The following is a 72,089-nucleotide window of genomic DNA, read 5'->3' as shown; positions in this document are numbered from 1 at the left end:
TCTGTTACTCTTCTGTAGAATTTAAACATCTTCTTTTCATTGTCCCTCATTAAGTCTATGTCCGGTCATATCCCCACCCATGTCTGTTACTCTTCTGTAGAATTTAAACATCTTCTTTTCATTGTCCCTCATTAAGTCTATGTCCGGTCATATCCCCACCCATGTCTGTTACTCTTCAGAAAAGATTTCAACTATTACGATTTAATTGTCCAGTAATAAGCCCGCCCTCTACTTTGCATCAAAGTTTACATGTTGGGTGGCCTCTTTAGCTTACTACATTAAGACAAAATTGCAATTAATTGATGTTTACCTGTTTAACAGTTGTGCTTCATGAGGAAGACTGAATTCTTCAATGGGTTTAGATATGTTTACCACTGTGTTGTGTTCTGAGAGTACTAAATAAACATGATTAACATTATATTATTGATTTTTGGTTGTTGTCCATGCTTATTTATTATCATTATTGTTTTTTTATGTTAGCAATATATTTGTTTACAAATCAGTTTAACTTCCTGATTCGCATAATTATTGTTTTCCAATCATTGTACGGAAATCTTCCTAAGATACATGTTGTTTTTTTCTTAGTTGAAGTATTATGATAGTAAAATTTAAGGTTGTTGAACAATTACAACACAGATTTAGAAGTCTGTGGTTGTATGTTGTAATTCTTGGGGGATTTACCATAGTGCAAGTGTGACGTCATCAAAAAATCAGGTTTCAATAGTAAAAAAAGTGTGGATTTAGTCAGTCCTGGATAGAAGGAGGAAAAACTGTTAAGGATTTAACATGACTGCTGTGTTATTCAATGAATAACCCAATTGGTGAATTTGAAAATGTGTTTCTTGTTATGATGTCAGGTTTTTTTTTATTAAGGAAACGAGGTCTTACAGTTACAGGTGTCTCAACAACAATAGAAAAACAGGGTGACTAAGATGACTTACAGGAAATGGAAATTCTGTAGGATTCAATATATTGCAGTAAATATGATTTAGCATCATTTTTGTACTGTAGGTTAGCTTTATTAAACTTGTGTATTTATTCCAGATAAATATAGGCACATTGATAAACTTTTATTATACTTCACTGTAAACACTTGACATTCAAAACTATCAGTTTTGTGTATGGTTGATTGATTTCTTGTGTAAAATCATCAGTTTTGTGTATGGTTGATTGATTTCTTGTGTAAAATCATCAGTTTTGTGTATGGTTGATTGATTTCTTGTGTAAAATCATCAGTTTTGTGTATGGTTGATTGATTTCTTGTGTAAAATCATCAGTTTTGTGTATGGTTGATTGATTTCTTGTGTAAAATCATCAGTTTTGTGTAAGGTCGATTGATTTCTTGTCAATGGCTACACTCAAAACTATACAGAATATTTATATCAATAGATCAGAGAAGTGAAAATCATGATTGTGAAGCAGCTTTGAAGGTTGAACCTGATGACTTTTCCAAAGCAGTTTGAGGAAAAGGTTTTTTCTGTAGCAAATGCAGGGCTAAATCAAGGCATTGATTCTATCAATCCATTGCCTACTTCTTATTCACCAAGAAGCCATAATGGTGATTGGCCGGAGTGACTGTGTCATTAAGGAACTTGACTGTTTCCTTTCTTTGTGATGATTTTCAAATGTGAAAATTAAGTAAATTTACTGAAAATTAGAAAATTTCTCTGAAAAAGTAGTAAATTCACTGCATTTCTATAAATTCACAGAAAATTTGTGAAATTTAACCAAAAAAAGTAACATTGAAAATAATTTGTAGAAGTGTTCATTTTTCTAGACTTTTTATGTTTTATTATGTCTTGTGTGTATTAATCTTACCTCTATATACCTCTTTTGATATGAAACCAAGTATTTTTGTGATTTCTTTACTTATTTTATATAAACAATTAAATGTAAAAAAATATGGGTATCGTTGTATCCTGTAAACGCAGTATATACATATTGTACTATCTAGATTTCATTTATGCAGAAGATTATAAATCCTGTTTAAGAATAATTGTGATTCTGCTTTTTATATAACAACAGAGTATTTTCGTATGTTGCCTGATGTACCTATATGACGTCATATAACCACATAATATATGTATGTAATATTGATATGAAATATGTAACTTGTTTTTGGTGATTTTTTGTAAATTTTGTCATATTACCCTGTTTATGAAATAAGGTTCACTGGTTCATTGTTCATGTCCTTAGATTTAACATAAAAAAATACAGCAGGAGCCTAAAAAGGGATTGGTCACATTTTCTGTTTCACATCTACATGTTTAAGAACGGCGCTATCAGCCAGCCTACTTGTATGAGAAGAGAGATCTATTTATCATTGTCTCGTAGAATATCTCAGAAAATCAGAAGCAAAATATTATGAAAACACAAAAAAAAAGTTTTAATCGTTCAATTTAATTTCATTGTCTACCCTGTCAGAAACCATTTGTATACATCCTTATGGAAAAAATTACCAGTTCATGTTGGAGAATTTAGTGAACATGTAGATCAGGCAAGTTTTGTTTCTAAATAGATGAGTTCTGATATTTAGTTTTCTACAAAACTGTATATATTGTGATAAATATACACAAAGGGTAATAAGGATTGTCTCCAACTTGATTCCAAGTGTCAGATATTAGGAGGGGGAACCAGAGGTGTCTGATTGTCTCCGACTTGATTCCGAGTGACAGATATTAGGAGGGATAACCAGAGGTGTCTGATTGTCTCCGACTTGATTCCGAGTGTCAGATATTAGGAGGGATAACCAGAGGTGTCTGATTGTCTCCGACTTGATTCCGAGTGACAGATATTAGGAGGGGGAACCAGAGGTGTCTGATTGTCTCCGACTTGATTCCGAGTGACAGATATTAGGAGGGATAACCAGAGGTGTCTGATTGTCTCCGACTTGATTCCGAGTGACAGATATTAGGAGGGATAACCAGAGGTGTCTGATTGTCTCCGACTTGATTCCGAGTGTCAGATATTAGGAGGGATAACCAGAGGTGTCTGATTGTCTCCGACTTGATTCCGAGTGTCAGATATTAGGAGGGAGAACCAGAGGTGTCTGATTGTCTCCGACTTGATTCCGAGTGACAGATATTAGGAGGGATAACCAGAGGTGTCTGATTGTCTCCGACTTGATTCCGAGTGTCAGATATTAGGAGGGATAACCAGAGGTGTCTGATTGTCTCCGACTTGATTCCGAGTGTCAGATATTAGGAGGGATGACCAGAGGTGTCTGATTGTCTCCGACTTGATTCCGAGTGTCAGATATTAGGAGGGAGAACCAGAGGTGTCTGATTGTCTCCGACTTGATTCCGAGTGTCAGATATTAGGAGGGAGGACCAGAGGTGTCTGATTGTCTCCGACTTGATTCCGAGTGTCAGATATTAGGAGGGAGGACCAGAGGTGTCTGATTGTCTCCGACTTGATTCCGAGTGTCAGATATTAGGAGGGATAACCAGAGGTGTCTGATTGTCTCCGACTTGATTCCGAGTGTCAGATATTAAGAGGGAGGACCAGAGGTGTCTGATTGTCTCCGACTTGATTCCGAGTGTCAGATATTAGGAGGGAGGACCAGAGGTGTCTGATTGTCTCCGACTTGATTCCGAGTGTCAGATATTTTGTCTGATTGTCTCTGACTTGATTCCGAGTGTCAGATATTAGGAGAGGGATTCTTAGAGGTCTGATATCTGAACTGTACATTGATTCTAGCAATTTCAAGGTTTGAAAGTCAAATTTTTTAGACTTTACTTAATACTTTGAAACGTAAATAAAGTTTATCTATATGAACTTTTTTTTTAATTCTCTGTTTCTTTATACTTTGAATCATTCTCTCACTTTTAACCAAGATGGTCAGGATACAATTGTTTGGTTAGATATTAAAAAACAATGATTTCATTAGGACCTTACAGCTGCTGTGGATTTTTTCCATGTTAAGTTTCCTCTTTAAACTTGGAGTAAAAATTCTTGCAAAATTATTTTCTCTACTTTTATCAAAAACTTATAATTTTTTCCCCACAAATTTGCAGCAACAGTTCCACCAAATACAAGGTTGTGTAAAAGAAATCTTGAATTATATATCAGAAAAATCATTCTTCAAACTAGATATGTGTGATAGATAAAACAGGACAAATATTATGATTTAAAGTAACGAGAATTTATTTTGTTTTTTTTTTTATTGGGGAAAGGCAAAGCACCTTAGAGATTTGGTCCAGCCTGATACAATGTTGTTAAGTACTGAGTATGCTGACTGTCTGCAGGCAATATATGTGTATATCATTATTGTGGAGGAAGTTTTTCTGTGTTTACATGTGCTGTGTATATTAATCTTCCATTTACTAGTTATTTTTAGAAAAATAGTTCAGATTTGAGTAAATTATACTATGATTTGATATTGGACAGTCCTTCAGCATGGGTACAATGTTGTGTATTTCTGAAAAAAATTTCCTATAGAATATATTGAGGAAAGAAAGTTTCCCTATATGATTATGAACATTTTTTCATTGTTTTTAAAACTTCTGTTAGCTTACCGTTAAAAGAATCCTTTGGTTATAAGCTCAAAGTTACTTTTCTTTCATAATTATAACTTGTACATCCAGCTCTAAAACTGTCATCATAGTATGAAGTCACAAACCGGCATTGCTAAGCTCAATACTTTTGTTTTGAAATTTATTTTCTTATAATAGAAGAGAAAACGGTACATAATATTTATGTTTAGGATTACTTATTTATTTTAGTCGCTAATATTTTGTTGTGAAGTGCTATCTTTTATTTATTGCTTGTAGTTAGTAGATGCTGCCCTTTTTTGTTGTTTTTGTTTACTTAAGTTTATTTCTGTTTGTTTGACTTGTAAATATTGTAACAATTCTCTTTTAAAATCATTGATATTGAAGGAATTTGAGTCTCAGTAGGATTTTCTGAACAGTTCTTGGCCTCCACACCTAGACAATTTGCAACCATTCTTTTGTCATTTTTTCCACGTATGATAGGTTAGTTAACAAGTGAATATTTTTGTAATCACAGCTTGTGTCAAAAGGGCATTTTCTCAATAGAAGCACCTGTTAATGCTTTATGGCAATAAATCTTTTATTCAAGGTATGAAATATACCATCAGGTAATTTTCCAAAAAGGTAGGGAGGAAAAAAAACTTGGTTGGTACACTTATTACCTTATTTCCTCGCCCAAGTTTGATTAACAATGAACTCTACGCATATTTAATGAGGTTGCTGCGACCTGATTGGCTGATTTCTTTAATCACTCTATGGGAAATCCTTCTGCACATTATCTTATGAAGGAATGATAAGATTTTAAGAAAACTTGTTTTGTAGACATATTACCTTAATTTCTTGTCCAGGTTCGATTATCGGCAAATTCTATGCATATTTTATGAGACTGCTGTGACCTGATTGGTCGATATCTTTCGGCACTCTTACTGAATGCTGTCTGCACATTAACTTTTGAAGGAATAATTGAATTATTATGAGACTTGCTTGGTAGACTTGTGACTTTAACCCCTTTTTCAAGTTCGATCATCGTCAAGTTATGTGCATATTTAATAAGGCTGCTGTGACCTAATTGTCTGGTTTATTTCAACACCCTTGACGTCCAAGTGACTTTGGCTTTATAGATAGTATTTGGGTAAAAACTGTATAGGCATCACTTTACACTTTCTAATTTATCTTTAAGAAAGTTAGATTTTGGAAATATATCTGACGTTTTAACATAGAGAGTTTTGTTATCAACAATAACTTCAAAAAAGTTTGATAAACAACAATAAATAAAGACAGCCTTAGGTCATACTAATGTGAGGTTATGTCACACCTTGAAATTACTCATTTTCTAATTAACCTGATGGAAGATACAAACTGTACTGTTTATGAGGGAAGTATACATTATATTTATATGTTTACTTATAACAAGACTTCCATATTGTCATGACTACACTCTATAAGCTGTCGTTATATGTAATGCTTATATATATATATATATAAATATATACCAAGTTTATATTAACAGTGGTCATCGTTGAATAAAGAAATCAAATCCTATGGTGTTCTTTATTTTATTATTTCTCTACGCTGGTTTGTAAATTTTAAATGAAAGTTGTAATTTCAGTTTGATGTTTTTCTGAAGTTGGTGAGTTCGGGGATATATTGGTGTAGGTTATTTGACCGTTAGAACACTGAAGTCTGTAAGAACAGGTTTAATCCATCATGTTTTACACAATTTACATGTGATAACCATTGTTGGTAACCATTTCCATATAGTCATTCTGTTCCGTGCTTCCACCCATCTCTGAGTAAGCTCTCTCTGGTTTTAATGCTCTTTTCGAGGAAAACTGAAATATCAAGGACACATGACCTGAATGTGAAGGTTACTGTAATTTAACATCTAATTTGACTTGGCATTGCGATACAGTTTTACTGTACAAATAATGGTCACAATCAAAAACACATTACATGAATATAGATTGAAGTTACTGAGTTATAATCGTAAAGTTGTTCAGCTCACCTGGAATCAATCTTATAAAAACGTTAACTCTCATGGCTCCGTGGGGAGGGAGGCGGGGCGCAATACGGGAAATGGAGTTAATTCTTTAAAATCCTACTCCTCTTGTAGGAATGAATAGACATTGCTCAAATGTGGAATGAAGTATCCGTAGCTGAAGGGAAATCGGTTCTGTATAAACAGTTGATTATGGGCCCCTGGGGCAGGAGGGGAAGGACACAATTGGGGATAAGAACAAATTATTTAAAATTCTTTTGTCTGGGCCTCATTTTACCTTTAAACTAACCAAATAGCCTAGGATACTGATATTAGGTCTGTAGCATGCTTAAGGATGAAGAATGACAAAGTTTGTTTGAATGAATGATCTTTACCCACTTTCAAGTTCAGAGATGTTCAATGTTATAAAATAATTGAATGGCATCTTCTCAATGACCACAAGGCCATTGAATTGATAATAGGCTTGTATTATGGTGGGGTGAAGGAAAACAGTACCAAGTTTGTTAAAGTGAATGTCATTGACCCACTTTTCAGATCACAGCCTGAGTGAATTGTAAGACGATTGCAGTGCGTTAAACCAGCCATGGAAAGGATAGAGCGGCTACAACAATGAAGACAAACAAGCTGCGTAATATGCTTCAAAGGAGAAAAATACATTTATGTTATGAAAGAATGAATTTTATGCAGAATTAAGGTCAATATAACTGAAGTAATTTCGTAATTTGAGCTGCTGAGGAAAATACTTTAATCGACGTCTCCTTAAGCACACAGCTTAGTTATTCGGCTCCAACGTCAAAACCACTCGAAATCAAAGAACATATTCATGTTTAATTAACGTTATGTAAAAATGGAAAAGTTAAATAATTTCCTTTTGAATCATATATGTCACTCATATTAAAGAATAAACAGGAATTTGCATTTTTGAAAAAAAAATCGATATTCTAACATATTCATTAAAAAAAACACTTTCCGCGGTCTGTATATCACACCAATCAACACTTGTATTACGAGTAGCATAATAATTTCCTGAACGATCGTTTGCAAATGTCGTGATTAAAACAATAAACGTAAAAAAGTTGGAACACAAAAATCTCGAAACCTGTTTACAGCCAGTGTTTTACTATTTCTGTCATCATTATGAACGAACATTTTCAAATAAAGGAGCCTTTTCCAAAGCAGAACTGCAGTGATCAAAAAACAATACCTATACACGTTTGTTTGTTTGTTTGTTTGTTTGTTTGTTTGTTTGGCACATGGCACAGTAAAACCGGTAAACATCGACAGCCACTCTTGATTCATGTAATCAAATGAACGTTGCTTGGTTTTGATGTTGATGTTCCAATTACCAGATGTGCGCACAGATGAATTTGTGAATGTCCACAAGCTACCTGATGATCGTGACGGTGTCAATAACATCTCTCCTACAAGAACGAACGGACAAAGCTTGTATGTTGTTTTGTATAATCATGAAAATCATGAGAACGAAAACCTGTGTGTCGTTTGTACGACCATGATAACGAACGCACAAAGCTTGTGTGTCGTTTGTACGACCATGATAACGAACGCACAAAGCTTGTGTGTCGTTTGTACGACCATGATAACGAACGCACAAAGCTTGTGTGTCGTTTGTACAACCATGAGAATGAACGCACAAAACCTGTGTGTCGTTTGTACGACCATGATAACGAACGCACAAAGCTTGTGTGTCGTTTGTACGACCATGATAACGTTTGTACAACCATGAGAATGAACGCACAAAACCTGTGTGTACAACCATGAGAATGAACGCACAAAACCTATGTGTCGTTTGTACAACCATGAGAATGAACGCACAAAACCTGTGTGTCGTTGTACAACCATGAGAATGAAAGCACAAAGCTTGTGTGTCGTTGTACAACCATGAGAATGAACGCACAAAGCTTGTGTGTCGTTTGTACGACCATGATAACGAACGCACAAAGCTTGTGTGTCGTTTGTACGACCATGATAACGAACGCACAAAACCTGTGTGTCGTTGTACAATCATGAGAATGAACGCACAAAACCTATGTGTCGTTTGTACAACCATGAGAATGAACGCACAAAACCTATGTGTCGTTTGTACAACCATGAGAATGAACGCACAAAACCTGTGTGTCGTTTGTACAACCATGAGAATGAACGCACAAAACCTGTGTGTCGTTGTACAACCATGAGAATGAACGCACAAAACCTGTGTGTCGTTGTACAACCATGAGAATGAAAAACCTGTGTGACGTTGTACACAAAACTTGTGTGTCGTTTGTACAACCATGAGAATGAACGCACAAAACCTGTGTGTCGTTTGTACAACCATGAGAATGAACGCACAAAACCTGTGTGTCGTTTGTACAACCATGAGAATGAACGCACAAAACCTGTGTGTCGTTTGTACAACCATGAGAATGAACGCACAAAACCTGTGTGTCGTTTGTACAACCATGAGAATGAACGCACAAAACCTGTGTGACGTTTGTACAACCATGAGAATGAACCACAAAAACTGTGTGACGTTGTACATCCATGAGAATGAACGCACAAAACCTGTGTGTCGTTTGTACAATCATGAGAATGAACGCACAAAACCTGTGTGTCGTTGTACAACCATGAGAACGAACGCACAAAACCTGTGTGTCGTTTGTACAACCATGAGAATGAACGCACAAAACCTGTGTGTCGTTGTACAACCATGAGAATGAACGCACAAAACCTGTGTGTCGTTTGTACAATCATGAGAATGAACGCACAAAACCTGTGTGTCGTTGTACAACCATGAGAATGAACCACAAAACCTGTGTGTCGTTGTACAACCATGAGAATGAACGCACAAAACCTGTGTGTCGTTGTACAACCATGAGAATGAACGCACAAAACCTGTGTGTCGTTTGTACAATCATGAGAATGAACGCACAAAACCTGTGTGACGTTGTACAACCATGAGAATGAACGCACAAAACCTGTGTGTCGTTTGTACAACCATGAGAATGAACGCACAAAACCTGTGTGTCGTTTGTACAACCATGAGAATGAACGCACAAAACCTGTGTGTCGTTGTACAATCATGAGAACGAACGCACAAAACCTGTGTGTCGTTTGTACAACCATGAGAATGAACGCACAAAACCTGTGTGTCGTTGTACAACCATGAGAATGAACGCACAAAACCTGTGTGTCGTTTGTACAATCATGAGAATGAACGCACAAAACCTGTGTGTCGTTTGTACAATCATGGGAACGAACCACAAAACCTGTGTGTCGTTTGTACAACCATGAGAATGAACGCACAAAGATTGTGTGTCGTTTGTACAATCATGATAATGAACGCACAAAACCTGTGTGTCGTTGTACAACCATGAGAATGAACGCACAAAACCTGTGTGTCGTTTGTACAACCATGAGAATGAACGCACAAAACCTGTGTGTCGTTGTACAACCATGAGAATGAACAATGCACAAAACCTGTGTGTCGTTTGTATAACCATGAGAATGAACGCACAAAACCTGTGTGTCGTTTGTACAATCATGAGAACGCACAAAGCTTGCAGTTCCTTATACTTTTTTGTTTGTGTGAATGTGTTGTGACATCACGCCATGGATACAGTTGTACTTGAGGATGCTCCGTAGCCAACGGGGTAAATTTCGTCGATAATTTGCCGAAAGGAGGTAATTATCGATACATATAGTTTGGAAGTGATCCTGAGATTTATTGTAAATTCGTGGATACGAAAATATACGCAAAATAACAGATAAATGACTAAAGGCAAAACCGGAAGTGCAAGAAGTAGCAAGAAATCGGCTTCTCAAATGGGATCCAACTTGGAAGAGTCCTTCAACGACGCATAGATGGAGGAACAGTATAACTTCAAGATATGCTCGAAGGAAGCAAAGAAGTACATGAAGTGTGATCGATGCCAGGACCTTTTCTGCATCAGATGTCTGGATTTGATTCAAAGAAATATGACATCCTTTCAAAATCAGATACAATGTGGTTTTGTCCACCATGCAGAATGATAGTCGAAAAGAATATTCTCACGGACAGAAAAATAGAAGAGAGGTGTAGGCAAATCACGCAAGAATTTGAAGATAGAATTGCGGAACTTGAAAGGGAGGTAAAAGGGTTAATCGCTAAACTGGAAATGAACTTAAAATATGAGAATTCTGCACCAAGCAAAGACGAAATAGTTGCTGAAATTAAAGAGCGAGCAGAGAGGGAAAACAACATAATTCTATTTGGAGTTCCGGAACAGTCCCATCATGACGGAAAGAGACGTATGGAAGAAGATGCTGAAGTCCAGTGACATAACCAATAACAGCCGGCCTATTCTAGATCGTTTTGAGTCGCAACAACCAAAGAAAGGAATCTTATCAGAAATACGAATAAGAAACGACTTAACACATTGTGAAAGAGAAGCAGAGAAGGCATTATACAAGGAAGCGAATCAGAAAGAAAACAATGAAACGGATGACTATGTATACCGTGTCCGTGGACCACCTTGGAGTAGAAAAATTGTGCGCCTTCCCAGAAACGATATATAAAGAGGAAACTTAATGTCATTTCAACTTGAAAATAGTGAAATGTTTTTGCTATTTAGCATTTAATTGGCTATACATATGTAATAACTGAGAATCTCAGACTTTTTATAGGAAGCATCTCCTGATTATCAGATAATTTTAGATATGGATATAGAGGCATTTGTTTTGCCTGCGTCCATTATTTACTTATTACTTAATACATTAGCGTCATTTTTTTGTTGTTCAATAAGTAGACTATATGTACAAAATACCTATCGTGATCGGTAGGATTATAATAGACCATGCATAGTTTTCTGGAATGACAAATCAAAACCATATCGAACGAGTCCATCGTTTTAACGAAGCGAGAAACAGCTACTGATAAAGTGAAAATAAGTACTGATGCAGAGTTAGAAAGCCGCAGTTTCGCATCTAAATCGCGGGTGATTGAATAATGTCATTTGAACACATACAGAATGGAAATAACAATCAAGCGCTATTTTAGAATATAAGTTTTCACGCTGATCATCAAAAACACATTCATCAAATATATTGGTTGGTAATATTTTCGAACAAGCCGCCCGTCCGACCGGAGTTATGCCAGACCGTATGTAACGTTGTATTTTGTACTTCAGAGATCGCCGGGCAACGCTCAGGTTTCCTTTCGAAACATTCACATATTGAATATAAATGTATTTTTTTTATTTTCATTTTTTTTATTTTTTTATTACAATTTTTTGTTTCTCTGTAAAGCTAATTTTCTAGATTCAATTAGCATGTGCAGTGCAAATGCTGAAAGCGAACGGAATGTTAAAGTAATATACAGAACGGGATAGGTTATATTCCAGTCCAACCCAGTCAACTTGCTTCACTACTACAAATATACATGTCCCATGCATGGGTGGTTTGAACAAGTTCCACTGTGATAACTATATGTGAATGAATTGCGATCAAATTTAGTTGCTTGGTGTGTTTTACTATCTTTTTGATCGAATATTGACACCATTTATTGACATTTATTAATAATTAACTAAGTATTTCCACACCGATTGTCCCAGTTGATTACGATGCGATCAATCGATTTCAAGAGGATTTGGTTACCCTATGCATTGTACCATCCCACCGGATTTAAGCTGTGAAACGTAGACTTAGCCATTGAAAGCAGGGGGTATAAATTCCGCGATATTTAACGTTTGAACTTACACCGTATTCATCGCTTCAACACAATGGCTGTATAGTTTATTTGGCAGTTTTTAACAATGAATCGTGGGCAGAACTCGGAAAAAATATCATGGTTTTTTTTTTACCTACCACCCCCTCCCCCTTTTCCCTTTCCCCATAAAATATATTTTGTTCTGTAACTTTGAGCTTTTCGACAGGCGGTACAAATGTACCGCAGGGCGAAATTTGTTCTTAATACAGAAAAACTGAGCACGTGTGCCCACGTGATAAACAACCGTATATGTACTGATGTAGACATTTTGTCAGGAACAGAAACATAATTGTGATTCGAATGTAATTTGCAGATATAACTTAAACAATTACTACACTCCACACTCCGTAGTCAACAAAACACGTTTTCTGTCGTAGTCCATAAGTGTTTGTTAATTGCGGTAAGTTTACCGGTTATAAATCATGCATGGCGATTCCTGTCCTCGCGTCAAACACTTGAGTTCGATGACGATCAAGTTTGCGCGCATCCCTCAGACAGACAATCGTTGCTTGTGCTAGTCTGCTGTTGGGAGGGTGCACACTGCCATGACCGTTTCCTGCTGTTACTGATAACACTAAGTGCCATGAAAACCGCACCGTCAATGACGTGACCAATGACATCCCCTGGACACAATTTTGTAAGTGGTAACCATCAGCGATGACCTTGGGAAGCTAACAGTCAAATCGATTCATCTTATCCTTTTAAATTAAACGTTTCTTTCACAACATCAAAGAATACTACTGATTACACATTATATCTCCGTATGTACACCAATAACGATATGCCAATATGACTAACAATGATATAACAGTATTATCCATTCCGAAACTCATTTACAAGAGGTTACCTTCAAAATATTGCAATCTAAGCGTGTCTGGAGAAAACAAGCGTAGATAAAGAGTGGCTGGTTAAGGCAAGCGAACTATAGAGAGGCTGGCGAAACCAACAATCAAGTTACCGAATTAGAGAGAGGTCGGCGTCGACACGAGTAGACTGTTTCGAGTTAAAGAGAGACAAGTGAAGACAGGGGTGGCGAAGATAGGGTCCTGATATGTCAGTTTATAATGTATTTGTTAAATCAAAGTAAAATAAATTGATATGTAAAATAAATGTAGAATAAAGAAACGAAATGAGAAGAAAATGTATAAATAAACTGAAAGATAACAGGTGCGTTGTTAGAAATAAATCCACTACACGTCTTTATCATTTAAAATGACATTTCTCGATTAACCTTCGGGAGTTATACAGTAAGTTCGTACATCGAATAAAGTCCTATACTCCTGGTTATTTCATGAAATATTTACAGTTAAGTTTTGCTTTACGTCCTATTAACGGACCTTTACAAAAGTACGTTTTGATTAAATGACTTTGAGGATAACTGCGATATTTTACGGTTGACCCGCGAGGTGCGCCGCGGATGAACGATTTTGCTTGACTCACTAATTCTTGAAATTTCATATCAATACGGATAAACAGCTTCCTGTACTTGTGTGTACAGCGTCTGTAAATTGTCTGTTCCTTCACTGGGTGTCAATACACAGATCGAGGTAAGTGAACTGATAAAACATGTAATATATTGTCAATACCTTGCAGTTTTGAAGGGCGCAGAAAAATTAAAAAGAAATTGAAAATGATATGTTGTAGAATATTTTTGTAAAATGTCATCCAAAGTCGCTTCACACAATACAATATACAAATATTTACCAGTTATTTTGGTCAATATTTGCAGCTTTACAGTTATTTTATGAAATTACGTACTTTATATAAAGAATTATTTATTAAATTTCTAAATCAATGTTAAACGTTGGACGACACAACAAACCACTTGTCGTGTAGCCTCAATATAAATTATACATTTGTATTCTTTGTGATTATTCCTTCAATATACACAATATAGTTGGCAACACTGGAAATAAAAATGAATTTCCATGAAAAGGTCATTATTATTTACAATTCTTGTATTTTCAGGAAATGGAAGACGGTCTCAAACAGAGTTTACTTAGAGGTTTAACATCGAGTCCGAAATACATACCTACTTGGTATAACTATGATGACGTCGGATCGGAACTTCAGTATCAATGTACCACAGATATACCTGACTATTACTTGTGTAAAAGTGACCGATCTCTTCTAGAACACAGGATACAGGTGCGTGTCATTTTACATTGTACAATATAAGAGTATACGGAAGTACATAGACATATCGTTGCGAGACCGGCAGTATCTTTTCATTTTGTGTGAGAGAAATATTACAAAATTCGTAAAATTGATGTGTGCTTGGGTTTTGATCATGATTCACTACATCCAATCATCGTCTATGAAAGTATGTCAAAGTTTTAATTCGTATTATCCTTAATTCTCGAAGTCGTAATAAATCGGGGAAAATCTTGACGAACTGTATATATCTATATAAATATACATAAAGCTCGGATACAATGAAGATCAGAGCAGGGCACGAGGTCAAAATTTGTCATTCTTTGTTAATTGTGTTACAGGGAAAAAATATCAATAGATTAACACAATGCATCATATGCATTCGTATTCATGTACACTTGATTATGTATAAATTTACGTTGCGATCCTGGTAATCGTATCACGTAATCAGACAATTTGCCACCGTGATCACGTCGAGAAAATTCCAGCTGTCTATTAGTTCAACTTTCAAACATCCTTTTTTGGGGATGTCGTGGTGGTGTGATAGTTGGAATTTCTTGGTGGGATTTCTTGGCTAGACGATTTAGTGCTGTAGATCGTGAGTTCGAGTTCCGGTCAGGACAAGAGTAAAACTTGTCCTCCTTCGTTAATTGTGTTACAAGGTTCAACCTTTATTAAATATAGGATATCATTCCAAGACTCCCGTATGATGTGGCCTTGGTTGACCTCGGAAGTGGAAATTGTTCCAAGACGAGGCTTGTGATAGACGAGTTACTTTCTAGACAAGAAACGGTTAAATTCTTTCCTGTTGATATTTCTGAAGGTATGTTTGTTGTAAAGACGACGCTTTTAGTGGAAAAAATAAAATAACCATACACATCACAGCACGTTAAATATGGCCTAGCGGAGTTGTAATTGGCTGAAAGGTGCCATCGTTTCCATTGTCCATTGTGCTATTGAAACTTTTTGCTGCCATATGCAGCGTGACGTCACAAAAAAAAATTATAGAATGAAAATATCAACAATTTAGAATCTTCAACTTTCTTTTCATTAATGTATATGTAAAGAAGTGAAGTTTGCATTCCCTTCCCTTTTAGAAGTTCGGCCAGGTATCAAAGACTAAATCTAAAGTTCTCATATGTATAAACTTGTACAAGACCTTGTATATCTGACAGTTTACAAACTAAAAATTGTTGTGCATAACTTTCCATTGTTGTATTTTTCAGAGTTTCTCTTGAAATCAGTCAAGGACTTATCAAAAGAATATGACGAGTCACTTGTGATTACTCCAATCGCTGCTAACTATGAACAGGGCATAGAACGTCTAAAGTAAGCTGCATCATTCATCACAACAGCTAAGACATTATAAATACATTTATCTAATAACGACAACAGAAAAACGCATATATAGATAAAGATTTCCAAACCTATAATTGTTCTGATATTGATATGTAGTATTCTGATTCTAAGTGATAAGAAGTTGGGAAGTGCCATGAAACAAAGAAACGCTTTCAACCAGATGAAATCCTGAGTTCACAAAACAAGCAATTGTCTTCTATTATTCTATTATTAATAATATTATCCATCCATCCGTCCGTCCGTCTTTCCGTCCTACCGTCCTTCCTTCCGTCCGTCCTTCCACAAACCCATCCATCCATTCATCCATCTCTCTCTCTCTTTTCTCTCTCTCTCTCTATCCCCGTCTCTGTCTCCCTCTCTGTCGCTCTCCCTGTCTCTCTCACAGTCTCTCTCCCTCTCTGTCTCCCTCTCTGTGTCTCTGTGTGTGTGTCTCTCTCTGTCTCTCTCACTGTCCCTGTCTCCCTCTCTGTCTCTCTGTCTGTCTCTGTCTGTCTACCTGTCTCTCTCTCTCTCTCTCTCTCAACTACTTAATCGACTGGATCAATCTCAATGTCTAGTATTCTGACCTTTCCTACGGTTGTGTTACAGACAGGTAGAAGGCCCGAAGATCATTCTGTGGTTTGACAGCATCATCAATCAATCATATGATGACCAGGTCAACACACTCCGGGTGATTTCTACAATGATGACAGGTCAGGTTCTATTTCTAACAGAAAACTCACACATCAGATATCATTGCTTATACGGAATACGGTTTCTGTGTGTTTAATCAAAACGGTGAAACATTGAACACTAATAACCATAGATTATTTATAAAACAGAGCGAATGTGTTTCCTTTATAGATGTTCCATATTGAAAATATATATCCTGAATGTACAAGAACAGCAAAACACTGTTTTAATTGCTTGTTTCCAGAGAAATGTCGACTCGTGTTTAGTGCTGACGTCACCGTTGATAGGGAAGCTGTCCTTAATGCTTACGACGACGACGCAGGTGAATCATTCATTTGTTTTCCCATTACCCGGTATAATGTTTGTCTTAGGAGTCAGGAAAATGTTGAATATCAATTATTTTTGACCAACAGGCTTTGCGAGAAGAAATGATCCTGGTCAATAATCAAGGTCATAGGGCTTAGATTTATTTATATGCGAAATCGACTTCTTATTACCGGAAAGGCTTAAAATAATAATATTGTGCATATATATTCTGAGAGGAAGTACATTGTTTGAGATAACTACCGACTTTGACCAATATTTAAAGTCAAATTCTCAAAGACGCCCAAGCAGCTCATTCTTAGAGATCGGAAAACCAAGAATCACGGTATTTAGATTACAGGTTCCTGGGATGGCATTTCACAATATATGCAAAACAAATGTTTTTTCCCTATGTTAAAAGTTAAACAGGGCAATTATGTTGAAAGTTTCAGATGATTTAGCAAGATTTATCAAAAGGCCTATTAACATGAAATAGGTTTCTGGGATAAATTCCGACAAATGTTACAGTGTAGGGTCGCACAACGTTACACGATGTGCGCACGGTATGCGCAAAACGTATGCATGATGGGCGCATGATAGGAAACCTGGACGAAATAGGCTATCGCACATTAGTGTGCACGTTGTACCGTTCCATCATGGTTGATGTAAATCTATAAATACATTAAATGGTCGTCTCTTTTTCAATCGGTAATGGATCATCTAAAATCTCATACTGTCAGAAAGGAAACTTTATTTTCATTACTTCTGTTTACTCTCATTTTGCTATCATTTTGTAAACAAAAATTACATACTCAGGTAAGAATGGCCTCCTCAATGTTGTGTCGTAGATTTAGACACATAAAAAAGAGGAAACGGTTGAAATGGTTAGATAGAGACGCTTACACACTGAAATCTTATCGAATCGCCAACATTTCAAAACACAAAACAGATTTTCTGAAACAACCGTTATTGCCTTTACCCGGTCGGGTGCTATTCATACGACCCAGACTTCTATGATCTACAACAAAGTCTGTTAAACTACTACCAGATCGCGGCAGAGGCTAAAATGCGGTCGACCCTCAATGTGACACTATCATCGTGCTAAATCGCTCCTCTGTCTGAAAACTCTCCGACAAAGAGATCGCAAAGGGATCACTGGTCCCTTTCCAAGAAAATATGAAAGCGTCCACCCTTCACGGTCGACGCACCACCAGCTAGAGATAAATCTACAAAACGATTAACCTTGTCAAGTACTGGAATAGAGAGGAAACGTTTAAGATCAGGAAAAAATGTTTCTGTTTCGTTAAAAGTTTTATCTGTATAAATTATAAAGGGTATTCTTTTGACAGGAGTGATGCAGCGATTTATAAGTTATGCGATGACCAGGCTCAACAAAGACACAGGAAGTGAAATCAACCTGGACAGATTTACGTATGAGGTAGACTTCGTATCTAACCATGACCCACAGGCAATGAGTTACGTCACAGCCTATATTCGTGCTAATGAACAGACTCGCTGGCCGATTCGTAAGTAATACTATTTACAATCGCTTGCTCTGTTTTAAATGTCTGGATGCTCATAACAAGAAAATACATGTTAAACTTGAACTCAGTCTTCCAATAAACGAAAATTTAAAATATAATAAAATTCTGTATCAAAACATGATTTTGAAAAACTTGGTTTAATTTTACAGCTGGACTTGGTATCGATCTATCAATGGAGAAAGGGGAATGTCTCTACTTTCACGAAGGTGCCGGGTTTAGTTGTAAATACACATTGGAACAGCTAGGCACTATCGTGGAGAAAGCTGGACTCCGACTAGTAGGATCGGTGTCTGCTGGACAGCGCCATGCCGCCTTCTGTATTTGCACCGCATCATGAAGCAAAACGAAGGAAATCTTGAAAATTAAGGTTTACCTTCGATATATCCAAGATTAAGATATAGTGTCTGTTGTACTAAGACGAAAGATTTTATTTTAGTTGGTACAAGAAGCTTTTGAGGTCAATATGGAGAAAGAGGAAGATAGGGAACTTACACCGTTTATTGTAATGTCATTTGATATACCAAAGCATTGACGCCATTTTCAAGAAACTACCTGTAAGTTTTGTATATTCTTGTTTTCGACTGTTACACTGTTTCAAATGTACGTATCTTTGATATTTCTCTACTGTTGCTGTTGAAATGAAATAAATGAGAAATCAAGAGATTTGTGAGAGAATAAAAGTCACAAGTTAATAGGTTCGTTCAATACAGATTTAGTATTCAGTTTTCAGACAATATTGACCTGGCCACTAGTTGTTCAGATAATGTTGATGTGGTCAATAGTTGTTTGGACAATTAAAAAATGATGTTTTACATCTGTAGTTATGTGTGATGTTTATCGAAAATACCCGGTCAGATGTACATTGTAGGTTGATTATACAAACAACCCTTAATCTGTTTCTCTTTTCGGCAACAAAAGGAAAAAATATAAAACATAGAATATCTGCTAATATTTATCAAAAGAACAGAGATGTGACCCTTGGTCGCATAAACTAGGACACTTCCTATCTAATCACTTGAACTAGATCATATTCTTGTACAACTACAATATTATGGAGGAGAGGTTTTTCATAAAACTTTCCTATCTAATATGAATACAGAGGAATCTTATTTGAAGTATCTTTTCCAGTGTCTCCATACAGAAAGTAGAAATAATTTGACAGTTGCCAAGAACGTTTAGAGTCCACAGTGTATCTTATGGCTAGACAATTTGCAGTGTTAATTGTTCAAGCTCAATATATACATTTTTTTTTTCGTAAAAATCATAACCTTTAAAACACTAAGAGTTATTTCCCTTTTATTGTCTCGGTTTCCGTTACACTGTAAAAGTTTTTGGAAAATCGGGTCCTGATTGGCCAGGCGCGTGAGTGTTATGTCTTCGTAATATCAAGTGACTGTACGATGTGTGGGGTTTGATGTTCCCTACCCTTGACAGTTTGTGTTCAGGAAGCTGAGAAACGAACATTTACGCCAAATTTCAATGGGTGACATTTGACGGGCGGCTATATACCTTGTTCTATGTGATGTCCACCGGCTAGCAAGACCACGTCGTCATATCATAAGTATAACTTCCCTTAATCACGCTTGTTTGATCGAATGGAAGCGCGCGAGAGGAAACATGACTTCCCAAGAAAACCCACATGATCGAATAAAAAAATAGATAAAAGATATGAAATTTTTTTAAAACTCTATAAAACCAGGACCGGAAATGTTTATCCATTAAACCACCGAAATATTATGGGTATTAAGTGTAAGTGTACTTTGGCATGTTGATACATTTATAATGTACTTTACTAATGACATATCAGTGGTAGAAGATTAATAGTTACTCTGTTAAAGTCATAGAAAATATGGTTTCCTCGCGGACACTCGAGGCATGTTTATTGTCTCCCTTTGTAATGTGACGTCATAGAACCTGACGTCATGTTGTGGCTGGAAACAACATGGCGATATGTCAACGGTAAACATAGTTGCTAGATCTTACAAAAATGGACTCGAAAAGACTTCGTCACAAGGCATTGAGAGATGCTTGTCAGGCGGAACTTTCGAAACAAACCCGATTTTTAGATAAATGGCAAACAGTCAACGAGAAAACCCTAAGGTAAGTAGATAAGTATAGGTCTTTGTTATACATTCCATATATTTCTGTTTTGGCGGGGGAAATGGCGGGGGAACTCGAGCGAGATTACAGAATGTAAACAACACCACAACACGAGCTCCATCAGAGAATGTAAACAACACCACAACCCGAGCTCCATCACAGAATGTAAACAACACCACAACCCGAGCTCCATCACAGAATGTAAACAACATCAGAACCCGAGCTCCATCACAGAATGTAAACCACACTAGAACCCGAGCTCCATCACAGAATGTAAACAACACCAGAACCCAGGCTCCATCACAGAATGTAAACAACACTAGAACCCGAGCTCCATCACAGAATGTAAACAACACCAGAACCCGAGCTCCATCACAGAATGTAAACTACACTAGAACCCGAGCTCCATCACAGAATGTAAACAACACCACAACACGAGCTCCATCACAGAATGTAAACAAATACAGAACTCGAGCTCCATCACAGAATGTAAACAACACCACAACCCGAGCTCCATCACAGAATGTAAACAACACCAGAACCCGAGCTCCATCACAGAATGTAAACAAATACAGAACTCGAGCTCCATCAGAGAATGTAAACAACACCACAACCCAGGCTCCATCACAGAATGTAAACCACACTAGAACCCGAGCTCCATCACAGAATGTAAACAACACCAGAACCCGAGCTCCATCACAGAATGTAAAAAAACAACAGAACCCGAGCTCCATCACAGAATGTAAACCACACTAGAACCCGAGCTCCATCACAGAATGTAAACAACATCAGAACCCGAGCTCCATCACAGAATGTAAACCACACTAGAACCCGAGCTCCATCACAGAATGTAAACAACACCAGAACCCAGGCTCCATCACAGAATGTAAACCACACTAGAACCCGAGCTCCATCACAGAATGTAAAAAAACAACAGAACCCGAGCTCCATCACAGAATGTAAACAACACCAGAACCCGAGCTCCATCACAGAATGTAAACCACACTAGAACCCGAGCTCCATCACAGAATGTATACAACACCAGAACCAGAGCTCCATCACAGAATGTAAACAACACCAGAACCCAGGCTCCATCACAGAATGTAAACAATACCAGAACCCGAGCTCCATCACAGAATGTAAACAACACCACAACCCGAGCTCCATCACAGAATGTAAACCACACTAGAACCCGAGCTCCATCACAGAATGTAAACCACACTAGAACCCGAGCTCCATCACAGAATGTAAACAACACTAAAACCCGAGCTCCATCACAGAATGTAAACAACACCAGAACCCGAGCTCCATCACAGAATGTAAACAACACCACAACCCGAGCTCCATCACAGCATGTAAACCACACTAGAACCCGAGCTCCATCACAGAATGTAAACAACACCAGAACCCGAGCTCCATCACAGAATGTAAACAAATACAGAACCCGAGCTCCATCAGAGAATGTAAACAACACCACAACCCGAGCTCCATCACAGAATGTAAACAACACCAGAACCCGAGCTCCATCACAGAATGTAAACAAATACAGAACCCGAGCTCCATCACAGAATGTAAACAACACCAGAACCCGAGCTCCATAACAGAATGTAAAAAAACAACAGAATCCGAGCTCCATCACAGAATGTAAACAACACCAGAACCCGAGCTCCATCACAGAATGTAAAAAAACAACAGAACCCAAGCTCCATTACAGAATGTAAACCACACTAGAACCCGAGCTCCATCACAGAATGTAAACAACACCAGAACCCGAGCTCCATCACAGAATGTAAACAACACCACAACCCGAGCTCCATCACAGAATGTAAACAACAGTAGAACCCGAGCTCCATCACAGAATGTAAACAACATCAGAACCCGAGCTCCATCACAGAATGTAAACCACACTAGAACCCGAGCTCCATCACAGAATGTAAACAACACCAGAACCCGAGCTCCATCACAGAATGTAAACAACACTAGAACCAGGGTTCCATCACAGAATGTAAACAACACCAGAATCCAGGCTCCATCACAGAATTTAAACAATACAAGAACACGAGCTCCATTACAGAATGTAAACAGCACTAAAACCCGAGCTCCATCACAGAATGTAAACAACACTAGAACCCAAGCTCCATCACAGAATGTAAACAACACTAGAAACCGAGCTCCATCACAGAATGTAAACAACACCAGAACCCAGGCTCCATCACAGAATGTAAACAATACCAGAACCCGAGCTCCATCACAGAATGTAAACAATACCAGAACCCGAGCTCCATCACAGAATGTAAACAACAGTAGAACCCGAGCTCCATCACAGAATGTAAACCACACTAGAACCCGAGCTCAATCACAGAATGTATACAACACCAGAACCCGAGCTCCATCACAGAATTTAAACAACACTAGAACCCGAGCTCCATCACAGAATGTAAACAACATCAGAACCCGAGCTCCATCACAGAATGTAAACAAATACAGAACCCGAGCTCCATCACAGAATGTAAACAACACTAGAACCAGGGCTCCATGACAGAATGTAAACAACACTAGAACCCGAGCTCCATCACAGAATGTAAACAACACTAGAACCAGGGCTCCATCACAGAATGTAAACAACACTAGAACCCGAGCTCCATCACAGAATGTAAACAACACTAGAACCAGGGCTCCATCACAGAAAGGAAACGACACCAGAACCCAGGCTCCATCACAGAATGTAAACAACACCAGAACCCGAGCTCCATCACAGAATGTAAACAACACCAGAACCCGAGCTCCATCACAGAATGTAAACAACACTAGAACCCGAGCTCCATCACAGAATGTAAACAACACTAGAACCAGGGCTCCATCACAGAATGTAAACAACACTAGAACCAGGGCTCCATCACAGAATTAATATCGGAACCAGTTCTCATTTTACTTCTTAACTTTCATATCAACTAAAACTTTTATATCTTTAGAATACAAGCATTCATATTGATCATAATATAATGCCAAGTCCTGTATAACTTTTTAATATCTATAAATACTTAAATATGACTACTCTTTTGTATCATATTAGTAAATACATTGTTTATTGTTAAATTCATAAAGTTGATAAATTTGACGAATGAATCTGATCAGTCAACTTTCAGAAATATGCTTTTCAGTTGATATATCAATGAAAAAGAAACTCATTGGCTTCGTTCATTTTGAATAAACTAACATTTAAATACATTGTAGCCAGGAGGAGGAAACGATGAGGAGACAACTGGAACGTTTGCAGAAGGACAAGGCAAGATTCTCATTGGAAAATGAAATGAAGGAGCAGGTAAAAAGATTGGAATATAGAATATATTAGATAAACATACATAAGCATTCCTATCTCCATCACTTTCTATACAAACAAGTATTAAAAGTCCAAACTGAGAGTTCAATATATAAGGATGTGCGTTCATCCTCAATACATCTAGGACGGCCTTCAACCCTATCTTCGTACATGATATCTAGAATAGCTCTCACCAATATGTTTGTACGTGGTATGTAGAATAGCTCTCACCAATATGTTTGTACGTGGTATGTAGAATAGCTCTCACCAATATGTTTGTACGTGGTATGTAGAATAGCTATCATCAATATGTTTGTACGTGGTATGTAGAATAGCTATCACCAATATGTTTGTACGTGGTATGTAGAATAGCTATCACCAATATGTTTGTACGTGGTATGTAGAATTTCTATCACCAATATATTTGTACATGATATCTAGAATAGCTCTCACCAATATGTTTGTACGTGGTATATAGAATAGCTATCACCAATATGTTTGTACGTGGTATATAGAATAGCTATCACCAATATGTTTGTACGTGGTATGTAGAATTTCTATCACCAATATATTTGTACATGATATCTAGAATAGCTCTCACCAATATGTTTGTACGTGGTATATAGAATAGCTATCACCAATATGTTTGTACGTGGTATATAGAATAGCTATCACCAATATGTTTGTACGTGGTATATAGAATAGCTATCACCAATATGTTTGTACGTGGTATATAGAATAGCTATCACCAATATGTTTGTACGTGGTATGTAGAATTTCTATCACCAATATATTTGTACGTGGTATATAGAATAGCTATCACCAATATGTTTGTACGTGGTATGTAGAATTTCTATCACCAATATGTTTGTACGTGGTATGTAGAATAGCTATCACCAATATATTTGTACGTGGTATATAGAATAGCTATCACCAATATGTTTGTACGTGGTATATAGAATAGCTATCACCAATATGTTTGTACGTGGTATATAGAATAGCTATCACCAATATGTTTGTACGCGGTATATAGAATAGCTATCACCAATATGTTTGTACGTGGTATATAGAATAGCTGTCACTAATATGTTTGTACGTGGTATATAGAATAGCTGTCACTAATATGTTTGTACGTGGTATATAGAACACGACAGATTGAAAACGACAGGTCAAAGAAGTGTTTCACAACCCTCACTATTTTTGCTACCGTCCCTATTATTTTTCATTTTGTTAAAAAAACAACAAAAAACAAAAGAAAAAACAAAAAAAAAACAAAAAAAAAAACAAAACAAAAAGCTTTTGTGTTGATTTAGTTCCGGTTTTGTTTCCTGACGATGTTTGTAGGTGATCCGGTTGTCAACCCTATTTTTTGAAGATCACTCGACATGAATGTATACGTCCTTAACATAAAGTTTACCCTGTATATTCTATCCAATCAGATATCTCCCTTTGTCGTTTAAGTACTTTACACTGTGTAATTTTGATATGTATCACGGTTTGTTGTTTTTCAGTATAGAGGAAAAAGGAGATTTTCGGAATATGACAGTCATAATGAACAGATGATACGAAGAAGCAGGTACGATGCAATTTCATAATGTTCTTCCATGATAACATGTGTAGGGGGCGGGGTTGGTGTTGCATAGACAGATATACTTATCCACTGGAAGAGCACGTATTTGGACTGATGGGTGGGTTTTGATGACGTCATTGATGTTTTTGGCTTTGGAAGAGTACATAATATCGAACTCTTCCTAAACCACAGACCTTGCATGATCAGAACCACTGACAGAACAAATCAATATTATTGGACCGTGTTTGTTGCAAACAGTTCTTTAATAGTTTCGGACGATTGACAGACTTGTTGCAATAATTGTGATATTATCTTCTATCAACAGTTTTTCCTCTTACTTGCCAAAGATAGCAGACAAAAGTAGTTTCCATTCAAACGAGGCACTTCTGAATCAGCCGAGAAGCCACCGACAGCTGAAAATAGAATCTGAAGCCCTAGCACAAGCATCCCAAAATTCACTCCAAGGGGTTCCGAAAGACTCAGTGACGAAATTTCCGAAGATTCATAAACATGGTAAATCTGATAAAAGGTTTTTGATCAAACTATGACATTCCTAAAATGACAACGTTCTGTCTACTGTACGTATTAGGCAGTTTGCAATGGACAACATATACATCAAGCAATGCGCAGGTTTTAAAAAAGGGCACTCATGACTATAACAGTTTATTGTCTGTTGAACTACCTATTCAATAGTTTTATATATTCAAATGAAACATACAACATTGTTATACCCTGTAGAATCAGTTCCTATATATTTATATAGAGAAAGAAATGTCAAAAGTTTAACTGTTTTGTTCACCGGTCCAAATGGACTGTTGACCGCTTTACGAAAACATACGAGTAAGTAGAGGTGTCGTTTTTATTATAGATTATCTATGTCACGATATGGCACAATCAGTCAATTATTTTCGCTATTTCGACATTTCAGAAGACAAGCACCACTTAACCAAAGAGCGGAGAAAATCTATGCCTGCAGGTTTGTTTTCCTCAAAAAAATATTTTTACTTTTTATTACATTCGAGCGACATCTAGAGAGTTAGAAGTAAAAGCAAAGAAAGTTTCAATTTCATTCAATTTTCTATTTGTATCAAATATCTGACAGCTCGGAAATAGAAATTTTATTGTCATGAAAGACACGTTCACATATGGCACGGAAATAAATTCCAGGTACTCAGATGAAAATAAGGAACATCACACAACGTGGTAAACTCATTGTAGTTTTTTAGATGTTTTTTTTTTTCTCATTTCTAGGGCATGTCTACCCCCGAAAAGAAAAGCAACAGTTGAGCGAAAAAGGGAAGAAAAAACACAGTACAAGTAAGTTATGTTTTTCATTTCATGGAGACAAAGCTGTAACAAGCGCTACTTAAAGATTAGTGACATCTTATATCAAATTTGAGAAAACATTTCGGAGTGAATATGTGTCTTCTGAATCTTGCTTTAAGTATGAAGTTTCACATCAACATTGAGTCAGAATGTTTAGTAAAAAGATGTTTTAAGACGAAGCATTATAAAACGGTGAATAAGTGTGAAGACAATTGTGATCGACACGCTTCGCTGAGAAAGAGGTCACTGAATACCGTTTTACGTCCGCCTGTCTGTCTGTCAACGACTGCTTAAAATATTAATGTGGTTTCTCAACGACTTACAACTCAGAAGGGACTGTTGCAAATGTATAATATTTAGCATTAATATTGAATCAGTTTGTAGAAATATTTTTATTCTCCTGTAAATATTGGTCATGTTTAATCTATGACCTCTTTATTAAGGCCAAGATTTAATTTCTTTTTGTACACTTATTCATTGTAAACTTTTTTAGTGCCGATGATTATTGTGACGGATATGACAAGTAGTCCGGCAGAGGACCAGGTTGTATTATTTCAAGATGACCGAGTCAACAGTCAAAGCGAGGCTCTAGGTAGCAAACATGCACTCGATAAAAACCGCCAAAGCTCAGAGAGGCGTGTCAGTCTACATGACCAGGATAGACATGACTTTAGAGGGAGTCAAAAACGCCTAGATCGGCAACAGCACAAAAGTAACGACTCGTTGGCGAGAGGGAGCCACCAGTACATTGATCACCATGATCACGTGAACGAAACAGAGGAACTGACGTCACTGTACGATATGGCAATACAGACGGTAGCTTCTGCACACGAATCTGCCTTTACCCAAGTCCAAGATGTTCATAGGCGCTCCATACCAAACTGGAAGGTAACTTGCAAATATGAAAATCGGACCATGCGTTGGATTTATCTATGAAACAATGTGCACACACTGTATTTGCACACTGATCTTTTGATTTACGGATTTACGGAAATGTTGACGTTTGTTATTTCAGAATCAGATGTGTATATTTCATACTTAACGTGTCTTCGACTGACTGTAAACAAACTATTATCATATCACAATACATCTCGAAACAAAGAGAATGCCATTTAATGATTTTATTCAAGTTGTCTTTTGGCATGATTCGTTTCAGGACGACACTAAATTCCCAGATGCAAAACAGATGGACCTGTCATCTCTACAGGAACTAGAGACCATGTTAAAGGATGCTCGCCAGTACAATACAAGGTAATGCTGAAGGGCGCTTGTCAGCGGCAAAACAAGCGACCAATTAAGTTGATACAAGTGTACAGAATACAGCTTAGAATTACGGTAGTTTTCAAAAACCCTTGCATCATAAATCATATATGTAAAATGTTTAGATATTGATGGTCGCATTTAGCTTCTAATGAGTCCAGTGATTCATTTTAAAATAACTTTCTTCTGCCTCATGATACTGCGCAATACTTTAAACGCCAAGTACAGTTTTTGTTCAATGGCTTTTCATCCACTGGTATATTTTTACAAAAAGAAGATATACAAAAAGTTGAAGTAGTACTAAAAATAAATCACATCTCCTATATCAACAGAAAACAGAGGGAAGGCGACTATGGTCTACATACTGCTGAGAACCGACAGCAACGCCGCCGACTTCAGTTCCTGGAGGAGATTTTACAGGCGCTAAGTGGCGAGCACGTTGTTGAATTTGATCCCATGGAGATGCTGCAGTGCGGTTACCTGAGGTTGTCAAAGTCCAACATAGACCGACTCGAGCATATGGTCCGCGATTTAGGTATTGATCCGGGTATTCATGCGCACAGTGACGTCTCAGATCACGATATCTGGCAGGAACTGCGGGAATTACGTCAGAACGAGGCTTTGGAGCGTGAACGGGAGCGAGAACAATATCAGAAAGAGGCTCATGGGAGAAGAAGCAGACAAAGCATGAGGAGAGTTTCTTCTGATATCAAGCAGCAAGTATGACGGGAAATAATCTATTAGCATATTTATGAGATCTTCACTTTTTGGATTTGCACTGAGACACGAGTCACAGCAGCAGATCACAGCTCTACTGTGATGTTGATATTGTCATCTCAACTGCATTATGCGATAATTAGAAATCCTAAAATAAAGTTTGCCGTGTTTGATATGTCTTCTTTCCTGGTAAATGAGAAGTTGTACACAATTTTATTTAGCACGTGGATTTCAACGCCACATTGCCAAACGTGACACAGAAGAACTGATGAAGATTTTCAAAACAGTGTATATATCCGTGTCGACTCATTATCATTTCAAACATACACCTGTAATTTATGAAAAACCTTTCTTTTATGTATAACGGCCACAAACTGGCGTTTTAAAGGAAATCTCGGGCAAATCATTATCAAATCAAATTCTGACTGTTTTGTACGTTTCTAGAATCATTTTCCATTGATTTTTCAAAGTACTCAGCATCAAATATATTTCCTATGGTCAGTACAGACGGACGGACTCCTGACCAATATAACCATTTTCAACACGCAACTAGACTCACGATATCTGATCCAAGCAAAAGGTACACTGTAAACTGGTAAAAAAGGCAAATTTCTCATTATTTTTTTTATTTATGTAAACCAACATATGCTTTTTGCATCTACCGCCAACAGATATTGAAATGAACGAAAATCGTGTGTAGCTACATAATAGGGACCGAATCTAATTCTCCATAATTATGTTGTGGCGCAATTAAGGCCGATCGGAAATCGATTTCAATGACAACATAAGTAGATACTTAATGGACATTTTTTCATAAAACATCATCTAACGAAATCTTTACTTATCTGGGATACCCCTTGATGAATTGTTTAGTGGACTGATTTGAAGAGCTGTCTGACTCGAAAAAGCCTGCCGAAAAGCCGGAACAGGTATCACGGCTTTTAAACCAAATTTCTGGAATGAGGTAGCTTTGAGTTCTTGAGAACAAAAAAAATAATGAACAACTTACTTTGATTTATCTAAGCACGTTGTTATTACAAAGTCTTATATACAGAGCATACGACTTAATAATTGATTAACTTAAGTTCACGAGAGATCAAAACTTTATTTTGTCACTGATAAAACTCGTTAAAAAACAATAAATTCATAGATATTAAAATAGCGCTTTTTAATACTTTATCTTATCCATATGTGGTTTCTGTAATTCTGTTGAAATGATAAAAATCTGATTTGTTGTTAAGTTTGATTAACGAAGATTAGAAATTGACAAAATGAAACCGCCCACAAAGAATGTAATTTATCATTTTAGGTCTAGCTCATTGCACTGCTCACTTTGTCCAAGTAGGAGATGGTGGTAAAACTTCTCATTTTTATATGGTTGTTTAACGCTGCGGCAGCTGTTGTTGAAAGTTCTGATCAGCAACTGTAGAACATTCTTAAGCAAGTCTTGACGTTGAAAATTGCTTTAGATAGCGTTATAAGTGGGTTTTGAAATCGAAATTTTGAGCAAACAGAAGAGTTTAACCGTCGTGGAAAATTTCCAAAACAAGATAAACAATTGCGAAAGAGAGAGAGAGAGAGAAAAATAAACGAGAAAAATGATCAATAATAAACGAAACAATGGCCAGATCTAGAGAACAGGTGGGTTGTTGTGCCGAAATGGCATAAACTAAAAAATATAAATTGTCTCTCCAGCATCCACAGCAGTCACTCCTTCGATAAATTGTTGGAACGACTCAAACACGGGTGTAAATATATCGTATATCTTAAAACAAAAACATGCTTATTGTATAATATCTAATTTCATTATTTTTCATTCAATGAAAAGAAGTTGAACTACAGCTAAAGCCTATATAAGTTCTCACCTACTGAAGGATTTACCTATACGTCAGTCGATCATAATAATTGTTTTTATTTCTGTCCAAAGGACCTATTTACGATAACAAAGACTTAAAGGTGATGCAGGCCGGATCTGTATACATTTGTAACTCAGTAGCTGACATCACATGAACCGTCTGTTGTGGGTACAAGGACTTTGTCAAATATACGATATACAACAGATACAACGAGGGAGCATGGCAACTTAAGATTGGTAAAACGTCAAGTTTTCCAACTTAAAGTTTGAAAAAGAAACTTTGAACATCGTTTGTCTGTCAAATTGATAAATATGTAATTTATGAATCAAACTGCTAAAAATATCGTATAACAATATCAGTTGTGCCCTGTTAGGATCTTATTGACAACAGAAAATAATGAATAAATGAGGTGTTTGAAGACAGTAAGGCGACGTCCTGGCTTGTATCTGTTCTGTTTATGGACACTTCTGCAATATCTAGATTTATTTCCTAGATATATCCAGTCCCCATTCACAGTAACAATCCATTTGGTTATTTTAATCTCATTTTTGACAACTTGTTTATATTTGAGAATCATAAATACCTGACGTTCCTTATGTACGGATCATATAGATGTGATAGGTTCCCGGGCGTTCCTTATGTACGGATTATATAGATGTGATATGTTCCCGGGCATTCCTTATGTACGGATTATATAGATGTGATGAGTTCCCGGGGGTTCCTTATGTACGGATTATATAGATGTGATATGTTCCCGGGCGTTCCTTATGTACGGATTATATAGATGTGATGAGTTCCCGTGCGTTCCTTATGTACGGATTATACAGATGTGATATGTTCCCGGGCGTTCCTTATGTACGGATTATATAGATGTGATGAGTTCCCGTGCGTTCCTTATGTACGGATTATACAGATGTGATATGTTCCCGGGCGTTCCTTATGTACGAATTATATAGATGTGATATGTTCCCTGGCGTTCCTTATGTACGGATTATACAGATGTGATATGTTCCCGGACGTTCCTTATGTACAAATTATATAGATGTGATATGTTCCCGGGCGTTCCTTATGTACGGATTATATAGATGTGATATGTTCCCTGGCGTTCCTTTTGTACGGATTATACAGATGTGATATGTTCCCGGGCGTTCCTTATGTACGAATTATATAGATGTGATATGTTCCCTGGCGTTCCTTTTGTACGGATTATACAGATGTGATATGTTCCTGGGCGTTTCTTTTTTAACGTGTTTGATTTTATGCTATGGATATTATGTTAGGAAACACTAACCGATAGACATAACACGATTGTCAATAAACTATCGTATTTGAACGAGCAAAACGACATGCTTAACTTTCGATCAATTTCCTGTCAACTTTTTCTATTGGTGTGTCCCGAGCAGACCAATATTTGTTGTCGTTTTCCTGCTTTTCAGAGTAAACTTTATACTTTATATCACATAGGAGTTTGATTATATTGTGCTATACTGATTGTGTTAATACGCCATTGAAACAAGTTCTGTACGATGTGACTCCTAACAAAGAGCTACATACAAACATTGGCTTCCGTTTTGTTTACATCCCATTAACACAAGTGAAATCGATCGCTACCAACAACGCCACACCGTCAGACACATTAGTAGTCTACAACAGATGTAGATATATTTGTATTACAAATACATTCAGTGATCGGGTCGATCACACTCACAATGCCTTTGTAGAATTGAAAGAAGATCGCCCCGCTGTATTCCACTGCATTACCACATGAGGCGTCTAATGTGGGACGATGTGTAGATTCATATTCTTTATCGAAGGACGGGTAATTTTTTATGGCGTCCGTCCAACCGTTAACATCAACTTATCATTTGAAATTAAAAGAAAGAATTAAACATTTATCATTTTAAAACTAATTCGAAACAGGTTTTACAAAGTTAAATCAATCACTCTTTTTGGCCCGCATAAAAGCGCACCTCTGTCTGTTCCGGGAATCGAACCCAAGGCACATAAGTGTAAGGTGACTGCGTTACCATTTTGCGTCCCCAATATTAATCTAATTATCACTTCCAGCGTTGTATGTTTGATCTGATTAAACCTAAACTTCCTAAACACAGTCATTATTTCTTGAACTGGATCATACTTAGTGTCACGCTACCACTTGAAAATCCATTGTTACTGTTCCAGCACCCGTTCTTCTAATCAGAAGTATTCAAATCTTGATAAAGTTTTCTTTTCTGGTGATAAGAAAAGCAAAAGACCCGATAAATCTAGCGCACGAAAGTCTTCTGTGTAAAAGAGAGGTCGATTAATATAAATTTTGATCAAAAGAAGCTGATAGCTTGTTTTGTAATTGATAGAAAATAGAGGTTCGACTGTATATACCATTTTCTTGTAAGGATGCAAAAAGAGGGCAAAACTTAAACAATCGTTAAGTACTATACTTATAGATGTATGTTATGTTCTTTATAGTGCTCTGTAACACTATGTCAATGTATGAGAATCAACTTAAAGAACAAGTCTGCGTTTCACTGTCAGAGTGGAATCGGTATTAGATGCACATGATGACAACGCTTCACCAGCATTCAGAAAGTTAGGATCACGAAACCGCTGAGGTACTGCACAAATACGCTTTGGACAGAGAACACGACATAGAAGACTTTTTTGATGAAAGAGGCGCTGTCTCGAGCGTGTGGAAGAGGAGGAAGTCGTTGAGGATTTACCTTGTCGATTACAATGACATTTTCATGAAAGTAACTTCTGGTTGCAGGTGCCCATACACATGCCATCTTCAGTCTGTTCAGATACATCAGCGTGTTGTGAACTGAACTTTACCTGTGAATTTTTAGCACAGAACAGCCATATGCGGCGAAGGACGAAAATCAGCTACGAATGGACAGGTATATCGAGGATGATGTGTCCGATTGTGGTAACTGAAGGCTCTCCATACCATCACGCTGCCGCCATCCCATATGTTATCCCGCAGGACACAACAATCGGCGTAACGTTCGTTACGTCGACGCCACACACGCAATCGGCCATCAGCATGGGAAAAATGGAATCAAGACTCATCTGAGAAAAGAACTCGTCGCCAGTCAACAAGACGACATGGTCGATGATGATTTGCCCATTGAAGACGTGAGGATAGGCCCTACGTAAGGACGTCAGCAGTTAATGCCATGTTCACGTAGGCGGCGCCGGACAATGGGCGTCTTCTAATTCTGATGACAGTTTCTGTTCTAGTTGTAGGCTGGGCCCGGTCACGAAGGTGAGTTACCCGGATGTAGAGATCTTGGGCCTGAGTTGTCACCCTTTGTCTCCCCGTCCGGGGACGATAAGAAACTGAACCTATATGTTGGAAGCGTCCAGCAAGCCTGGTGATAGTGCTAACATGACATCCCAAGCGCCTGGCTTCAATTCCCGCCTGCAAACTTTCAAGATCTATTCTTTTCTGCAATTGTGGCATCGTGTTTCATGAGTATTATTCACGCTATTTCCCCGAATGAATGTTTTTTTTGGGACAGACAACTTTTTAAAGGAATCATCTCGGCGAAAACTAAACTGTATTAGCAACACCCGTGATTGCATGAGCAGAATTCACGATTTTACCCATTGCGCATGTGTCGGTGTGAACCGTGTCGGGAGTGAACAAAAACATGCCATTTCATCATTTGCACTCAGATTTGAAATAGAGATTTAAAATCGATTGGAATCTGGTGTTACAAATCCTTTGAAATTACATTAACCGTGCTACCACTGTCAACAACAGCAGCAATCCTTTGTTTATGAATGAGATTGCAATAAACAGGAATTTCGCCATTGGGCCGTTGGTATTCATATCTTGCAAGTCATCTGAAGTACTATCACAATTATCATCTGTATTGTCCACTGAGTAATCTGAATTAAATGTCCCCGGGAACTGTGCCATTGGATTCCTTGGGTTGAGAAGTTTTCCAGCAGCTACTTACAGAACAACGCTGTATGGTCATTTTGCGAGTAAAGAAAGCTGACATGATGTGTCAAAATTGTTTTGGTGGAAGAGTGGACTCCCTTTACTACTACTAGGAACACTCTGGTTGGATGTGAGTGCTAATTTTTTAACTTGCAATTGAAGTTGTTGGAAACATAAATCCTTGTTGGTTCTTGCATTTCTTGATGCGACTTGAGTAAAGGTTGGCGGATATGCAGGAGGAAGGATGGGAGGTTCCGCTGAACCCTCACTGTGGTCCCGATATCCTTAAGTTTGCCCATTTTTGTTCAAGGTAGCATTTATATCCTGTTGTGAACCTGCACGAACAAAAAAAGCCAGTTCGGGTGGAAGACCACTGGTTAACTTCGATAAAATCTCGAAACTTGGCTTCCCAATTATCTCCCCTTTTTCAACTTTTTGGCAATGATAGAACTCAATTGGCTGACCAGGAAGAAGTAAAAGTTTGGAAATATTCTCAGACTAAAAGCATTGCTAGACTATTCGAATCCCCAATCAGAAAGCGCTGTTTGAAACGATGTAAGAGGCAGTCCCAAGCATCCAGGTCTGTCAGAGGACTGAACTATGTCATTGCAGGCCCTTTAGGGTGAAGATCGAAAGCAGCTATTTTTCGACTGAGATCATCCCAATTTTTAAACAAATCAAGCATAGCTGTAATGGATTAATGTTGGTTGGGGGCTTTCAACATCAAAAACATCATGATACAAACCAATATCCAAAGTCAATATAGCAGCTATACAGCAAGTTAGTGTGGAGGGCCAAATGTATGCATGTGTTCTGTTAATTAAAATCATGGATATACTTAGTGGTAACTTTCATAACAAAGTGTTCATGCTGTTACATGAGAAGGATCGATAATTAACAGTCGAATGGGAAGAATATTGTTTGATGCTTCTTTTCAAATCTTTCGTAGCAATAACAATATAAGCTCCCGGACATTTGAGTCTTATTTCTGTAGAAATGTTATAGTACGATAAACTTACATCTTTAATATCATCTGGTAAATTGTGTATTCCTCAACAAATCACAAGCAAAGAGTATAAAACTAACAAGTTATGTTGAAAAAAATCTAGATGATCGAAAATCCGGGGACCGGAACAACATGACTGTTAACAACAGCATCAGGAACATCAAAGTTAATATTCACAAAACGAGAATATGCCGTAGGAGACGGCTTCATGTATAACACTTTATTACAACTGTTATGTAAGTGGACCCTTGATATACAATGTAAAGTACATTTGTACATTGTGGCTACATGTATAGCTGTACATATATACTCAACAAAAAACAGTTTAATTTTGCAATCAATAGCCTATGATATTTTGGGGAATTTGTGCAAACTTTTATATCAATGTGAAGGGACAAGTCTAGAAGAAAAGTCTGTGTGACGTCACTCGTGTTGTCAGTAGCTACTCAAAGTGGAAAAACAAAATGACACTTCAGTACCTGGTGTGGGCACCTCTTGCATGAATCCCTGTACGGATTCTCCTATGTATTGAATTCGTGAGAATATTAATTTGCCTTTAGGGACGGTTCTTCCATTCTTATGTTAATGCTGCAATCAACTGGGCATGGTTAGTTCGGGGTGGGGTTTTTAACGTTGAGAAACTCAAGACAGACTCTGGCAGCATGCAGTCACGCATTGTCTTGCTGGAAAATTAGACCTGTATCGAACGGCATTGAAGTTTGGACCCAAGACCACTAAGGGGGATTTTACTCCATGGGAGATGCCTCCCCAAACCATTACAGAAGCCCCGCCGAATCTTTCGCGTTCAACCACGCATGCGTCGACGAAACGCTCACCGCGTCTGCAATATACCCTTTTTCTTCCGTCTAAGCGATACAGACATAATCTAACAAAATAAATCAAACTGACAGATCAGCATGCCTTGCATTCCCAAGAATTGTAAATTTCTGTTACCATTTCAGGTTTTGTCACGAAAGAGATATATATCTAGTAATGATATGATCCTATGAGATTATGCCTAAAAGAGTGGATGCTGTATAAGAAACACTGAACACTAGCCATGAAGCTGACTCTGTTTGCTATTAAGTTTGAGAATCAGCAATGGGTTTTCGACGCTGGCTGTGAAATCATCGGAAACATTATCATAAATTTGAAAGACTCATGAAAATGAGACATATGGACATTTTCTTAAATCTGCAATAGCGCCCTTCAGTGTCCTGGTCTTATTTGTAAAAATATTTTTAGTGTAAATAAATAAACAGTATAATTTACCACTTGCACTGTAGATACTTTCTTGATCAATATGCGTAAGCTTCTGTACTACAGTAGGACTGCCACTGCATGAAAAACATGTAGTAATTTATCATTATAACTCATCTGTTATACAGTGAATTCTCGAATATTTTTGCATACTGGGCACAAAAAGTTAGGGATCACTTTTTAAAGATAAATTTATTTGTATAAGACTTTTGGAATATGAAATACAAGTGAAGCGGAACAGTCAGAAAAATATTTCGTCCAACTTTGAATCAATTTCATTCAAAGGTGAGGTGTATGATTACATAAAAAGTTCAACCTCTCTAAAACAAAGTTAAAGTCCCAATGGCGCTGAAAATTCAAAATGCTCAAATGAGTTCAGGAACACTATCAATAGTGAATGTGTTCTCCATTGGCCCAAAAAATGAGGCGATAGGTGGTGCGTTACATAGTCTACGTATGCACGATCAGGTGAAGATCGAGTGAAAAACTAAGCCAGTCAATACGCTCAATAGTTTCTGTTTGAAGGTACTCACAAGTCTAGCTCTATGTGGCTATATATCGTCGTCCATCAGAACAATATCAGGGCCGACAGCACCTGCAAAGGTGTAAGTCAGTCCGACCACCAAAATTGACCCCTGTCCAAACCATGATGGAGCCTCAACCGAAATGTTCATGCTCAATGACACAGCTTACCCATTCCCTGCCAAACACGCCTCCTGTCATCATCAAAGTCCATGCGAAACTTGGGATCATCCGTAAAAAGAATAGGACGCCGCTGTGACAGTCGCCAATTCAACTCCTCAATGCTGCCGAGCCTTATTTTGACGGCGTGTGAGTCCAGGGCGTACAACAAATCTCTTAGTGCGTAATCCAGGACTGTGAAGTCTATTTCTCATGCTAAGAAATGTTTAAAACAGGATGCAAAATTACGGGACATTCAAACTTTCAATAAAACCACTATTGACTATTTGACTTTAACCCTGTGTTACATGATGTATTGCCGTACATTTACAAGGCAAATTGTTACCGAAAAGTTATTGTGCATACATTGGTGATAAACAGTGGTCAAAGGGTATCAAGCTCAATTTATTTCAATGGCAGAAAAAATCAGATGTATTTATAATCCTAAACTATTTGTTTTATTAAATCTTTCTGTAAATAATAACTCATACATGATCCTATTTTTATCAAGTGTTGGAGATATTGATATAGGGGTACCTTTTAGTGTCACGATATAAGTAATTTTCAAAAATTTGTTCTTGATTGCTAATGAGGAAAACGGTTCCCAGCAAAGGTTAAGAAATGAATCTTTTATTGGCAGATTTTGCAGATGTTAGTGCCAATGGATAAAACGTAGGGTGATCATTTCACCCCAGAGACCAAAAAACAGTCTAAACAATGGAACTACCTGGTTCACCTCCGCCAAAAAGGGCAAAGACTGTTTTATCATCTGGATAAGTTATGGCATCGGTTTTCTGGGATACTAATGGTATTCTGATAGTAGATTATCTGCAAAAAGGACAAACAATCAATGGTACATATTATGTATCTCTTTTTAGGTAGTTTAGGAAAATATCTAATCAAGCGCCTTGGTGTGTTTTTCAACCGGGACAATGCCCCTTTTCACAAGTATGCCATGGCCGCGGCTGTCATTAACGATTGTGGTTTTGAATTGATTAATTATTCGCCTTATTCTCCTGATCTCTCTCCATCAGACTTTCATTTATTAGCAAAATTGAAAAAAGGCTATTTTCGGTACCAACTTTCGGTCAGATGATGTCATATATACAGTGGAAGACTTTCTGAACGGTCACAAAAGGACTTCTTTAAAAGTGGCATTGAGGCTCTTAAACATCGCCGCCGGAACAGTGTATAGATACTGAAGGGGATTAGGTTGAAAACTAATGCAAAATGTCCGCCAAAAGTAAAACCCTTATATATGAGGCTCACAACTTATTAATCAGCCCTAGCAACAGTCGTGTAAGAGTTGGTTGTAATAACAGTCTACTTTGGGTATCAATGTTTATTAAAAACATTATCACGACAAAAATCAATGCTACCAAATGAAAATAAGACATACTGATGATACATTCACGGTCGTTACTAATGACTGATCAATACAACAACATGTAAGATATATATACATAATGCATTGTTTTCGGTAGATACGGCTGCCGTCGCTCTGGATGGTCATCTGACAATGGCCGAAATATTTATGGAGGCTTGGCCATGACATAAATTAGCAGATCATTATAAAGAATAAAAAGGAGAGAATGTAAAACATAATTTTGCAATGACGTTATCCTTAACTTCGAATTTGTGTATTTAGATATTGAAGGATTCCACAATGTGAAATGCAGACTACTTTTCTTTATTTGTTTACATGTAAGAACGTTAAAAACGAGATTTGAATGACTTTTCGCAATGAGAATTTTTACATTTGAATAATTGTACGGTTCAGAGTGTACACGTGCACCTGACCTGTTCTTTTGAAATCTTTACATATCAAGATTGCGAAATATTGAATTATAGGTCTGAATTATCGCATCATCTAATATTTTAATCTCTATCTATCCATTGGTTTCCTCAGTTGTCCCTTAGCATCACTGACGAAGCAACTTTATAGCGCCTTAGAATAGCAGTTCTTATAACAATCAGTAGAATAGATTTTGTACACGCTTTCTCATAGAGTGTTTTATTCTGAGGATGGACTATGATCATTCAGAGAGTCTTGTTAGGTTTCATTGCAGTTGCAAAGCCATAACCCCGATAATCCGCTGAATGCTTTCTGATATGCCTTGGATACAACGTATGACTACTTGTCCTTTCGTTTTTTTCTCGGAAGGCAAAGTATATTGTTGTAAACACATATTCTAGTGAAAATAGACAGATCACCGTGTCTAATGTGCTTCCTGATCGTTTTGTATAAGTACCGTGGACATACTTTCTGCAAGGAGTTTCGAGATTTGGGCACTCACCACGGCTTTTCTGCTACTGACATTGTAAATGAAACCAATATAATCTGTACAGTCCCCTATAGCTCGTAATGGATGCCTTTCTTTGTAGACATTGGATGTGCAGTATATTCTAGCTGTGTTTTCTGCACTGGAATACGGGTGCCTATATTGTGATTCAGTGATCATACGTTTTGCTTTAGGTTTGAGAAGATAGCTGTCAGGCGTCTTTTTGTACTTTGGATATGTTTGTTCTTCAGTTTTTCATGGTTTTTTTGTCACGACTTTGTTCTCATATTCGTCACTTAGGATTTCTACCGTTAAAATCATGACATGTCTCCGTTTGATATGTTGTGTAAGACACCTATCACTTGTGATCTCAGTGAATAAGATTCAGCGTAATTTTTACACGTCTGTTCTGACGCTACAATAAAATCAACTCGTCAGAGCTAGAACGCTTCACACTGGTCATTTGTCCTATTTGACCGTGTAGTCATCGAAACGTCGCGCTCTAATCTTCTTCTGGTTGTGTCATAAGAATTTCTGTTCTATTGACATTATCAACCTGAAGAAAATGTTTTGAAATAAGTCTGTATAGCAGTTTCATTTATTATATGGATATTTTTCATCTAATTTGTATTGGAAAGTGTCATTCACTTGTGTGATTTTACACAATCTTATGAAGTTTTGCTTTGCGCCCTACTGAATTCCATAGTCATTAAAGTATAATTGATTTTTTTTTTCATATATGTCCACTTTATTATGCACTTAACCTAATTGGAGTTCGCATATATGTGGATCCTTCCAAGCCATGGGAGTGTACTTCCCAGCTTTTGAAAAAAAACAATACGGTGGTTTTGTGTAACCGAGAATCTGAAAGTGTTTAATGTGCTGCGGTGTTTGACTTCGGCGACTAACATTGATTATATGACAGTTGAAAGAGCTTATTGGTAGTGAGATTGTTACTGAGTACGACATCTTTTTTTCAGCCCGATGGGAAAGACATCTTCGTCATGATGATTTTCTTGCTTTTGTCAGTCACTTTAATTTGGAATGCCGATGCGAACGGTAAGTTTATGTGTAAAGAGCATAAGATGTCTGTATTAACTAACACAAGAGTTTTTATCTAAATGTATGTTTATAATTGTTATATATCACGATAATAAACAATGCTTAATTGATATTTGTGAAGGTGTGTGTAATGGTGTGTGAGATTTGAAGTATGTGCGCTTTTGAAAATGAGGTTTATGTAGATATAATATTATAAATGAAGTATGATTACACGTATGAGTCAATCAGGATCCCCAGAAGTAAAGCCTGAGAAATTCTATGATGATTTTACCGTGTTTTTGTATTGCAGGTATTCCTAGTTCGATTAGGTTCACTCTTCATCAAATCTTGTACGACATGATACTGTCGGTTCTATCATCTAATGTAACTTCATTTAGCATAATTTGAAAACTATCATGAATATCATAAAAAAAAATTCATATCTTATTATTTTAACCTAAATGTGCGAAAAACATGTAATTTCAATAAGGGAACTATGTCCATATTTTTTTTAATGAATACAACATACACATTATTGCTAATTTGATATAGAACGTCTTTAAGTCTAACGCACCTACCAGCTGAATATTATATTCATGCCGGAGTTACATCTATATAGAAGCGGATACAGATAGAGCCAATATCATTTTCAATCTTGTATTACTACAACAAATATACTGTATACATTTTGTTTACTTACGTTACGAAAAAAGGAAGATATACAAATTGATGTAATATATGGTGACGATAACTTCCCCTTCTTTAATTCAGAACAGTCAGAGAAACTCTCCAATGTCATTGTTTTTTTCGGGAATTTTTATTGTCGCCAAAATAATCTCAAAGGGAAATATCTAATATTCTGGTGCCATATCATGTGTGCAGTACTTCTTAAACACGATAGTTTTGTTTCTCGGAACAAATTTCGACAGTGTTTTATTGCAATAATTGACCAAGATTCAAATGACGGATGGTTTTGATGATTCTAGAGACTTTTATTCTTCCCGGTCCTTGGGGTGTTTTTCCCCATCGTACTTTTACTTGATTTTCCTTTACATCATTTGGAGTTATTTTATTATCAAATCGGATTTTTTTTTTTTTTTTTTTTTGACCTCCAAATTTTCATCTATTAGTCTTAGGAACATTTAAACAATAACAATTAATCAATCATGGAATATAAACGTTAATCAATCAATTTAAATCAATATATAGGCGGAAATAATGGTATATTACCTTATATATTATCTTGTTTATTTAGGTAGTGTGTAATGATAAATGAAGCAAGCTCCCTCTACCATATTCACGATTTTGTGGAATGTTTGATGTTCTGAATAAATCATTTGATGGTTAATGACAAATCACGTAAGTAGTGTCGGGGTACACGAATAAGTGATGAAAATTCAAAAAAGGAAAGAAATTGACCTAATGGGAATACCTTGTGGTCGCAAAAATCAAGTCTGATACAACAAGAATATGTATATGTAGTGTTTGTACTATTGAATAGCATACTAATGAGCATATTCTTACTACAGCGCTGGAGAAGTTAACATAATAAACAAGCACCTTTGGTGTTTGCAATAGCAGCGCAAAGACCGCGTAACCTTCAACTCATGAACCTAGTATATGACCTTTATCAATCTTATTTTTTCCTGTGGTTATGATGGGATGGGTGACAGGCTGTCCAGCGTTATATGAAGCCCATCCGGAGTACCTCAACCTGTGTTTACACATATCCAGCATCTCATATCCATGGCACCAGGCAGCGTGTCCTTATAACGGCAGTCTCGCCCTACCATACAACAGCCTCATACATGACTTCATAATCACTTTACTAGATGTGTGAGTTTTTGGGATTCATTTTCTTGGTATAAACTTGTCGATTTATTGCTTATCACTTTGTCTCTGTGAGTAATCTAAGCATTCGTTATATTTATTGAATGAGGAAATTTATATTAATATGCAATAATAATGGTATTGTCTCAATGTATGAAGTTGTGTGTATTTTAACTTTAATAAAAGGTCCTTTATTGAACACAAACTTATTTTACAATTTGAGAGTAATGGGATTCCTCCACATTGTGTGTGGTATACAGACGATTGGTTCTATTATCGAGGACATTCCTTTCACTTGCTTTGGAAAAACATATATCTTAATATACACAAGTTTTGGATTTATTATCTTAAACTATTACTTTTAAATGTGACACGTTTGTATTAACATGAAATAAGGTTTTCGAATATCACATAAACGTGAATAGATGCCGGCTAAATAAAAGTACATAAGCGTATTTAAATGCAGAAAATTAAAGTAAGGTATGTTAGTAGGGAGCTACCCTTGAAATACACAGAGTAACAATACAGCATGCTTAAAGACTGATAATTATACTGTATTAAAATAAGGTAAATTGTTTTCAATTACGCTTTGTTGGGATAAGAATGACAGCTGGCACGTTATTTTCTATTAACAGAGGACAAACATACTACATTGGTCTAAGTGAGATCCAGAATGATCTGCAATGGTTAGACGGCGCGTCATTTTCTGGGATGTTTGATGTCTGGGGAAATCTGACACACATTCCTGATGGCTGTGCTTTCTATTATCATCAGTACCAATGGGAATGGGACATGTCAAACTGCAGTGTGTCGAGACCATACGTCTGTGAATTCTTGATAGCAAATATGTGTAAGTACTGCACAAAAAACTATGCTAGAGAACATCACCTTTGAAAAAGATTGATTGAGTATTGGCAAATAACGAATTAAACTGCACCATACGTTATAAATGCATTCTGATAGTTAAAACATGGAATGCAGGTAAGATCAGTTCTCGGGAAAAGAAAATAACAGGAGAAATATTTAAGGATTGTTTCTTATTTTCTGTAGCTGCATCGAATTGTATTTACATTGGGGTAAGTACAAATTGATTGGTGAGAATGCAACGCAAGTGTAAATATTTTTTTTATTATTAATATCAAACATTTGTTACGAGAATTCTTAAGATCAAAATGTATGTATATGATACGGAATATGTATCCAAAAACAGACGTCAAAGGAGATGGAGATAATGCAGATGTTACTCTACTGTAATTTGACTGATCCTATGTAACTGATCACAACAGGAAGCCAGCTTGTCATTCACTTAGACTAAGGTGCTAGTTTCCTCGGCATTCCCATGGCTTGAAATTATAATAACACGATCACCTACACGATTTTGTTAATTTAATATAGTAGATTAACTTTGCATAAGAGTTTAAAATGCCACAGGCTTATATCGATATAATCATACGTGGTGACCATTTCGATATGACAGAAATACTACCGTTTTGTCTGTATTTTTTATAAGAGTATTCCAAGTGCTGAATACGTAATCTTATCCATGAATACAGCAAACTTTTAGGATAAGTCCTCATAAGCTGTGACAGCTGATATTGTTCGAGATGATGCAGCAAAGGCTGAAATGTAGTTTTGTCTTGTTTTTGATTCATCATGCTAAAATTGCGTTTCCGTTTGGCATTACACGGTAATAGTAACGATATCATTACAAACGACACCTCATAAAATAGATAAAACGATTGAGCAAATACACAAATTTAATGACAAAAGTGACATGTCAACAAATGCACACTACACCCGGACGTCGTAAACAACCTGACGACAACGGAATGCATTGCAACAATCTATCTTTTTATGAATACAATAATGAGTCACGAAATTGGAGCTACATCCATTCCATACACAGAGAACACTTACACTTCCAGAACGCATGGTCTTGTAAACATTGCACTTTTATTTAATCTTTCTATTTACGTCACAATTTGTTAATATGTTGGAAGTGTTACGTTGTTCTTTAATTCAATAATCTCCATGTCACAATTATGTAAGTCCTCATTGTAAATCATAATTTGATATTGTACTCTAGTAGTGATATCATGTTCCATAGCGACGAACATAGGACTTTTTAATGGAATAGGGATTGAGGGCAGAGTAGAAATATACCATGACAACAGATGGGGAACAGTAACGCATCACAATCCTCCCGATTCTCTAGGAATAGTCATCTGTAACATGCTGGGACTAACGTAAGTTGTTAACACTATACATTTACAGCTTTTTCTTTTTTTTTCAGAATCTGAGAAAGAAGTATTTGTATGCTTCACATTTGTTAAGATTTGTTAAGATTCTTGTGTTGTTATCACATGACATGTCAAGAAAAATAATATTTTACTTTATTTTACTAGCCCTCGAAACAGCGATTCTTGAGTTATTTTCTAATTCTATATTAAATGTATTTAAATTACTACTTATTTGCACCAATCCTGTTCCGATTTGCTAGCTTCCCTCGTAAGAGTTCAGAGTTGTGTTCTGTTTCCTTGGGTAAGGTTTTTGCTGATGACCCAGTTTTATTGAATTCAAGTTTCGACAATGATTATGTTGATATGCTGATATTTCCTTTCTTTTAAATCAACTTTGATAACGTTGTCATTAAGTCGAACGTGGTTTAGAAGACAAAATATATCACAATACTATCCAATAATTCTAATAAAACAATCAGATTAGTAGATTTTAACGTGAGCTCCACAATATCGGATGGCACTGGACCAATCTGGCTTGATGGAGTGAACTGTAGCAGTTTGCCGGCGACTGTCGAAGAGTGTGCAAATCTAGAGAATTTACCATGGGGACCCATGACTTCCCTTCATACTGCGGATGTAAAAGTACGATGTGCAGGTGAGATTATACTCCAAATGGTATCCTTTTTATTGCCTTTGCCTATATAGCCCTCAAAATTCCTCCTGATACGAAAACACAATTTTAACAATAGTTTATATAATTCCCAAACTGACGATTGTTATAACTTTTTTTTACGATTCGCATTTGCACAACTGTTATCAAGTTTTACCTAATCACTCAAATATTTAATTCAAATCGTTTATTGCATTATCGAATACTTTCTGCCAAATATAGTTCTTTACGGACTTTACGTGAAGTAAAAAAGATAAAATACATGCATTTCTGTTATTATGGGGTTATTTAAACATGAAATGTAATATCAAATTCACATTGTTCGCGGTAAATCTCTCCTGTCCGTAATCCTTTTTTCAATTCAAAACAGATGTCAGTAATTGTTTAATTCTAAAGTTGGACAATATTTTCAAAGCGTTGTATACTAAGCTTGACTCCATCTTCTAGCTTATTAAGTGTCATTATCAGAATACTGGAATTGTAACCTTTTTATGTGTCTAATTTGCTTTATTTTCTTATCCCAAATACGTTGTAATAATAATAATAATAAAACAGTTGCATAAATTATAATTTTCTTTAATAACCTGTCATTAAGTGTTTCTGTTGCGAGTAAATTCACGTAAGGATAATCCGTTCCCGGGAACCATGGAATAATTTGAAACTTAGATTTTTACTTGGCTAATAATATATAAGACTCCTTTCATGACGTCATGAGATCGTTTCATAATCCCCTAGCCTGGTTGTTTTAACACATTACCAACACATGACATCAATGTTAAAAAAGAAGAATAACGTAAATTGATCAAACTTTGTGTAATCAGATTCTAATTTACAATGTATTGGTATTACTACAATTCACACCTGAAGTTCTTCCATCTCATTAAAATTTATATCATCAGCTTTTTCTGTGAGTAAATACATTTATCCATTCTTGTTCGCTAACGGTCCGATGTCGGAACGTTTTTAAATAACTACCCGAAGCATCAATTCAGATCTATATACACAGATCAGATAATCAGTGCTAGATATATGTTACTATCACTATAACTAGCGGCACAAAAACCAAATATTTAGTCTCTAAAATTACATTTAATGGTGCTATCTTCATTTTTTTCTGACTTAATGATACCTTTTCACAAGAATGATGTTAAAGAATGAAACTGGTACAAATGATTAAAATGGCAAATTATATAATATAGACTAAATAGAAAAAAAATGTTATGATGTAGGTCGTAAAAATGCAATGAAAAAACAAATTTCGGCGAGAGCCCTACACATGCATTTGTATTGTTCTTACTGAGAACTTTCTGAGTTGAAAACAATCAAATTACACACACACAAAGGCGATTAATAGTATTATCTTGTATACTGTTATAGCTGTAGTTTTCGAGGGAAGATTTTTAGATATTTGAATAAAACTGTGAAAATAGATACAGTATCAGGAAAGAGCATCAGAATTCATTCAATCGCTTCAGACAAAATCCATTCCGTGTGTTTGAAGCTTTCAATAAAACCAGGAAAGTTTCTACTTTTGAAAACAACTTTACGGAAATAATTGTTAAAATTTGTTATTGCGCTTATCACTTAAGATTTGATATTCTTTTTGTTGATTGTCGTAAAATGATAAAGAAAACAACGATGTTTATTTGGAAGACTTTATCATGTGATAAATTAAACATTGATTCTCCAACAACAAAACGACATTACAATAAACAAGGTTTTTTTTTTAATTTTCAGTACAGATTACAAGCACATCATCAGTTTGCATGTCACCAACAGCGACAACAACAATAGCGAATTCAATAACGGAAACGATTACGTCATTAAGCACAGAAACGGTAACCATGACGACCACAGAAATGCTACAAACAAGTCCACCATCACCAGGTAACTCGAGTTTGTTTTCTCCTTACGAATATCCATAAGTAACGTCTAATATTTCTAATGCCTGCACGACAGTAAATCATTGTTTTTAGTTTTGTAATTCTATTTTTTTTTCAGTACAAGCCAATAGTTCCTCATTAGTTTGCTTGGCAACGGTTACCATGACGACCACGGAAAAATTACAGCCAAGTAAATGTATACAGTCGACCACCGCAAATCTACAAACATACTCACCATCAGGTAAACATTGTGAGAACGGAGATATCCTCCTTACGAATATCTATAAGTAAAGTCTGATATTTCTGACGTCTGAACGGCAGTAAATCATTGTGTTTCCGTTAACGATTTCGTGAATCATGACGAAAATTACTTTTTATCTATCAGATTAATTTGCCAATGATCGATATAACAATTGCGCGGAATATCGATAAAAAATATGTTTTTATCTTTATCAAAATGTACGCTTTTTGTTTTCACTACAAAAATGTTAACTATAAAATCAACAATATTACCTTTAAATTCTAAACTTCAAGTTTCACATTTTAACTTCTTCAGCTTCAGAAATACTTAGTTTATAACCCGTTTGATTGAAAGTGATGTGTGTTTTGTGGTTGTCCTACAAGTTGGTTTTCCCAGGATGTAAAACCATTCTGTGTAGTTGCATCGACAGTAAAAGCTCCCGATTCTCATGTAAATATGTTGCATTTTTTTCAAAGATGTCCAACTCCATGTATTCTACTTAAATTAATTTTAATTGTTTACATAGAAGAACACAGAACATTGAAAATTTTCAAAAACTAACGTTTAGATATTAAATCATCAGAAACGGTTTTCCAAACAGGACATTGAAATTGATATCACAACATTCAAGTTTTATTTTCGTTTTGTAATTCTTTTTTTTTTCAGTGCAAATTATGAGTTCCTCATTAGCTTGCCTGGCTTCTACAACAACAACGACAACAACCATGACGGATTCAACGACGTACACGACAACGTCATCGGTCACCGAAACGGTTACCATGACGACCACGGAAAAATTACAGCCAAGTAAATGTATACAGTCGACCACCGCAAATCTACAAACACACTCGCCATCAGGTAAATCTTGTGAGAATGGAGATATTCTACTTGGGAATATCCATATGTAAAGTCTGATATTTCTGACGTCTGAATGGCGGTAAATCATTGTTTTCATTGTTTTTCATTATCACGATACAAATTATTTCATTCGAATTCATTTGTCAGAGATCGATAGGATGACTGCACGGAATAAATCGTTCAGTCCATGTTTTAAAAACAATTGGTACTTAATCTACAATTCGGAATACATCAGATAACTATTTTTGATGTTTGCTTGACTGCAAGTGTTATGTATTTTTATTGTTGCAGATACGTATTCTCTGAGTATACAACCATCTAGTGTTGTTTATGGGACTGTGAAACCTTCAGTGTCCAGTATAAAGGTATTAGAGACACCAAAATATTCAAAGAGGTCTAGCGCCATGTACTCCACTTTGACAAAGAAAGACAACAGACCATCTGCAGTTGCCATCGGAAGTTTCGGCGTCATCATACTTGTTAGTTTGATTGTAAGTGCACTTTTTCTCGACCTAATAACAATTGACAAAGAACGACGAGTTTTCGAAGGTGGTGGAGAGGCGCCAAAAGGGCATGATAGGCAAAGGCGTTCTCCGGACGGACGAGAATCCGTTGATAATGAACTATCAACATTTTCTGGAGCATCTTCCAATATCTCCGTGAACGAGTCGGATGATTTGCGAGATGCGGCAAGGATAAAAACAATAGAAACTGCTCAAATACATTCGACTACAAGAGGGTTGAAACTCGAAACGTTCGTTCTGAAGGAAGATTTGTTGGACATCCCTCGGACAAGCATCCCTCCAGATGAAGACACAGGGCACTTTGCGGCTTTTCCGAGTCGTCCTTTCATTGGTGATGTAATGGACATTCCGTCTCCATTCCCTTATACAGAATCCGGCAATGAGATCAACTCAGATGCAGCTAATATGCAAGTGCCCCGGGGTACAAATTACAGAGAAGTTATTCCTTGTACACCGTCAGCAGAGGAGTTGTACAATATTTAGTTTAGACTTGCATATAGAATGCTACCATGAACATTAAAATGTTTTCATAATACATTTATTTTTACCACCGAAAATACTTTGATAATTCATTATGATGATGACAATAAACGGCTTTCCAAATTTCTAGAGAGGCAAAATACTTATCCTGTTTACACAGCCTACAGGTTGTAGGAGCTCTGATCCATGATACAACTTACGTTTTGTTTTCAACGATTTCTTCGTTGTAGAATTTTCAATCGAGTTAATGTAAGCAAAATGGACCAAACATTTGACTAAGTTTAATTCATTATCTAGCTCTACTGTATCTAATTCCGTCTTTCTTACAATCCTCTAGATTGCAGGTGATAGACACTGCTGATGGACGTTTAGTCCCGTAGGTATGGCGTAACCTGCATGTTTCGAATTTCAACACGATTAAGAATAAACATATACACATATATATCAGATATATAAAAGCACAAATTTGATTGAATTATGGGCCTAGTTCGCCATCTTGTCTTCATTTCGACATTTCTTTTGATCACTTTTCATTTTTCTCATTCTCAGGACGAAATTGCTGTATGATGCAGTTAAATGCAACTGTATCTTACACTAAATCTGTGTATTTTGTACAATATTAGAAATCTTGTGCCTAATATTGAATGCTGGAGAACTTAATACCGTCAATTTTGTTACAATAGTATTAGGCGATGTATTTCATATTGGACTTAAGGTCCAAAAAATCAAATAACGCGAAAACAGTATTTCAGTAACATATCAACTCCACCTTGACAAAATTTAACAAAATGAGAAACATGAGTGAATTTGAAAGTCGGTTTATATAATAAAAGCCTAGTTGAAGTTATTTTGCTTACATCTTTTTATCTTTATTTCTTGGGTCGTAAACCTCAGACAAATGTAATATGTATGTCTTATTAATAACGAAAAATAATGACAGGCCAAAAACTGGGAATCAGAGATGACGTACTCGTCAGGTCAGATTAAACCTACATATGTATATTATACTCAACAAAACAAGAAACGCACAATTAAATTATGCAATCAATAGCCTATGATATTTTGGGAATTTTGTACAAAATTTCATATCAGTATGAAGGGAAAAGTCTACTTTTTACAATATTGGAGAAGAAAAGTCTGTGTGACGTCACTCGTGTCGTCAGTAGTTACTCAACTCGTGTCGTCAGTAGTTACTCAACTCGTGTCGTCAGTAGTTACTCAAAGTGGGATACCTGTGAAAAACAAATGACACTTCAGTACCTGGTGTGGGCACCTCTTGCACGAATCCCTGCACAGAGTCTCCTATGCATTGAATTCATGAGAACATTAATTCGCCTTAGAGAATGTTGTTCCATTCTTGTGTTAATACTGCGATCAACTGGGCATGGTTAGTTGGGGTTTTGAATTTTTCCTTGTACACTTGTTTAGCGCATCCGACAGATGAACCTTGAACTACAACATTTTATGTAGTGATTACCTCCCTTTCACCTGTGTTTCGGTTAACTAAGCAGTAAATAACAACATATCTCGCATATTGATATTCCGAATTTTTCATATATTTTTCTTTTCTTCAAATGGATCGTAGTTTTTACCATACAAACATATAATTACTAAGAATAAGATCGTGGACGGTTTTTTAATCTGATTGATATTAACATGTATTTATACTGACAGTAGCTGATCATTATCACGTCAACAAATGAAAACTTGGATCTGAACACCACAGCTGGAATGATTTCTCTTGTAAGATACTTTCATTAATAACATACCTTAGAGTAAAGCAGGGTTTAATAATTTAACAAAATAAATAAATAAATTTGGTGATGGTAATATAGACGTACAAAGATTGTACAAAACATACAAGAGAACAATGTAATGAATTTAACTACATCATACAGCTGTGTCGTCCTTCTAGGACTCATCATACAGCTGTGTCGTCCTTCTAGGACTCATTAGTGGTGCTACATCATACAGCTGTGTCGTCCTTCTAGGACTCATTAGTGGTGCTACATCATACAGCTGTGTCGTCCTTCTAGGACTCGTCAGTGATGCTACATCATACAGCTGTGTCGTCCTTCTAGGACTCATTAGTGGTGTCCTTCTAGGACTCATTAGTGGTGCTACATCATACAGCTGTGTCGTCCTTCTAGGACTCGTCAGTGATGCTACATCATACAGCTGTGTCGTCCTTCTAGGACTCATTAGTGGTGCTACATCATACAGCTGTGTCGTCCTTCTAGGACTCGTCAGTGATGCCACATCATACAGCTGTTTCCTCCTCCTAGGATTCGTCAGTGATGCTACATCATACAGCTGTGTCGTTCTTCTAGGACTCGTCAGTGATGCTACATCATACAGCCGTGTCGTCCTTCTAGGACTAATTGTCGGTAATGAGGCGAGGGATAAATATTAAAATTTGTCAAAAAATATCAAAAACAATGTAAGTATGTACTCTAGTCCTGCAATTACTACATTAAGAGTGAACGCAAAGTTCATGTGTACCTTTGAAACCCACCGGTAGACAAAACCAGTTAAAACTTTACATCCACTTGCCATCTCAAAAGACACATCAGTGAACATTTTTAAACAAAGATTTATAATTGAATACAACATCATACAGCTGTTACATCTCTCCTGGCACTCGTCAATAATGCTAAGACTCTTTAAATGTTTAAAGCTTGGAGGCGACAGGGGAAAATCATAGTAGATCGAAACAATGTCAAAAAAGTCATTCGTTGAACTAAGATGGGAAATTAACAAGTGAGAGTAAACAAAAGCAGCAGTGGACAAACGTTACGTTCAGACCTTAATACCAAATACTAGTATCAGATTTGTTGATTTTGCTTCAACATTTCTGTAGACATTGACACCGTGTCTCGATGTCTACATAAAACCGTGATGTAGCAGCAAGGACCTAATCTAACTTTGCCTCCAAATGACGTCTTCATAACATTATATTACATTTGAAAATCAGTTTTGTCGGAGATGTCTTAGTGCACACTTTTTTCTACTTCATGAACCTGTATAAAATTCCTGGCGATAAGGAATTATTTTTTAACGTATTGCTTTCTTTCTGATCATAAAAAGATAAACATGAGCAGTTTACCAAACTGATTTGTTAATCAATGCTGTACAAGTAAATGCTAATCGTTAAGTATACAAGCATTTGATTCAAGTTAACATCCATGACAAAAACAAATGGAGACATTCTAGTCCTCGCTAATACATATGTAAATGCAGAAACCTATCGAGACTGTTATATAATGCAATAGAAGTATATATCTGTTTACTATGATTGAACCAAATCGATATACAAGAACATGCGATAATGTCAAAAAACGCACAAATCCACCACTTTAAGCTAGACTTTCTAAGTTGCTCTGGGATCTTGAATTGGGTCATTGTGCAAACATGCGTGGAGGTGGTAGAACTTCATGTCGTGTTTTAATGTAAGGCCGTCACTAATATGTATATCTTGGGTATGTGGAGGTGGTAGTGTAAGGCCTCCTCTGTTCAGTAAGACATTGATGTATGCAGTTGGTAGGAATTCATGTTATCTTCTTAAAGAAGGCCTCTTCAGTCCAATAAGGCTGGTCTGTAAGGAGGTGATGGATATCTATGTCATCTTTTTGCTGCAAATCCATCCTCTATTTCATCAGACTTGGATATTGAATTCTGCAATGTCACGTTGAGATAGTAGATCTTCATGCCATCTTTAAACTGTAAGGCCTCCTCTGTAAAACGTAAAACTTTGATATATGGAGATGAGCTTCCTGTATTTTTTAACTTGGAGGCCTCCTCTATTATTTATGTTTGGGATATATGGATATGTGTTAATTAAATGTAGGAGATAGATAGATGGTAGAACTTCATGTCATCTGTTTAATAGGAGTCCTTGAGGTGGTAAAACTTTATGTTAAACCTCCCCAATTAAGTAAGTCCATGACATATGGGGGTGGTTGGTCTTCATGTTATCTTCTTATGTAAGACCTCCTCTGTTATTTAAACCTTTGATGATGGTAGAACTGCCCCTCATCCTTTAACTTGAAGGCATCTTCTATTAAGGGTGTCTGGGATATGTAGAGATGGTAAAAGATGTCATCTTCTTACTGTAAAGCCTCTTCTTTTGTGTAAATGTAGGGAATATGGAGGTGTTAGAATTTCATGTCATATATCTAATGTAAAGAGTTCTCTGTTAAGTAAGTCTGGGATATATTAAGGTGGAAGAGTTTCGTCTTTTCACTGTAAAGTCTCCTCTGTTAAGAAGGCCTTTAATATATGGAGGTGGTAGGACTTCGTGTCAGCTAAGTAAGTCCTGGATTGATGGAGGTGGAAGAACTCCATGTGATCTTTCTAATAAAAGGTCTTTCTTGTTATTCAAATGATGGAGATACCGGGAGACCCTTGACTCCACAATTACAGAGTTATGATCCTTTGTTAAAATTTTGTGTTCAATAAAGTCGTTTTTCGGTAAGCATTCATCAATTTCACTGATACTCTTGTATTCCACAGAGGATGATGGACCTAAGATTTAGTGATAAGTGATTCAATACGGGGTATTACTTTTGAGTAATATTGAAAGAAAATAGAAGTAGTTCAATGCAAATGTGATATCATCACATAAAAAAGTACATTTCGATACGTTCATTAAACAGGTGTGACCGTTTTAATCATCAACGACAGCGATGACGTCAATTCATGCTTTATCTTTCTCGAGAAAAAGAGCGATTATCAAGTGAAACGATTTCTCATCATTCCGATAGTAATGTCTTTAGATCCAGATCAGCTCTCTGTTGAACAAATTTCCATTTCACATAAATTGTATAAATAGTGTAAAGGAAGGTATTTTTGTAAAGTCACTTTTTTCATAGCGGTAAAAGACTGTCACCATATATACTGTACTTGTGCTGAATGTTCTCGAACAGTCAGGTTTTTGACGCGATGACTAAATACACACAGTGTACAGTGTTACCATGCCTATGTTGTAAAGGTTCAGACCAATGTTTGTAATCGAACAAATGATATAATTGCTGAGGCAAATATCATTCCATGCGTGGAAACTGATTTTAAAAAAATCGAACCCAACAATGAAAATCTATCAAACACAGACAGGCCGCCACCCTCCTAAATACCTTACAAATATACAAACATGTAATGATACGTCATGTGTAGCTACGCTTATTTATTTTGATACATTCACTCCAGATTGTAACCGGAAATCATTCATTTTTTGACGTTTTCAGTCGTTTCTTATAATATTCCTAATTTGATAATTAATCAGTTAACCACAAAATGATTCAAGTCTTGTTTAAGTATAGCGTTGGGAAGTTGTAAGTCAACAAATTTGCAATGTCTTGAATGAAAACGGCCTATTACATGCTGTTTTACGTAATAGGTTTAAATTACACAATTAACGTCCTTGGGTGTCCTTCGGAAACTAGACAGAAACTGTCAGTCCTTAAACTTATCTGATTCATATCAGTGAATTTAGGGTAGAATGAAACGATTTGTCGATTAATGATCGATTTCAGTTCATATGACATAGTAGAGTATATGTAGTTTGATTTGTCAATGCCGATTCAACAGGACTGGCGGCATACATGAAAAATGTTTATACAATATTTGTGCTCTGCTCCCTTTCTCTCTCAAAAAACACAAACATGCTATATTCTGTCTGAAACATATGTTAATAATATCGACATCAGTTTAAAGGAACGAAGTTTATATCTGCTTTTAATCAAATTGATGCACGCTATGCCAAGATTTTGTGTCCTTTCTCATATCCCTTTATAACAGATGTCTAGTACTTTGGGTTAACGTCTTTGAACCTGTCAATGTCGGATGACAAGAAGCGGTCGTATGAGCACTAAAGTGTTTTGATTCACGACTGTCCATTGTCTGTGCACAAAAACAACAGCGTTATCATATTGAAATTAAAGTAAAGATAAATGGATGCAGATGTTGCTGTGAACTCCTTCAAGGTAGTGTCGTCGGCAGCAAGTGTTGGTGGTATCGACTCCGAGGCCTCTGGCTGTATATCCAGGGGGACAACATCTTGTCATCACAGGTCAACCACGAGGAGATGATCAATAATTGATAACTACCTGGTACATAGAAATGACTTTATCTCTATCTCACCCTATTATAAATTATGGTAGACAAACTGTTGTCACCAGGTATGGTTCACTCTGCGCTTTTGAGTATGGTAGTAACTTTTTAACTTTCTATATTGCGATAAGAATGGTAAATGTTTATATAATATTTAACAAACATTGATAGTTTTTCCTTCTTCTTATCAATTTAATCAATTTTGTTATGTTTCAATAGTGACTATCCGTACTGTATTACATATCTTGAAATAATCCTTTTTTCATCAGATTTTCTTTCATTACACATCAGATATTTTAACAAAGGCTTTTAATAATACACTGTTAAATGATAAGAATACTTTACGATAGCTTGCTTATAAATCGATATAACAATGATAACAGATGTGTATATATTGTTTAGTGTATCAAAACAAGAGAAATAGATTACTTTTTTGATAACTATGATTGATATCTAAAACCAGCAAATCATTTCACATTCGAAACAGGAAAAGATAATCTGTTGAAAAAAATATTGTCAAGGATATAACTAAGTCTATGTCAGCCGCTTATATAGACATTGTCCTTCAATGATATCAACTGGGATAGCTTTCTGACCGAGTTATTTTTTCTAGCGTGAATTTTCCCGTTTCTGCTCACAAATATCCGTGCATTCCCACCCTCTGAGTTTTATAGGTAGCAGTTGATTCGATATTTGACGGTCTGTTCCCAATATATCGAGGTTCAAGATGTCGCAGAAAGCTGAAAAACTCACAAGATAAACGCGTTTGATGATTTTATATTGTATTAATTTAGGAACATGGCATTACTTACTTTAATTGACTAAGATTTACATGTTGGATGTCGTTGATGAAGTATAAGACGCTTACCACTGCGAAAAACCTGGTCTCTGTGTACATTTCTGTCAATCTGTAAAGCTTTCTTTTGTTCTTCTGTGCAATAAAGTTTCAAAGAGTTTGTTTGAATTCACAATTTAATAACCTATCGGTATTTACTTTGTTGTCATTGTCCATGTAGCATCAAGGTTTCTAAATGTTCTATTTGTTTTAATTTCATTTGTTGAGAGAAAGGCCCTCTTCCATATAAACGGAAGGGTGATCAGTCTAAAATCTTACCTTGCTCACTTACAAAATTCCTAATGTATCGGGAATCATTTATTCCAGAAAAGAACAATTTTTTTCACGTTCTTCGCATTGTGCCTCTTTGATTACTAGGAATAGAAAGGATCTATTTCAAGGGGAAGTGAAAGACAGCTAGCAAGCGTTACCACTCACTATGTGGTGGCGTCATCATTTAATGTAACGTAACCATGTCGCTTATTGATAACATCAACAATTTCGATTCACATTTCTCAGAATTTACTCTATTAGGCCCCACCCCTACCGCCTCAGGAGGCCAAGATCTTATATGTATATCAAATTAATTGTCCTTCACCCAAGAATACTTCAGTTTATATCTGGGCAATGTTAATTATTCCAACAAAAGAAGAAGGATTCTTAATAAAGATTTTATTATATTTTCCTCACTGGGATCCGCCCCTACTGCCTCAGGAGTCAGAAGCCTCACATCGATATAAAATTGATTCACCTTTACCCAAGGATACTTTCGACTATATTTGGGCGGCAATATTCATCATTCCTCCGGGACGAGTAGGATCTTTAAAATCAACGAAAATTCTTTGGGGCGCCACACCTCAGACCACTTGCGGCCAAAAACTAATATTTGTACAAACTTGGTTCCCTTCCCCCAAAGGCGCTTCTGACCAAATTTTGTCAAAATTTGTCCAATAATTCATTACTAGTACCGATTTTTCGTAAAAAGTTGACAGACACTGCACGCTTGATGGACGGAAGATGCCATGTCCTAACACTTGCACCTTAGCTAATTCCAGAAAACAGTGAAACTTCTGTCTGACACCTGAAACTGACCCTGATCCAACAACTGTGCCTAAGTACTTGGCTACTATTTCTACTGAATCTTCTGTTTTGTTAAGGATTACCGGTAATATTCATCTATTTCGATCAATGGATTAATATGACTACACATACATATGTTAACCATCATGTCATTGAGTTTATCACATACAGTATACTTTGACCTTACAGAACTAAACTTTAACCTGTAAGAAGTATACTTTGCTCTGATAGAAGTATACTTTGCTCTGATAGAAGTATACTTAGCTCTGATAGAAGTATACTTTGCTCTGATAGAAGTATACTTTGCTCTGATAGAAGTATACTTTGCTCTGATAGAAGTATACTTTGCTCTGATAGAAGTATACTTAGCTCTGATAGAAGTATACTTTGGCAACCAATACCGAAATAAAGTATAAAAATAGTACGGGAAAAAAGTAATGACGAAGTAGATAAAGAGTATACTATTTACGGCTCAATTTCGAACCGAATGTTCAACACTGTTTCAAATGAAGTCAAAAAAAGTACACTGGTACAAAAAAAAGTCTGATTAAAGTAAACTTTTGGTACATTTGATAATTTTCACAAGTACAGACCTAGTAATTAAATAGTACAGAAATAATATCATAAAAGTACAAAAATAATACAAAGTACGAAATAAGCACATAAGGCCTGAATGAGTGTACATATTTTGTACTTGTATATACTTTTATAGTACTTTACAGGTAATTAAAAAAAGTATAAAAATAGTACAAAGCAAGGATAAGGTATGAACTAGCAAACAAGTACACAGACTCTGTGCGGGACAATTTCACTTAAGTACTAAAATAGTACTCCTTTAGTACTTTATTTGTACTTTTACAACGGTATCCAAAAAGTATGCAAAAATATCAACAAAGCACAAAACAATTTAAAGAAGTACACAAATATGTCATAAAAAGGTCTCAAAAAGCACAAAATTCTATCATTTTAAAATTTAAAACATCATTTTATTCTTACACAGAATATTGAATGAAAAATCTCTTAATTTCTTAAAAGTTAACAAAATAAAGACATTTATGTCTTTTAGATGCTTTAAAAGCTTTGTAGGAAAGGTTATATAGGTCTAAAGTAGGAAAACAGTACTACTTTGCAATGTTGTGAAATTTAGAGTTAGTTACAAAAAATGTACAGTGAAAAATGGCATAGTAAGATTAAGTACTAAAAAAAGACCATGGGAAAATCAAAAGAAGGAAAAAAAGTATATAGACAAATTTCGGAGTCCATATTTAGTACAAAAAAAAAAAAATACCAGTGACAATGGTACGAAAAAATGCATACCATGTACTATTTTTGTACTTTTCAGAAAAAAATACATTTAGGTATGTACTAAAAGTACCATAAAGTAAACTTTGGTGTACATTTTTCGGTATGGGCTGATAGAAGTAAACTTTGACCTGATAGAAGTATAATTTGACCTTATAGAAGTACAATTTGACCTTATAGAAGTATACTGTGGCCTGATAGAAGTATACTGTGGCCTGATAGAAGTATACTGTGGCCTGATAGAAGTATACTGTAGCCTGATAGAAGTATACTGTAGCCTGATAGAAGTATACTTTGGTCTGATAGAAGTATACTTTGGTCTGATAGAAGTATACTTTGGTCTGATAGAAGTATACTGTGGTCTGATAGAAGTATACTGTGGCCTGATAGAAGTATACTGTGGCCTGATAGAAGTATACTGTGGCCAGATAGAAGCATACTTTGACCTGATAGAAGTATACCCTGACTGATAACTGAAGTATACTTTGGTCAGATAAAAAAGTATATTTGGAAGACTCAGAAATATACTTTGGTCTGATAGAAGTATACTTGGCAAGAGAAGTATACTTTGGTCTATAGAAGTATTTGGCCAGATAGAAGTATACTGTGGCTGATAGAAGTATACTTTGGTTGATAGAAGTATGTTTGGTCTGATAGAAGTATACTTTGGTTTCAGATAAAGTATACTTTGGTCTGATAGAAGTATACTGTGGCCTGATAGAAGTATACTTTGGTTTGATAGAAGTATACTTTGGTCTGATAGAAGTATACTTTGGTTGATAGAAGTATATTTTTGATGATAGAAGTATACTGTGGCCTGATAGAAGTATACTTTGGTCTGATAGAAGTATACTTTGGTCTGATAGAAGTATACTTTGGTCTGATAGAAGTATACTGTGGCCTGAGAGAAGTATAGAAGAATACTGTGGCCTGATAGAAGTATACTGTGGCCAGATAGAAGTATACTGTGTGGCCTGATAGAAGTATACTTTGGTCTGATAGAAGTATACTTTGGTCTGATAGAAGTATACTTTGGTCTGATAGAAGTATACTGTGGCCTGATAGAAGTATACTTTGGTCTGATAGAAGTATACTTTGGTCTGATAGAAGTATACTTTGGTCTGATAGAAGTATACTTTTGTCTGATAGAAGTATACTGTGGCCTGAGAGAAGTATACTGTGGCCTGATATAAGTATACTGTGGCCAGATAGAAGTATACTGTGTGGCCTGATAGAAGTATACTTTGGTCTGATAGAAGTATACTTTGGTCTGATAGAAGTATACTTTGGTCTGATAGAAGTATACTTTGGTCTGATAGAAGTATACTGTGGCCTGAGAGAAGTATACTGTGGCCTGATAGAAGTATACTGTGGCCTGATAGAAGTATACTTTGATATTATAGAAGTATTCTCTGGCCTGATTTAAGTATACATTATTTGGCCTAAAAGAAGTATACCCATATTCAAGGTCACAATTATTTCTAGGAATTCGAAGGGGGCTTTCAGTCTTTCATCCTCGTCCTGTTTTGGGGATGAAAAATTGTTCTTTAGTTTTTAATCCATTACCTCTCAAAAATATCAATGAGAAGAAGGTTTGAATAGAAGATTTTATCATACAACCAGTAAAAGTTTTCAGTGTGACCGTTTCGATGACTACACTGTAACCTCCATCGCTTCAACAGATAAATGACCAGTGTAAAGTGTACCGGCACTGATGTACGTAGTGTAAAAGATGGTACGGAATCCACCAACTTTTACCGCTGTATGAAAGTCCTAAGTACACTAAGGCTGAAGATAGTGCGACGAGATGGGAAACAGTTTATAGAAACAAAGTACCGGTATACAAGATAACAAGATGGTAACAAGGTACTGTAGTCAATGCCGCCCCCTCCCCTGCCCCGCTCCCTCCTCCCCTACACTTATCCCTGTTGAGAATAGGCCTGCTGCTGCATGTGACCGTGTAGTAACTGTAACCTGTGTTATTAAGACCTTCTATTCCATGGAAATTGTCAAAATAAAGAAAATTAAAAAAAACAAACAAACAAAAACAAAAAAGTGGCTCAGGAATAGAAGGATGAACCCTGGACGACAGACAATGGATAAAAGACGACAGTTAACGGACATAGGGAAATTTTAATGGTGAACAATATGAAGATTGTGGGCAAAGAAAAAATACATTTTATATTTTTCTGTATTCAGTGTTTTTATTTCTTATTTTATCTATTGTTATATACTGAAAAACTACAAAAAATGTATTGTTACTTAAAAATTAGTAAAAAAAATATAATTAGAATCATTAAAACAAGCGATAGGCTACCTCCCAATATGCAAAATCATTTTGTATTGGAAGTTTGAAATTCTCACTTACAGCGAAGTTTGGGAATTTGTAGAGAGGTAGCTGTTCTTACTCCATCAGTCCTTTTTCTGTTAATTCCTGATATTTGGGGGAGCTGCTGCTACAAGATCAAATAATGCTACATTTAACTCCCTCCTGAAACACACAAATTGTATAACTGCTGCAGATATGTATTAGGGTCAATGATTTAGTGAACAAAGGAGACATTTCAGTAACATGGGTAACATACATACAACCAGTGTATGTATACTGTTGGTATACGATCCATGGAGATTTTTACTGATGACAAATTACTTCTAACTTCATACTCTACCTGTAGGTTTCTTGTTTGTTGAGGATCAATGGAACTCGAGAGTTGTATTGTTATAACTCCCATTTAATCTGCAGCCACCGATGTCCTCGTTTTCTATGACGGAGTCTTCGTTGTACTCGTTTTCTCTAGCGGAGTCTTCGTTTTACTCGTTTTCTCTGGCGGAGTCTCCGTTGTCCTCGTTTTCTCTGACGGAGACTTCGTTTTCCTCGTTTTCTATGACGGAGTCTCCGTTGTACTCGTTTTCTCTAGCGGAGTCTCCTTTGTACTCGTTTTCTCTGACGGAGTCTCCGTTGTACTCGTTTTCTCTAGAGGAGTCTCCGTTGTCCTCGTTTTCTCTGACAGTGACTTCGTTGTCATCGTTTTCTCTGGCGGAGTCTCCGTTGTACTCGTTTTCTCTAGAGGAGTCTCCGTTGTACTCGTTTTCTCCAGCGGAGTGTCCGTTGTCCTCGTTTTCTATTACGGAGACTTCGTTGTACTCGTTTTCTCTGACGGAGTCTCCGTTGTCCTCGTTTTCTCTGACGGAGTCTTCGTTGTCCTCGTTTTCTCTGGCGGAGTCTCCGTTGTCCTTGTTTTCCCTGGCGGAGACTTCGTTGTACTCGTTTTCTCTAGAGGAGTCTCCGTTGTCCTCGTTTTCTCTGGCGGAGTCTTCGTTGTCCTCGTTTTCTGTGGCGGAGTCTTCGTTGTCCTCGTTTTCTGTGGCGGAGTCTTCGTTGTCCTCGTTTTCTATGACGAAGACTTCGTTGTACTCGTTTTCTCTGGCGGAGTCTCCGTTGTACTCGTTTTCTCTGACGGAGTCTCCGTTGTACTCGTTTTCTGTGGCGGAGTCTCCGTTGTACTCGTTTTCTCTGACGGAGTCTCTTTTGTACTCGTTTTGTCTGACGGAGACTTCGTTGTCCTCGTTTTCTCTAGAGGAGTCTCCGTTGTCCTCGTTTTCTCTGACGGAGTCTCCGTTGTACTCGTTTTCTGTGGCGGAGTCTCCGTTGTACTCGTTTTCTCTGACGGAGTCTCCGTTGTACTCGTTTTCTGTGGCGGAGTCTCCGTTGTACTCGTTTCCTCTAGCGGAGTCTCCGTTGTACTCGTTTTCTCTGACGGAGTCTCCGTTGTACTCGTTTTCTCTGGCGGAGTCTCCGTTGTCCTCGTTTTCTCTGACGGAGTCTCCGTTGTACTCGTTTTCTCTGACGGAGTCTTCGTTGTTCTCGTTTTCTGTGGCGGAGTCTTCGTTGTCCTCGTTTTCTGTGGCAGAGTCTTCGTTGTACTCGTTTTCTCTAGCGGAGTCTCCGTTGTCCTCGTTTTCTCTGACGGAGTCTCCTTTGTACTCGTTTTCTATGAAGGAGACTTCGTTGTACTCGTTTTCCTTGACGGAGTCTCCATTGTCCTCGTTTTCTCTAGTGGAGTCTCCGTTTTACTCGTTTTCTCTGACGGAGTCTCCTTTGTACTCGTTTTCTATGACGGAGACTTCGTTGTACTCGTTTTCTCTGACGGAGTCTTCGTTGTCCTCGTTTTCTCTGACGGAGTCTCCGTTGTACTCGTTTTCTGTGGCGGAGTCTCCGTTGTACTCGTTTTCTCTGACGGAGTCTCTTTTGTACTCGTTTTCTCTGACGGAGTCTCTTTTGTACTCGTTTTGTCTGACGGAGACTTCGTTGTCCTCGTTTTCTCTAGAGGAGTCTCCGTTGTCCTCGTTTTCTCTGACGGAGTCAGTCTCCGTTGTCCTCGTTTTCTGTGGCGCAGTCTCCGTTGTACTCGTTTTCTCTAGTGGAGTCTCCTTTGTACTCGTGTTCTCAGACGGATTCTCCGTTGTACTCGTTTTCTGTGGCGGAGTCTCCGTTGTCATCGTTTTCTCTAGAGGAGTCTCCGTTGTACTCGTTTTCTCTAGAGGAGTCTCCGTTGTCCTCGTTTTCTCTGACGGAGTCTCCGTTGTACTCGTTTTCCTTGACGGAGTCTTCGTTGTCCTCGTTTTCTCTAGTGGAGTCTCCGTTTTACTCGTTTTCTCTGACGGAGTCTCCTTTGTACTCGTTTTGTCTGACGGAGTCTCCGTTGTACTCGTTTTCTCTAGAGGAGTCTTCGTTGTCCTCGTTTTCTCTGACGGAGTCTCCGTTGTACTCGTTTTCTCTAGAGGAGTCTCCGTTGTCCTCGTTTTCTCTAGTGGAGTCTCCGTTGTACTCGTTTTCTCAGACGGAGTCTCCATTGTACTCGTTTTGTGTGGCGGAGTCTCCGTTGTACTCGTTTTCTCTAGAGGAGTCTCCGTTGTCCTCGTTTTCTCTGACGGAGTCTTCGATGTCCTCGTTTTCTCAGGCGGAGTCTCCGTTGTCCTCGTTTTCTCAGACGGAGTCTCCATTGTACTCGTTTTCTCTGACGGAGTCTCCGTTGTCCTCGTTTTCTCTGACGGAGTCTCCGTTGTACTCGTTTTCTCTAGAGGAGTCTCCGTTGTCCTCGTTTTCTGTGGCAGAGTCTCCGTTGTACTCGTTTTCTCTAGAGGAGTCTCCGTTGTCCTCGTTTTCTCTAGCGGAGTCTCCGTTGTACTCGTTTTGTGTGGCGGAGTCTCCGTTGTACTCGTTTTCTCTAGCGGAGTCTCCGTTGTCCTCGTTTTCTCAGACGGAGTCTCCATTGTACTCGTTTTCTGTGGCTGAGTCTCCTTTGTACTCGTTTTCTCAGACGGAGTCTCCATTGTACTCGTTTTCTCTGACGGAGTCTCCGTTGTCCTCGTTTTCTCTGACGGAGTCTCCGTTGTACTCGTTTTCTCTAGAGGAGTCTCCGTTGTCCTCGTTTTCTGTGGCAGAGTCTCCGTTGTACTCGTTTTCTCTAGCGGAGTCTCCTTTGTACTCGTTTTCTCAGACGGAGTCTCCATTGTACTCGTTTTCTGTGGCGGAGTCTCCGTTGTACTCGTTTTCTCTAGAGGAGTCTCCGTTGTCCTCGTTTTCTCTGACGGAGTCTTCGATGTCCTCGTTTTCTCTAGAGGAGTCTCCGTTGTACTCGTTTTCTCCAGCGGAGTGTCCGTTGTCCTCGTTTTCTATGACGGAGACTTCGTTGTACTCGTTTTCTCTGACGGAGTCTTCGTTGTCCTCGTTTTCTCTGGCGGAGTCTTCGTTGTACTCGTTTTGTGTGGCGGAGTGTCCGTTGTCCTCGTTTTCTATGACGGAGACTTCGTTGTACTCGTTTTCTCTGACGGAGTCTTCGTTGTACTCGTTTTCTCTGGCGGAGTCTTCGTTGTACTCGTTTTCTCTGGCGGAGTCTTCGTTGTACTCGTTTTCTCTGGCGGAGTCTTCGTTGTACTCGTTTTCTCTAGCGGAGTCTCCGTTTTCCTCGTTTTCTCTAGCGGAGTCTCCGTTGTACTCGTTTTGTGTGGCGGAGTCTCCGTTGTACTCGTTTTCTCTAGCGGAGTCTTCGTTTTACTCGTTTTCTATGACGGAGTCTTCGTTGTCCTCGTTTTCTCTGACGGAGTCTCCTTTGTACTCGTTTTCTGTGGCGGAGTCTTCGTTGTACTCGTTTTCTCTGGCGGAGTCTTCGTTGTCCTCGTTTTCTCTGGCGGAGTTTTCGTTGTACTCGTTTTGTGTGGCGGAGTCTTCGTTGTCCTCGTTTTCTCTGGCGGAGTCTTCGTTGTACTCGTTTTGTGTGGCGGAGTCTTCGTTGTCCTCGTTTTCTCTGGCGGAGTTTTCGTTGTACTCGTTTTGTGTGGCGGAGTCTTCGTTGTCCTCGTTTTCTCTGGCGGAGTTTTCGTTGTACTCGTTTTGTGTGGCGGAGTCTTCGTTGTCCTCGTTTTCTCTGGCGGAGTCTTCGTTGTACTCGTTTTGTGTGGCGGAGTCTTCGTTGTACTCGTTTTCTCTAGCGGAGTCTCCGTTTTCCTCGTTTTCTCTAGCGGAGTCTCCGTTGTACTCGTTTTGTCTGACGGAGTCTCCGTTGTACTCGTTTTCTCTAGAGGAGTCTCCGTTGTCCTCGTTTTCTGTGGCAGAGTCTCCGTTATACTCGTTTTCTCAGACGGAGTCTCCGTTGTACTCGTTTTCTGTGGCGGAGTCTACGTTGTCCTCGTTTTCTCCAGCGGTGTCTTCGATGTACTCGTTTTCTCTAGCGGAGTCTTCGTTGACTCCTCCATAGTTTAATCGAAAAACGGAATAGGCGCCTTGACGACACACCAACATTCACGTCACTACTAGAGGAGATAACTCCAACTTTGCCTGCGCCAAGAGCTTTTAGGTTGCACGGCACTATTTACCCGGAAACCAGGGCGGAATGTTTTACGGACAATATCGCTGCTTTTATCAGCTCCTACTAGATTCACTTTAAAAGTTCATATCGTAAATACTGAGATTGTTTATGGATGTAGACTAGTAATGTCATGAGTAAAAATGCATAACCGTTAAACCTATGGCTGTGTTTGCAGGATATATATATAATTGGGTTCCGTCCATTCTGCCATCCGTTCATCCTTGCAGAGCAAACTTACTAATTTTAGCTTTACTCCAAAGTAATTCAAGATAACTGACTAAAACGTTATCCGTTTATCAGTCTATCTCTCGAGTGGTACCTTTTTCAGTAGAAGAGGTCGCCCTTTCCCCCTGTTACCATGGAAACAAAATACAAGTTTGATTGTTTCTAGAGTAGTACAACAAAATTACCATGAGCTACCTGAAACTAGCTTTGCAGATAGAGAGGTTTTCCTTTTGTATGTTTTTGTTTATGTTGGCTGTCAAAAAATAGAATTATCTAATGACCAGGCTTCCCAGTTCTATAAGTAACCCTCATACTTATGTACAGTGTATATACCATCATGGATTGTATAACAAACTATACTGATCTTGTTATCGTTTTATTTGCTAAAAACACAGAAAAGGTGTATCTTCGTCAAAATATTAGTGACAGGGGTAAAATGGATAAAATACCTGATGTTGTAATATTTACATAGATATAAGATTGTGTGTATTTCTAGCAAACAGCTGGGTGTGGGGATTATGTCACGCTTGGCGTTAGATTAAGGATATATCTGATACAAGATCTGTTTGGACCTCTTCGCTCGACTCGGGTAACATCACACAACCCGTAAACAATAAACATTTTCTGTATAACTAATTATATTGGTTTACATGGTTGATCTACTGCTTACTGACATAATTAATGCAGCCTCCTCTACGAGACACAACACATGCAGAAAAGAAACGCTTTCGTGTGTTGATGTATGACAGCTGTGAGTACAGTTTGTTTGGTATTATCTCGAATTCTTTCCCTTTGAAATTTGTCCTGAAAGTTCTGTAGAATATCTGACACTTGCCGTTCGACAAGACCCGGCTGACTCCGGTACCCTTCGTCGATATTGATATAGTTACGGAATCAGTCGGAATGGGACGAGTGGCAACCAAGACGGGATGTAAAGACACAATGCATGTCATAAAGATTAAAGTAAATACCGATTCTGTAAATTATGAAAATAAATTCTAAAATCTGTATTTTATTTTATTTATCGGTTATTTCTTCGCAAACTTACCAAAACGTGAAAGAATGAAAAAACAAGCCTCCCGCCATATTTGATAGATTAAGTATATATATATATTCCATTGACATGCGCCATCTGTTAAGTTAAATGTCACGCATGCTCTGTTCCATTTTTTTAATTTAAAGGACAGATATGATTGACGAGCAGTCTATTTGATAGCATTACTGTTAACAAGTAGTGGTTTTATATGTTGATGAAGCGGGACATCATATTTTGGACTTTTCTGCAGATGTCAAATAATTAAACCCAGACAGGCCTGTGCATATGTGCCTTGTGAGTGGCCTTTAAGCTAACCAGTCTTTCTCAGTAACGTTAAATATCCCCACATTGAACGCCTCCTAAGAAAGTGACAGGTGGGTTTGTACTTAATATTAGAAAGCGTGCAAATGAGAGCTTTAAGAAAAATGCATTTTCAATATTACACTTTAAAAGTTTTTTCGATATTTTTTTTAACAAGATTAAAATACAGCTCGATTTTCCTTGGGATTATAGGTTTATAGTTATGACTTGAAATCTTTCATTCAATGCAAAATGACATAAAAAGGGACAAATAAAGTTACATATCTGATTTACCCTAACGCTATAAAAAGACAGGTGTTGTCAGAAACAATATGCATGACCATGCGCCGAGCCATAACATGTGAGTTTAGCTCGTGGAGTCCACGCGCACTCCTATCTCCGATCAGCGCCCGATTGTAATTGCGCATACCATAAGGTCGAATCTATTTCATTAAAAAGAAATTTTCAAAAGAAATTTTACGCTTTTCTTTGATTTCATTTATGTCGGAAAGATATTTATCAGTTTTCGTTTTCTAATTTACAATGCTTATCATCGGTTATGGCACTTTCCTACCCTTAAATTTTTAGAAGAAGAAAAAATACACTTGAATGGAACGATCTGATATAAACGTCAATCATTATTCGGTGTAGCTTTAATGATACAAATTAAAGTTTATTGCCGTTGTGTCTAGAACGGTGGAAGTCGTAACATATTTATAATCTCACATGGTCTGGAGAGTACATGGTTTGTCGACACCGAAACAGATCAAGTTCTCAGAAGATTGATAAATCGCGTAGTGATACAATCTGTGTTACACTTGTATCCATTTACCGCTTCAGGTGTAGCATGACGCGATGATGAGAGAAAAAAACACTTCAAGGCTTAAAGATTAACAAATTGCACTTGTATTTTGTTTAACATTAATAATAGTAAATCGGGACATATGTTATATATGAACCATTCAACTCCCGCCAAAGTTCTTCACACCCTCTATCCCTCGTAGATTACACATACAATAAAAAAGTACGGTATCAGAGACATACATGTATCATGGACACGGCAATACAAAAACGAAATCCTTGTATTATGAAAAATATTCTAGAAACTGGCAATACATTGAATTTAAGTTACAGATATCGTCTATACAGTATTTGAACATTGAAAAGTAGGAGCAGGGGGCATTTATGACAGTGTGAATGACAGGGTTTAATTAGATCACATAGTTATCGTTCTATATATCACATTTTCTTATATACTTATATCTTGGCATTTTCATGCAGTTTAATCATAATTAATAAACATCAATTAGTCTGCCTGAATACAAAATATTTGTTTTACACACATATTCGGTTTTAATGTGGCATTTGGTGAACAGACTAAAGTTCAATGATTTCTCAATCGTTCTATAAGTTAAGAAACCATTATTGGTGTATTACCATAGATACTCGTTCACTTTGTGAACCAGCCCACCGAAATGTGTAACGTCTGGTTCAGGAGCCAGCGAAAGTTTAGGTTTCTCGTCACCAATACAAATGCAGTGATGAGTTTCATGCTAAACCATACAGAAACTCAGAGTTACCTATAGAATATTCTGTAATATTTTTTTTCAGTTATAAATGTGAATATTTATATAGGAAGCTACGGGGATTTTTATATCTATTCACATCGAACCCAGCAGGAACAAGTTTTCACAACTCTGTATGGTGGCATATCGTGATTTATGTTTCAGCTTTGTTTCTTGCCATTCCTTGTTGTTAAGATTCCAGCTTCACTCTGCTTCAGTTGTCATAGTAAATCCTATAGTCAAGTTCACGTTCCAAATATGGCGATTTCTATGACGAACAGCTCACAGTTTCAACATACACAGACTCGAATCACATGTATAAACAGCGTTTACTTGACAATTTTCAACAAGAATGTCTAATGAAAGTTGATTCTTGGTCTAAAGCATTTTATACCATTATCTGGTTGAAAGTATTAAACTACCTACATAAGCTAGTTAATTTTAATTTTCAGAAACTGATTTCTAGTTTCCATTTATCTGCACGTCATTTAGCAATCGTAGGCGATACAGGGACGTACCAAGGGAAAAAAGAAAGTATATTTATGTAATGAGAACGATAAAGAAGACGAATACCACTTTATTATTAAATGTTAGTATTATGCAGATATTCGTACCATTCTTGATATGCCATATTATTTTAATAAGCCTAGTATGTTTAAATTCATTCAGTTACTCAAAGTCGAAAATATAAAAAAAAAACTTTATAATTTAGGAAAGTATCTACAATCAGCAAGTAAACGTAGGAAAGATTTATTGTCACAATTTAATTAGTATTTTCGTGGTTTCCTCCAAAAACATTAAACCAACATCATGGATGATGGCATAGTGTGCATGATGTGTCTTTGTCCGTTTAACTGTTATTTGTTCCAATAAGTTGTATAAGTTTTGTTGTCTGTATTTCCGTGTCACATGATCTTATCCTTATTTCCGTGTCACATTATCTTATCCTTATTTCCGTGTCACATTATCTTATCCTTATTTCCGTGTCACATTATCTTATCCTTATTCCCGTGTCACATTGTCTTATCCTTATTTCCGTGTCACATTATCTAATCCTTACACGTTCTGTTGTTTGTATTTCCGTGTCACATTATCTTATCCTTATTTCCGTGTCACATTATCTTATCCTTACACGCTCTGTTGTTTGTATTTCCGTGTCACATTATCTTATCCTTATTTCCGTGTCACATTATCTTATCCTTATTCCCGTGTCATATTGTCTTATCCTTATTTCCGTGTCACATTATCTAATCCTGATTTATCATGTTTTTTTTTTATATCTGTATTATGTTTTGTCCCCATTTCGATTTTGAATTAAAACTGGACAATTCTACATTGTTGGAACTGTCTCCGTATTATATTTTTTCGCGTTATTGTTCAACATAATCGATTTTATATGCATATTCAATTTTACCAGAACCTTTTGTGCTATATATCACTCCCTAAAAGTTACATTTTAAGAGATAATATATCACTTCTAGTGATAGTATTTATGAAATATCTATTTGCAATATTGTAATGGTAAATTGTGAAAAAATATCCTGTTCACATAGTGTCACCATTCCGTTATGTATGCAAAATGACGAAATTGCTGACGTCATAGTTTAGAGTTAAAAATAGATTAAATAGTTGAAGAAGATAAAAAAAATACAAGTTTGTCTCTTACTGATGAACCACCAAAAGTATTGTTTTAATTTATTTTTCAAGAAAGAAGGCGACCGATCTACGGATATGCAATTTTATCGTCAGGATTAATTACAGATGGCGCCAGGATGGTTACACGTGTTCTGGTGGCGAGATTATTCTGATATAATGAATTAGCCGACATGATTAATAGCTACAAGGGAAAAATATCCGTGTATCTTCAGAAAGGTTTCGTTTGCTCGCGAATGCTTAGGATAGGTGACAGCTGGGTAGAAATATCGATATGGCCCTCAGTAAAGAGATCGTTCGATAAGGGAGAGCATAGTTTGAGAAGTTTACAATCCGATGATTTTTGATGAGAGATATACTAGTGGATTTAGAGATTTTTATCAATTGTAGATTTTTTCATCTTACTGACGCTAGCATATTAGTGTCAACTTCCATATAACAAACAAGACACTATCTGCGCATTTAATTAATAACATAGATTTTTATCAGAGTGCATATCGGTCAAGTAATGTACTTTAAGTAAAACAATTAAGGCTGTGAGAAATTGTAGTTTTGGTTAAGAAATTTGTTTCTACTGTGAGTCTCAATATATGATGAATGAAATGACATTCAAAGTTAATCATTTTTGCCTTTTTAAGGGTTAAAGAAAGACAGTGGGAGAACTTGATCGTGACAAACTTCTCATGTAGTTTCAATCTCAGTCACTCAACAAACGAGCTCAACCCCCTGTACATTATCTATATAGGTATGGTTCATTTCTGTATTGTTTTAACCTAAAATACCACGTATATACCGTGAACGACAAGTTTTTGTATTAGATATAAAAAATCTAGCTAAAGTTGTCACTTCTCTCACTCGTTTCTACCAACTAACATCGAACGTTGTTAATACAGACAAAACTCTGAGATTAGACAAGCCATCATTTGCGATAAGGGTACTTCAAATGTTTGATAAGTATAAATAAACAAAACCGTCTTAAGGTGTAATGCTATCCACTCTAACAGCCCTGTTTATATTGCTCATAATAAACTAATGAATAATAATTCTTTATCGTCATTATTTCATATATGACGTATTAAAGCTTCTATAACTAACTGTAATACAATATTGAAAATATAGGGGAGATAACTGTTTAAATCAAATGTAAACGCTGAAAACTTACGCTGACGAATATGAAATAAAGGTTGCTAGCGGAAATTGCATTTATAATGTCTGACAGTAACAAATAAAAGTGAGACGGTGATGTCACTCTCTTTTTAAGGTATTGAAGACTATACAAAGGGGAGATAACTCCTGCACAAATCTCAAATATAATTTGTAAAGGTTTCTAACAGATAATGATCACTGCAACACAGAAAGCGAGTGTAATGTGCAAGGATAGGTACAGCCTTAGGAGAGAGAAGTACAATGTTAGGTACAGTCTTAGGAGAGAAAAGTGCAAGGTTAGGTAAAGCCTTAGGAGAGAAAAGTGCAAGGTTAGGTAAAGCCTTAGGAGAGAGAGGTACAAGGATAGGTACAGCCTTAGGAGAGAGAAGTACAAGGTTAGGTAAAGCCTTAGTAGAGAAAAGTGCAAGGTTAGGTAAAGCCTTAGTAGAGAAAAGTGCAAGGTTAGGTACAGTCTTAGAACAGAGAGGTACAAGGTTAGGTACAGCCTTAGGAGAGAGAAGTACAAGGTTGGGTACAGCCTTAGGAGAGAGAAATGCAAGGTTATTTAAGCCTTAGGAGAGAGAAGTACAAGGATAGGTACAGCCTTAGGAAA

At 36.9% G+C, this 72,089-nt stretch overlaps 5 protein-coding genes across 5 annotated transcripts; 4 read left to right on the top strand and 1 right to left on the bottom strand.

Annotated features, from left to right (window-relative positions):
• Positions 1-13,717: 13,717 nt before the first annotated feature.
• LOC132560017 (histidine N-alpha-methyltransferase-like) lies at positions 13,718-19,079 on the top strand. The gene is made up of 8 exons (XM_060224676.1): positions 13,718-13,782; positions 14,204-14,383; positions 15,074-15,212; positions 15,616-15,718; positions 16,337-16,440; positions 16,665-16,742; positions 18,073-18,249; positions 18,417-19,079. Exons 2-8 carry the CDS (start codon positions 14,207-14,209, stop codon positions 18,602-18,604), a joined length of 966 nt encoding a protein of 321 aa, XP_060080659.1. The 5' UTR covers positions 13,718-13,782; positions 14,204-14,206; the 3' UTR covers positions 18,605-19,079.
• A 1,175-nt stretch (positions 19,080-20,254) lies between these two features.
• On the top strand, positions 20,255-33,485 carry LOC132560032 (uncharacterized). Its single transcript, XM_060224691.1, has 10 exons — positions 20,255-20,367; positions 23,602-23,689; positions 25,198-25,262; positions 25,582-25,769; positions 26,188-26,232; positions 26,508-26,573; positions 27,076-27,470; positions 27,739-27,833; positions 28,175-28,562; positions 33,180-33,485. Exons 1-10 carry the CDS (start codon positions 20,255-20,257, stop codon positions 33,483-33,485), a joined length of 1,749 nt encoding a protein of 582 aa, XP_060080674.1.
• An 8,803-nt stretch (positions 33,486-42,288) lies between these two features.
• On the top strand, positions 42,289-49,360 carry LOC132560031 (uncharacterized). Its single transcript, XM_060224690.1, has 6 exons — positions 42,289-42,467; positions 43,097-43,311; positions 44,569-44,707; positions 45,181-45,356; positions 48,162-48,362; positions 48,645-49,360. Exons 1-6 carry the CDS (start codon positions 42,289-42,291, stop codon positions 49,358-49,360), a joined length of 1,626 nt encoding a protein of 541 aa, XP_060080673.1.
• Positions 49,361-61,431: 12,071 nt separating this feature from the next.
• LOC132560030 (mucin-17-like) lies at positions 61,432-64,034 on the top strand. Its single transcript, XM_060224689.1, has 3 exons — positions 61,432-63,048; positions 63,134-63,957; positions 64,004-64,034. The coding sequence occupies exons 1-3, from the start codon at positions 61,432-61,434 to the stop codon at positions 64,032-64,034; spliced, it is 2,472 nt and encodes an 823-aa protein (XP_060080672.1).
• Positions 64,035-64,179: 145 nt separating this feature from the next.
• On the bottom strand, positions 64,180-65,438 carry LOC132560029 (uncharacterized protein DDB_G0290685-like). Its single transcript, XM_060224688.1, has 3 exons — positions 65,402-65,438; positions 64,742-65,288; positions 64,180-64,660 (listed from the first exon to the last, which is right to left on the bottom strand). The coding sequence occupies exons 1-3, from the start codon at positions 65,436-65,438 to the stop codon at positions 64,180-64,182; spliced, it is 1,065 nt and encodes a 354-aa protein (XP_060080671.1).
• Positions 65,439-72,089: the final 6,651 nt, after the last annotated feature.

The sequence above is a fragment of the Ylistrum balloti genome, unplaced genomic scaffold (genome assembly GCF_031769215.1).
Source record: "Ylistrum balloti isolate Yb309-2 unplaced genomic scaffold, AGI_CSIRO_Ybal_v1 Utg371002, whole genome shotgun sequence".
NCBI classification, from domain to species: Eukaryota; Metazoa; Mollusca; class Bivalvia; order Pectinida; family Pectinidae; genus Ylistrum; species Ylistrum balloti.
This window is presented reverse-complemented; position numbering and strand designations above follow the sequence as displayed.

Coding starts and splice junctions, on each gene's coding strand:
- LOC132560017 (XM_060224676.1), top strand. CDS start 14,207: ATGGAAGACGGTCTCAAACAGAGTTTACTTAGAGGTTTAACATCGAGT. Junction 16,743..18,072: donor TGCTTACGACGACGACGCAG/GTGAATCATTCA, acceptor TTCTTTTGACAG/GAGTGATGCAGCGATTTATA. Junction 18,250..18,416: donor ACAGACTCGCTGGCCGATTC/GTAAGTAATACT, acceptor TTAATTTTACAG/CTGGACTTGGTATCGATCTA.
- LOC132560029 (XM_060224688.1), bottom strand. CDS start 65,438: ATGGAGGAGTCAACGAAGACTCCGCTAGAGAAAACGA. Junction 65,289..65,401: donor GACTCCGCTAGAGAAAACGA/GTACATCGAAGA, acceptor ACTCTGCCACAG/AAAACGAGGACAACGGAGAC. Junction 64,661..64,741: donor GACTCCGTCATAGAAAACGA/GTAAAACGAAGA, acceptor AGACTCCGCTAG/AGAAAACGAGGAAAACGGAG.
- LOC132560032 (XM_060224691.1), top strand. CDS start 20,255: ATGGACTCGAAAAGACTTCGTCACAAGGCATTGAGAGATGCTTGTCAG. Junction 26,233..26,507: donor GAGAAAATCTATGCCTGCAG/GTTTGTTTTCCT, acceptor TCTCATTTCTAG/GGCATGTCTACCCCCGAAAA. Junction 27,834..28,174: donor GCTCGCCAGTACAATACAAG/GTAATGCTGAAG, acceptor CTATATCAACAG/AAAACAGAGGGAAGGCGACT.
- LOC132560030 (XM_060224689.1), top strand. CDS start 61,432: ATGTCCTCGTTTTCTATGACGGAGTCTTCGTTGTACTCGTTTTCTCTA. Junction 63,049..63,133: donor CGTTTTCTCTGACGGAGTCA/GTCTCCGTTGTC, acceptor TCGTGTTCTCAG/ACGGATTCTCCGTTGTACTC. Junction 63,958..64,003: donor TCTCAGACGGAGTCTCCATT/GTACTCGTTTTC, acceptor TCGTTTTCTCAG/ACGGAGTCTCCATTGTACTC.
- LOC132560031 (XM_060224690.1), top strand. CDS start 42,289: ATGGGATGGGTGACAGGCTGTCCAGCGTTATATGAAGCCCATCCGGAG. Junction 42,468..43,096: donor ATAATCACTTTACTAGATGT/GTGAGTTTTTGG, acceptor TTCTATTAACAG/AGGACAAACATACTACATTG. Junction 43,312..44,568: donor ATTCTTGATAGCAAATATGT/GTAAGTACTGCA, acceptor CATGTTCCATAG/CGACGAACATAGGACTTTTT.